This window comes from Chenopodium album, chromosome 4 (genome assembly GCF_948465745.1).
Source record: "Chenopodium album chromosome 4, dcCheAlbu1.1, whole genome shotgun sequence".
NCBI lineage: Eukaryota > Viridiplantae > Streptophyta > Magnoliopsida > Caryophyllales > Amaranthaceae > Chenopodium > Chenopodium album.
In genome coordinates this window covers 18,836,918-18,909,006 of record NC_137837.1, presented here as the reverse complement: position 1 = coordinate 18,909,006, position 72,089 = coordinate 18,836,918, and the positions used below count along the sequence as shown (strand labels likewise).

Sequence of the window (72,089 nt, the reverse complement as noted above, 5' to 3'; positions counted from 1 at the left end):
AGATTTCTTGAATGCTTTGATTCAAAAGAACTTCATATTGCCTCAAGTACTTGGGATAGCTGTTCCTGTTCAAAATGTCAGTTGATATAATATAAAACCAACAAGAACCAGCTAGACAGCTGTTTGTCATCACTCAAAACCTTAAGTGACTCAACAAATTCCCCCTTTTTGATGATGACAAACACTTTGAAGTTTCCTGCACCTGCACGTTAGTGAGAAACAGCAAAGTAAAGAAAGTTCTAATCTACACTTAAGAAGACAAGACTTTCTACTAGACTTTCTACACAGGGGATATCTTGTGTAAAAGACTTATGACACTGATGACTGACCAGGATAGCCATCTTCATTTAAAAGAAACAACTTGTTTTTGGATTTTTGGAAAAAGACACTGAAACAGTTAGTTAATCTAACTGTTCTCTCTATTTTAACTTGTTTTTGTGATTATCTGACTCAAGGAAATAAAAGACTCAATCTAATTGTCTAACAAGGCCTTTTCAGAAACTTCAACCTGCTTTTCCCCCTTTTGGCATCATTAAAAAGCATTCAAAAAATAGAATTGCACACCAAAATATCGCAAGTAAGCCAAAAATCAGTAGTTTCAACCACTGATCAATCTCAATGCTGCAGGTTAGCACAAACAGGTTATTCAATCACATGAAACAGAAAAAGCTTAAAACTATTCAGGATTACACACCAGAAGGTTAGAAACATAATAGAAACCACACTGCATGAAAAACAGTCTAGCAGTGTGGGGGAACAGCAAATATTATGGCAGTTAATGGAAGGGGAGGGGGAGACTGAAGTGATCATTCATCATTATCGTCATCCTCTTCTTCATCCTCTGGGTTGATCTCCTCCTCGAAGTCAGAACCTTCCTCAGCTGTCTTTTCTTCTTCCTTCTTCTCCTTTTCCTCTGTCTCTTCTTCTTCTTCCTCATCAGATTCATTTTCCTCTTCTTCAGAACCTTCTCCTTTTTCAGCATCAGGACCCTTCTCACTGGAGGATTCCTCATCATCCGTCTCAATGATCCTACAGTGTGTAGAGTCAAACTGCATCCCAGACTCTGGGGGCAACAGGTGATCAATCACCCTGCAAATAGTGAGGAATTTCCTGTTGTTCATAAGCTTATCAAGCTTCCTTTCTTCTTCAGCCTGCACTAGACTGGCAGCCAACTTTATGATCCTCTCATCCTGCCTTTCCAACTTGGCAAGAAGCATTGCCACATCCTCAGGAGTGATTTCCTCCTGGTTCCCTGCATCCCTTGGGCTACTTTCTTGACCTACAAAAGTCAGCCTATTTCCAGAGTAGTCAATCTTCTTCTGAGTGAGTATTTTCTTGGAGAACAACTGAAGACTCACCACCTCACCAGAAAAAGAAAACTTGGGATTCTGCTCCTTGATGATTTTGCAGATAAAAGAACCATAAGGCAGGGAGTTGTGGGATGAAGCATGGCAGTACAACATGTGCTCCATCATTAGAGCAGGCAGATTAACCTTAACCTTTTTCAGGATCAGATAGATCAGGACCATGTCCATGATCCTAACAGTACCTCTGCCTTGACCCTTGGGCAGAAAGACCTTCAAACACATGGAGTGCAGAACCAACATAATTGCCTCCCTAAAGTCACTAGGGGAACCAGCTTCTTCCTTCTTTCCAAACAAAAACTGAGTAACCTCCTCAGGTGTTACTCCTCCCATTAGGGGCCACCCATCACTGCTATATCTACCAAAACCATCTCTAGGTATACCCAGCAACTCAGATAAAACAGACTCAGAAACATGTACAATACTACCAGAAACAGTTGATGCCACAGACATATCAATGTTTTGCTTTAGATTAACAAAGAACTGACGAACAGGACCAACAAAAGCATCATTTAAATCATTAAACAGAGATATCCATCCTTGGAACTCAAGAAGTTCCTTAACTTGACTCAAAGCAGGAATATCAAAATATTCATTCTCAACACCACAACCAGATAACACAGTCCTAGAACTTAAAGAAGTTGCACCAGTACTGGGGTTAACAGGTTGTTTACCTTTAGCAGCCTTGGAGATACGGGAAACAGATGATGTTGCTTTCCTTTTCTCTCCTCTCTTAGGCTCAGATGGTGTAGTCTCCTTCTCTTCTGAGCCCTTAATGACCTTTGAAGCAGCCCTAGTCTGCCTTTTCCTTACAGAGCCAGTAGTGGTACCAGCAACCACCTTGGTCACCACTACATCTAGATCCTCCTCCATCTTCTTGTCCTCCTTCTCCTCATCCAATCCTTCATCAGCCACTTCCTCTAACTGTTTTTCAAGTTTCTTGGCTATCTTTTTAACAGGTTCCCCCTCAGAAGGTGATTTGGGGTTTGAAGAAACGGTTTCAGTTATTTGAGTGAGGGTTTCGATGGATTTCTCTTTTGGGGCCTTTTTGGATTTGGATTTTTGTGGAGAAGGGTTTAAAGTTTTAGTCTTTGATGGTGAAGCAGGTTTTTCCTTCAAGACATTCTCTTTTGAAGGAGTTTGTCTCAAGGGAACGGCCTTGATGGGTTCAGTTTCAGAGGGGTTGATTTCTGGTGTTGCTTGTGAAGGAGTCTGCTCAGAGACGTTCATAAGAACATCCTTGATTGTTTCTTGAGATTTTAACGAGGGGGAACTAGCCAAACTTGCTTTGGAACCTCCTTTCCTTCCTCCTTTCCTTCCAGTTCCAGCCTTTCTCACCATTGTTGCTTGTCTAAGCTTCGAAGAATTGATCTTGTGTAGAGAGAGAAGTTGAGAATTTTTGATGAATGATGAATAATCACGGAGCAAAGAAAGGGAAGCAAATATATAGCAAGAGGAATTATAGAGACAATCAGAAATAAAATCAGAGGATCAGAAAATATTTGGAAGTTATTTTAATTTGGAAATAACTTCCATAAATGAACAACTGCCCATAATTGCAACTGTCAGAACAAATTGCCGTTGGAGGAAAATAACTGCCATATTTTAAAGATTTTAAAATCAAATAAGAATATAAAAAATATTTTCTCACGGTTTAATTTGAAATTAATTTCAAAATTAATCCGTTTGTATTTGCTGCTGTTTCCTCTACTGGTAGGGTTACTGAAACAGTTGCTTATCTGTTCAATATGGCCTTCAATCCTGAAAGTGATTAGCTGCAATATTGCTCACATAGAGATAAGCAATTAACATTGAGATAATAGACAGATTGCAAAGGTATGATGCACGCACACATTTAAAGAATACTTAATTAGCCAATCATTGGGGAAAAACAGCTGAGAGAGGTCTCTTAGTTTGACCTAGTCAGACCTAACATGACTCTAAACTTGCAGAAAGACTCTTTACCCAATGGCTTAGTGAAGATATCTGCAATTTGTTCTTCACTGTTGCAAAAACTCAGCTCTACAAGACCTTTCTCAACATTATCTCTTAGGAAATGATGTCTTATCTCAATATGCTTTGTCCTGGAATGCTGCACAGGATTCTTAGAAATGTTAATAGCACTTGTATTATCACATAAAATAGGTACATTTTCATAGAAAATACCAAAATCTTTCAACTGGTTCCTTATCCACAACAGCTGGGAGCAGCAAGCTGCAGCAGCTATGTATTCAGATTCTGCTGTGGATAAAGCAACAGAATTTTGTTTCTTTGATCCCCATGAAATCAAGCAGGGACCTAAGAAATGTGCCATACCAGATGTGCTCTTTCTGTCTACTAGGAATCCAGCATAATCTGCATCTGTGTATCCTAATAGTTCAATTGAACCACCTTTGGGGTACCACAAGTACAGATCATCTGTTCCTACTAAGTATCTAAATATTCTCTTGACAGCCTTTAGGTGAGATTCTTTGGGATTGCTTTGAAAACGTGCACACAATCCCACAGAAAACACTATATCTGGCCTACTAGCTGTCAAGTAGAGAAGAGAACCAATCATACCTCTAAACAGTGTAGCTTCCACACTCTCTCCTTTATCATCACTGTCTAGCTTTGCATTTGTAGGTATTGGAGTTGCATATGATTTACTGTCTTGCAATCCATACTTCTTGATTAGTTCCTTTAGATACTTCTGTTGATGTATCATGATCCCATCAACTGTTTGCTTGATCTGCAATCCTAGGAAGAATCCTAGTTCTCCCATCATGCTCATCTCAAATTCACTTTGCATCAGATCTGCAAACTCACTACACAAAATTTGATTAGTAGCACCAAATATTATATCATCTACATATATCTGTACTACAATCAAATCAAAATTCCTGGTTTTGATAAAGAGGGTCTTATCAACCGTTCCGCTTCTATAGTCATGTTCCATCAGAAAGTTGGACAGCCTTTCATACCAAGCTCTAGGAGCTTGTTTAAGACCATAGAGCGCCTTGTCCAGCTTATATACATGATTTGGGAATTGACTATCAGCAAAGCCAGGGGGCTGCTCAACATATACTTCTTCTTTCAAATAACCATTAAGAAATGCTGTCTTAACATCCATTTGAAAGAGCTTAATGTTCTTATGAGCAGCAAAGGCAATCAAGATCCTTATTGCCTCAAGTCTAGCTACTGGGGCAAAGGTTTCATCATAATCAATGCCTTCTTGCTGATTATAACCTTGCACGACCAGTCTAGCTTTGTTTCTGACTATAGTACCCAGATCATCCAATTTGTTTCTGAAGACCCACCTGGTACCTATGACTGACCTGTTCTCAGGTCTTGGCTCAAGATGCCACACTTTATTTCTTTCAAATTGATTTAATTCATCTTGCATAGCCAAAACCCAATCAGGATCTTTTAAAGCCATCTTGTAGTCAGTTGGTTCTATATTAGATAAAAATGAGAAAAATGCACAAAAGTTTTCATAAACTGCTCTCCTAGTCTGAATGCCTTTACTGATATCACTCAGAATTTGTTCAGTAGGATGAGAAGATTTATATTTAAAAATGCTAGATCTAGGTGCATTCTCATTTAATCCATCAGAACCATCATGCATCCCTGGTTCATTTGTGCCATCGAATTGGTTTTGCACAGATGGACCAGTATGCTGAGATGTTCCCCCTACCTCCCTTACCTGGGTGGAAAACTTGTCCTGAAAGTTTTCTGTTCCCCCTGAGGTGTTGCTTTCTCCATTTACTTGGGGGCCTTCATCTCCATCCTCATGAGTATCCACTTGTTGAGGATCTCCTTCATTGTGACCAAGTCCTTCACCAGCAGCATCTGGTGAACCAGTATGTGAACCTGGTTTTTCTAAGGAAACATCAGTTGATTCTCCTGTAAAATACAAAAGTCCTATCTCATCTAAGTCATCAACCTGCACATTCTCACAACACATATTAAATTCATCAAAGACTACATGAACACTTTCTTCAACACACAAAGTTTTCTTATTGAATACTTTATATGCCTTACTGTGAGAAGAATAACCAAGGAAAACAGCTTCATCACTTCTTGGATCAAATTTATCCAAGCTGTTCTTACCATTATTATGCACATAACACTTACAACCAAAGGTTCTGAAGTATGCTATGTTTGGTTTCCTTCCTCTAAGAAGATCGTATGGAGTCTTCTTCATTTGAGGCCTTAACATCAACCTATTTAACATGTGACAAGCTGTATTTACAGCTTCTGCCCAAAAAGACTTGGGGAGACAACTCTCAATGAGCATTGTTCTTGCCATTTCTTCCAAAGTCCTGTTCTTCCTCTCAACTACTCCATTTTGTTGAGGAGTTCTTGGGGCAGAGAAATTGTGAGAAACTCCATGTTCCCTGCAGAACTCTATGAAGCTAGAGTTATCAAACTCTGATCCATGATCAGATCTTATGGCAGCCAGTTGATGATTGATCTTGTTCTGAACCTGCTTTACTAATACAATAAACTCATCAAAAGTTTCATCTTTAGAAGACAGAAATAGAGTCCATGTGTATCTGGAATAATCATCAACAATGACACACACATATCTAGAACCATTTCTACTTTGGACTCTCATGGGTCCACATAAATCAATATGAATAAGTTCTAGAGGTCTGCTGGTACTGATAGTTTTCTTTGGCTTAAAAAAGGATTTGACCTGTTTCCCTTTAGCACATTCTTCACAAACTCTATCTGCTTCAAACTTGATGTTAGGCAGGCCTATCACCAATTCTTGAGACCTGAGTTTGTTAAGAAGTCTAAAGCTGACATGTCCCATCCTTTTATGCCAAAGCCACTGGTCCCTATCAGAAACAGCACTCAAACAGATGGACTTGTTCTCAGGGATTTGGTTTAAATAAGTAATGTAAACGTTTTCATGTCTGAATCCCTGGCAGACAAGTTCATTTGTTTGCAAATTCACTATGTGACAAAGGTTGTCTTTGAACTCAACTTTATTACCTTTATCACATAATTGTGAAATACTCAAGAGATTATGTTGTAAACCATCAACATAATATACATCACTAATAGCATGGGAAAGTGACTTACCAACCTTACCAATTCCAAGAATGGTACCTTTGCTGTTATCACCAAAAGTCACCTTTCCCCCTTCATGAGCTGTAAGTGAGAGAAACTGTTTCCTATCCCCTGACATGTGTCTTGAGCAGCCACTGTCCAAATACCAGTAGGTATTGTCTCTCACTTCAGCCTGCACAGGAAAAATTTAAACATTAGCTTTAGGAACCCAAATCTTTTTGGGTCCCTTTCCAACAACAGATTCAAGCACGTCTTTTCTAACCCAAATCTGTTTAACATTTTTCTCATTTTTATCCAATCTACTTTTCATGTCTTTACACTCATATTTCTTATGGCCATTCTTGCCACAATGATAGCACACATGCATGTCTTTTGCTAAGACATACTTACCTTTCTTATACTCCTGTAACCATGTAGTATCTCTGGGAGACCAGTTCCTCCTGTTCCCCTTCCCAGTATAACCAAGTCCCCTTCTACCACTGTTTCCAGCAGTTAAGGTTAACTGGTTCAATGAGTTCTGGGATTGGAGGACTTTATCCATTCTCTTCTTAAATTCTATGAACTCTCTGTCCTTTAAATTCATTTTCTCATGCAGGGATAAATTCTGGTCAACAACTATCTCAAAGTCAAGCTTAGCTCTTTCAAGCTCAGCTTGCAATTTTGAAATACTTGAATCATGCAAAACTACAGGATCACATGAATTAGTCTTTCTAAGCTGGGCTAACTCAACCTGCAAACTACAAATTTTAGCTTCACATTCATCATGCATATTACTAGAAACAGTTTCAGAACCAGTACTTTTGCTGTCCTTAACTAGGACATATGCTTTATATAGTTTCTCTACATCATCAACTAACAAGTTGAATCCTTCTAACAGTTTAGACCTATTCAGAGCACTTGCCCTAGATTTTATACTATCAAAGTCGTACAAGTCATCATCACTATAATCAAGCACGTTAATGACACAACTTGTAAACTGTTTCTCACATTCATCATCACTGTCATCACATAAACCCATATCAGATTTTATTCTCTGAATTTCAAGTTTGCTTTGATCTAAAGCAATCTCTAGTTCAGCTACTTCCTGCTTCAAGTTAGCACAGACACTTTCCAACAAATCACAACTTGAATTAGCAATATCATATTCTTTAGACTTTTCTTTAAACTTTCTCTTAAAATCATGATAAGCAATTCCAAGTTCTAAACATTGATCTAAAGCACTACTAGCACATTCCATCAAGTTTTCTCTATCATAAAAGAGCATATCCTTTTTGATCTGATCAATGTTTACCTGATGTTGATCCAAGGGGTGCTTCTTTGCCATGAGGCAGTGGACATCTGAGCTGGTTCCTCTGCTGTACCTGATATCTTCTTCTAAACTTTGATTCAGTATTGCTGTCATACATACATCTGACTGACTTGAATCATCTCCCTCTTCATCACTGTCTGTATCTCCCCAGACAGCAGCAACCATGGCCTTTTTGTAGGCCATCTTGTCTGCTTCCTTGGACTGGTTGTCCTTCCATTGAGGACAATTCTTCACAAGGTGTCCCTTCTCACCACACTTAAAGCATCCTGTTGCAGAGAAATTGTTAGATTTCTTATTTGATGCATTATTAAACTTACCCTTGATGAATTTTCCCTTCTGGTTTCTGGAACTTCTTTCAAACCTTCTAGCCATCATTCCTATTTCATCATCCTCATCTTCGACTGTTCCCTTTAGTGCAATTCCTTTTGCTGGTACCTTCTCTGACTTAGATCCAACCAGCATTTCATGGGTCATGAGGGAACCTATCAGCTGTTCAACTGATAGAATTGAAAGATCCTTTGCCTCATAAATGGCTGTAACCTTGGGAGTCCATTCACCTGTCAAACTTCTCAAAATCTTTCTAACAAGATCTTCATCAGTAAAGCTTTTACCAAGAGATTTTAAATCATTTACAATAGTCATGAATCTACCAAAACAAGTATTAATATCTTCATCCTTAAACATATTAAAAGATTCATATTTTGACATAAGTAAATCAATTTTAGACCTTTTTACCTCACTGGTACCCTCAAAGGCAAGTTCAAGGGTATCCCAGATCTCCTTGGCAGTGGTGCATGCTGAGATCCTGTTTGTCTCATTCTCAGCAATGGCCTGTTGCAGTATTGACAAAGCCTTAGCATTTTTCTCCAGCTTTTTGTAATCAATGGAGATGTATTCATCTTCAGTCTTTGGGACTAGCTTCCCTTCTGGATCAGACTTCTCAATGGTCAAGGGACCATTCTTAACAACCAACCAGCATTCATAATCAATGCCAATGATGATATTCTTGATTCTGTTCTTCCACCATGCATAGTTCTTCCCATTGAACTTTGGTGTCTTGTTGTCATATCCCATAGCATTCATTTCCTGAGTACTCATGATCTACTTCTCTAGGTGTTACCCTTACAAGAAGCCGAGGCTCTGATACCAATTGAAAGTGCAGCTGGTACTCAAGAAGGGGGGGGGGGGTTGAATTGAGTACAGGGCAGTGTTAAGAATTATTGGATTTTCTTCTCTATTTATGTAGGGGGACCAGGTGATGAACTGGTCCTGCAGCGGAAACAGAAAATTCAATAAATAATCAACACAAAGATTTAACGAGGTTCAGCTCAACTCTGAGCCTACGTCCTCCACTACCCTAATTACTTTTATTAATCAACTCTGAAAAACAAAAGCAATTACAAATGATCACACTCGTGATCCCCACACCTAACTCTAGGTGTCACTTCGCACTTGAACTCACAAGCACTTGCACTCACACTCGTAAATGCTACCCCAATCACTAACCTCTTAGTGATTCAATACAAACCCTTTGTTTCCCTCTAAATGCTTCCTACTCAAAGCTTACAAGAGATAATTACAAAACAAACCTTACTGTGTGCATAAATAGTTTGTAAGAGATGAACTAACTATTTCCCTTAGAGTGTATTTCGAGCTTTCAAAGATAGAGAAGTTTTTCAGAAAAGCTAACTCGAAATTCTGATCGAGTTTATGCTTTTATAAGGTTGGGAGATGAATTCTTTCGTGATCTTTTCAGATCATAACTTAGGTAAATAGAATATCTTTTATTTTGTAAATAAGAGATATTCTAAGATATTATTCTACTTTCCATAAATGGGTAGAATAATATATTCTAAGTTATATGCGAAATAATTCATCTCCAACTCTGCATAAACTGAATCAATTAGTTTAGTAAATATTCTCTAAGGATAGGAAATATATATTCCAGAAAATATTTACTGAACTAATGTCCAGGTTCATGAAACAAGCTACGAAGCAGCTGTTTCCCAACCTGTTAGTGTCCTAGAGATCAGGTCAACTTTTCCTGATCTCTACAACACTAAATATTCTAAGTAAGGGATACAGATAGCTCACGTACAAACATCCATGCACACTTAACATTATAAAGACTACAAAGATCAACTATCCTAATCTGAGAGACTTCATAATCTTCAAGTCTTGACGGCCTTCCTTAATAGAACATTCTGATACAGATTTCTTGAATGCTTTGATTCAAAAGAACTTCATATTGCCTCAAGTACTTGGGATAGCTGTTCCTGTTCAAAATGTCAGTTGATATAATATAAAACCAACAAGAACCAGCTAGACAGCTGTTTGTCATCACTCAAAACCTTAAGTGACTCAACAGTAGAGACAAAGGAACATGTTGTAAGTTAGCGTAAATTTGGCACTTAGGGCACCTTTTTACATATTGATGACAATTCCTATTCATGGTAGTCCAATAATACCCTCCTCGCATTATCTTTTGGACTAGCATTTTGCCATTAACATGGTTCCACAAATGCCTTCGTGGACTATCCTCATAGCTCTTTGGGCTTCCTTTTTCCCTACACATAAGAGAGCTTGACCCTTAGGTACCCTTTTGTGTAACTCGTTATCTATGAGTACGTATTGGGAAGCCAAGAGTCTTAATGCTCGTTTTGCTCTTTTGTCAGCATGAGGAGGATATTCTCCTTTGGTGACATAATTGAATATATCAGTATACCATGGTTCTTCTTCTTATTCTTCTTCATCTTGGACCACTTCATCATCTTCTATAGCTTGAATGTAAGCCGGTTTATGCCTTTTGTAAGGAGGGTGTTCCCATCGTAAGGGGTACTCTCTTTAAATGCCCTTGGCCGCTTAAAAGCCTAGGACTTTACACTTGTTAAGGTGTAGTAGGATTTGAATTCTTGACTGTTTGGGGGACCTTGAATTAGAATTGATTCTATCATCACGCTTTTTTATAAGAAACAAGTAGGAGTCGCCAATGAATTTTAGGAAAAACTCATAAACCTCGTTCATGCCTTTCTTCCTTGTAGAGTTCATGGAATAATTAGCACAAATCATTAGTTTACCTATGCCCAAATTGGTCTATAAACCAGAAATGAGTTCGCGAGCGAGGGTACTAAGATAATGTTCCTTTTAGAGGGGAATCGTCATCCTAGCCGTAGTACGGCCTCTACTAGCTCTTCCTTTTTTACAATTTCATCACCAAACAATATATGCAATGCGATACCTAAAACTATGTTAGTTGATTTTATATACAAGCATTAATCACGTAGGAATTACATTGCAAAAGTCGTTATTCTTTGTTTAATCAATATTCGTGAAAAGAACGAAATAAACAATATTCGTCTCGTCTTAAGTGATAAAACAACAATTAATTATCAAATTCTATTCTTGATTAACAAAAGAATACTATGTGAATTAATTAATTAAAAGTTTGTTTAAGGTGATTAAACAACACTATTTATTCAATTAAAGTTATTTAAACAATAAAGGAAAAGTGATTTATCTAAGTGCTCAGGAAACTAACCGTTCTTCTTTTATGTTAATTCTTCGTTTTAATGTGTTTATGGAATTTCTTTCTTCTTCGTACCTCCAAGGACTTCAATGAATGGATTAGGGTTGAAGAGTAATTGGGAAGAAAGAGGGAAAAGTAGTATGATAGTAACACAAGTTGAGAGATTAGGGTTTTGAGAATACTAGGGTTTTAATTCTGATTTTTCCGGTCCCCGTAATGCTGAACGAAGACTCCTATTTAAAGCCGTAGGGATCTAGGTTTAGGGTTTTACAGCCGCGCCATCAGGTGGGGCGCGCAACTCTCAGAGTTGCGCTGGGGTTCCGCGCGCATCTCAATGAGTCGCTCGCACAAGTCGCGCGCAACTGATTGAGTTGCGCCGGTTTGCGGTTTGCCTTATACGAAAATGCGTTTTTAAAACTTCCATAACTTTTGATTGCAAAGTCGGATTTAGACGTGTGAGATATAATTGGAAAGATATGAATGTCTAATTTTCAATTCCGTTAGAATTAGGTTAAAATATGTTATGGATCAAAATTTATGGCCGTTGGAGTGAAAGAGTGTCGGTTTTAGGGCCCGGTTTAGTGTTTTGATCATAACTTCTTCGTTTTGGCTCGGAATTGGGCTTATAATATACCGTTGGAAATATCTTTGAAAGGGCTATCCATATGTATAGGAATTTCATGGGAATTTGATAGTTGTTTTATCTTTTTGGCTCAGTTGTTTCAACAATGTAGGTTCCATTGGATCTAATCATTGCATTTGACGCATTTAGGTCCATTATTAATCAAGTTTAAACATGTATGAACATGTTTTAGGCCTAATTAGTAATTGGACAAGGATCTAAGATAACTTGGTCTCAAATATGGGTATTAACTTACTTCATAATGCTTTTCATAGTCCATAAACATTTCAACTTTGATCTAACATGAAAAACAGATTTTTGTAACATCATCGCACTTCCTCTCGGGACAAGAGGCCAAAAGTAGGTGTCTACACCTTTCCTCTATGGTTAGAGGCATTTGCTCGATTTTCATAGGAATCCTAACCATTAAGGCTAGTCGTGCCAAGGCATCAGCAAATTGGTTTTCCTCTCTAGGTAGATAGGTGTATTCTACCTTTTCCAGCAGATTAGTGAGAGTTTCCAAATAGGTTTGGTAAGGGGCTAGACTTTCACTCCTTACTTTCCATCTTTTGTAAATTTGGTTGATGATTAAGGAAGAGTCTCCAAATATTCGTAACTTCTTTACTCCCAACGCCAAAGCTGTTTCGAGGCCTACCACGCATGCTTCGTATTCGGCAGCGTTGTTAGTAACGTCGAAATATAGCTTTATAGAGATTGGAACATGCTTTTCTTTAGGTGATACTAATAGTAACCCAACGCCACATCCCTTTTGGTTTGAGGCTCCATCAAAGTATAAAGTCCAAGTATCATCTTCTGTAATCATCAATTCTTAATAGGGAACTCGTTGTCATGTACTGGTGTCGAATCTTCTATTGGGAAATCCACTAGGAAATCCGAGACCATAGATCCTTTGATAGCTTTTTGAGGCATGAATCTTACATCGAATTGGGCTAAATTGAATATCCACCTTGATATGTGTCCATTGAGTGTAGACTTTTCGAATAGATACTTAAGTGGATCCATTCGAGAAACTACAAAGACTGTATGCACGAGCATGTAATGTCGTAGCTTGGTTGTGGCCCACACTAATGCGAGGCACAATTTCTCAAGCGGTGTGTAGCGTACTTCATACTCGAGCATTTTCTCGCTTAGGTAGTAGATTGCATTTTCTTTACCTTCTACTTCTTATGCAAGCATAGCCCCCCATTGTCTCCTTGGTGACTGTTTAGTACAACCTAAGAGGGATCCCTTAAAGCGCTGGTGCTAATACAGGAGGATTTGCGAGATAGGCTTTGATTTTTTCAAAGGCTTTTTGACACTCGTCGTCCCATATTACTGGGACATTCTTTTTGAGCTTCTTAAATATTGGTTCACATATCGTTGTTAGCTTTGATATGAACCTACTTATGTATTGCAACCGGCCAATAAATCCTTGAATTTAGTTCTCGATTTTGGACGGTGGCATTGACATGATCGCCTTGATCTTGGTTGGGTCTATCTCTATTCCTCTAGAGCTTATGACGTATTCTAAGAACTTGCCTGAGGTGACTCCAAAAGCACACTTGGATGGATTCAACCTCATGTTGTATTTTCTTAGCCTTTCGAAGAATTTTCTTAAAGCTACTTGATGTCCTGGGCGATCTTTTGACTTCAAAATCATATCGTCCACATATACCTCAACCTCTTTGTGCATCATATCATGGAGTAGGGCAGTTGCCACTCGTTGGTAAGTAGCACCCGCGTTTTTCAACCCGAATGGCATTACCGTGTAACAGTAAGTACCCCAAGGTGTTATGAACGTCGTTTTCTCCATGTATTGTTCAGCCATGAGAATCTGGTTATATCCCGCGTATCCATCCATAAATGAGAGAAGCGCATGATTTGCTGTATTATCTACTAAAATATCGATGTGTGGTAAAGGGAAGTCGTCCTTTGGACTTGCCTTATTTAAATCTTAATAGTCGACACACATTCTTACCCTTCCATCCTTCTTCGGAACTGGGACCACATTTGCTACCCATTCGGGGTATTTGGATACCCTAATAAAACCAGCTGTTATTTGCTTTTAAACTTCTTCTTTTATTTTAAGAGCTACATCGGGTTTCATTCGACGCATCTTTTGTTTTACAGGTTTCATTCCTTGAATTAGTGGTATAGTGTGTTGAGTTATTTCTCTATTAATGCCTTAAATATCTTCATATGACAAAGCAAATACATCGATAAATTCTTTGAGTAGATTAATTAAATTGGTTCTTTCTTCTTTATTTAGTGTTAATCCGATTTTAATTTCTCTTTTAATGGTTGAATCATTTGAGATATCAACCATTTAAGTATCCTCAATTACCGGTGTTTTCTTTTCAAGTGTTTCCATTGCTTTAATAATTTCTTTGTCATTTTCGTTGTTAGTTAAGCAATGCTCGTCATCTTGGGTTAATGAAAAACACGAGTAAGAGGAAGAAGACATATTATTAAATTCGGAAACCATTACATTGAAAAAAGAAATGTCCTCAGGGACTTGATTACTAACTATCCTAGGAGTAGATGCTAAAATAGAATAAGGAGAAGAAGAAAGAGGTGCTACAACTAAGGACTTAGAAGACTCTATAGGAAAAGACTCAAACTCTGACTCTGACTCTGACGACTCTTCAAACATTGGTCCTTGCCCTGTTGTTATTGAGATTTTTTTTCCACTCGGAGTAGTCACCTTGACCGTCTTGCGCCATCCTTGCACTAAACCTTCTGCTGGAGTGATGAGCTTCGAAGGGTCAAAGTTCTCGCTTTGTAGGACCGTTTAAATGAGCAAGGAATTATCCTCTATATATTTTGGCTCGTCCTTCTCGCGCCCAAAGAGTAGTCCCATGAGGTTAAATTCAAAGCATGGTGGTGCTTTTTCCTTATGAATAGGAGTTGGGATCTCATCTAGAAAGTAACAATCCGGAAAGATTTCAAACCCAGGTTGCCTTATTCCATTTACAACAAAAGGTTTAGGAAATTCATAGCATGGATAGTCCTCTCCTTCTCTTATGAATTGTCCATTGAGAGTAAGAGGATATTGGTCCATTGGGATTTCTTTCTTTTGGGTGCGAGCGTTCCTACGCACTTTAGACCTTTCCTAGGCTCGCTTAAGATCTTCCCAAGTTGGTTCAAAACCAAGTCCGAAAGTATCTAACTTAGGGAGGCCAAGTAATTCCATTAGTTTTGCTATCTCCTTTTTCTTTCCTAGAGTCATTCCGGGAAAGTGTCCCTGCTTTTTAAGAATAGCATTTACCATCATATTAGAGTGGGGGTCATGGAAAAGAGGGGTCCTTTCATCCTCTTCGATTAAGGAGACCTCTTCATTAAAGCCCCACAAATCTTCATCATTCTCTTCGTGCTCCATATTAATGATAGGATTTTCAATGGCTTTAATCCTCATAAGTTAAGCATCAATTGTAATAGGGATCCCTCCAACTATAGCCTTTACTTGTTGGTGAAGAGATGAAGGGACGTCTTGAGGTCATGAAGCCAAGGGCGTCCCAATAATAGGTAGAAGGAAGCCTTAATATCCACCACTTGGAAGGTAGTGGCATGTTCTATTGCTCCCGCCGTTACATTCATGGTGATTTTCCGAGAGCTTGGCGACGAGATTGTCGTAGGCTCTTATTCCTTGTGTTGACAGGGTTAAGTCTTCATCCCTTATGCCTAGCATTCTTGCAGTTCTGAGTGGACAGAGATTGATTGCTAATCCATTATCTACAAGAGTCATTGGGACCTTGATCCTCTGGCAGACTACTGTAAGATTTAAAGCCTTGTAATGCTTGTCACCTTCTAGAGGTAAATCTTTGTCAAAAAAAGGTGATCAAGTTGATAGGACTAGGGAGATCACTCGTAAGGAAGTTAGCCAACCCCTCAGGAGTGGTTTCGAACTCTATCCCTATCTTATCCAAGGCGTTCATTACCGCTAGCCTATGCTCTCGGGATGTAGCTAGAAGTTTCCATACGTTCTTTTTGACCTTAGTCTTCTTGAATTGTTTGACAACATCGTTGTCCTCTATGATTGGTATGAGAACTTGTTGCACGGTAGGAATAGGTTGTGTAGAGATGGGAGGTTGCATTCTCCCAGACCTTGTGAGGACGTCTATGGGTAAATCATCTTCATCCCAAAAATCACTTATCGAATATATGACTGAAAGTGGAGATTCTTCCATATCCTTAAGATAGACGTCTTCATCATCGCTGTCTCAAACCCCATTGATGTTAATATCTTATTCTTGTGGGATTTGAACTAGCTTCTTGTTATCAATCATCTTTTGAATTAAATCTTTGAATTTAAAACAGTTCGCAATAGTATGTCCCCCTGATTAATGGTATGGACAGTAGAACCTATCTGTCCTCTTTAGTGACTCAAATGGTCTCGGTTCGAGAGGCCTGACTTTACCACTCTCGGAGAGCATTTTGAACATTTTAGCGTAGGAGGTCCCAATTGAAGTGTAGGGCTTGCTATTCTTCTTGGGTGTGTCAATTACTTGGAGAGAAAATGGCTTCTTCTCCATAGGTGGAACTTTAACATGTTTGCTTTGAACCACCTTTTCTTGTTTCTTTGCTGATTCAATAGCTTTATGTAACAAGTCTATTTTCTCCCACATTGATTGTATAAGAATTCATACTTCTTCCTTAGTTACAGGTTCTTGTTCAGAAGGAAAATCATCCGTGGCATCGAAAAAGGTTTCCTCCTCTTCTTCGATAGCATGAATTTCTTCAACATATTTCATGAGGGATGATGGATCAACATGGTTTTCCTCATCAGAGATAGCAAAAGAGTCAGAGAGAGGTGCGTTGTTAATACTTGGCTTCTTGCTTACAGGAGGCAATGGAAGCTTATTGTTGTCAATCAAGTCTTGGATAGCTTCTTTAAGCTTCCAACAGTTCTCAGTGAGATGGCCCCTACCTTGGTGATACTTGTAATGTGCGTTGGGGTTCCAGTTAGCTGTCTTCTTTTCAACAGGTGGATCTCTAAATGGTCCAATAGGAGTTATAAGACCTTTTGCATTCAGTCAATCGAATGCGGTGTCATAACTCATACTAATAGGAGTAAAGTTCCTCTTAAATGGTTTCTTTTGTCCTTGGTTGTTCATAGCAAGGACTTCACTCAAATTAAAGGTGCTAACATTATTTGAGTGGGTGGTTTTAGAAGAAGAAGGATTTTCGTTCTTCTTGCCTTTCCAACCACTGTTGGAGTTATTATTAGCAGTTTTTTGTTTAGCAAGATCATCTTCGATGTTAATCCCAATATCATAGACGGCCTTGAAAGTATGAAGATTATTTTGGTATTTTAGATGTTTGGAGTACTTTTCTTGAAGGTTCTTAATGAACATCCTCACAGATTCTTTTTCACTCGGTACTTCAATCATCCTAGCAGAGGTTTCTCTCTATTTATTGAAGAAAGAAGTGAAACCTTCATTCTCTTTTTGTTTAAGTATTTCAAGTTCCCTATGATCATTTTCAACTTGAATATTGCATTTATATCTATCGATGAAAGCGTTTAAAATTGATTCCCAAGTAGAGGTTTTCTCTTTGTCAAGGGAAAAGAACCATTATTGGCAAACAGTTTCAAGAGATAGAGAGAATAAAGAATGAAATACTTTTCTATCAATCCCCTTAATATTCATTATAGTTTCGAAGGCTCTTAAATGAAATAAGGTTATCAGTTGCCTTGAACTTTGGGATGTTGTTGGCATTGAACTTCTGCGGAAGAAGCTCCTTGTTCACCGAGACCCCTTGTGAGCTAATGCCCTGAAACCTGTAATCATTAGATATCATGCTCAAGCTCTCTTGCATGAGCTCCATTTGTTGTTGCTTCACAGGGTCATTGATTTGGAGGGTTAAGGTCTTTAGCAACTCAGTAACACTAGCCATTTGCTTCTTGAGCTCATTGACTTCTTCTTGACTTGCCATTATCTTCTTAGCTTTTCTTTTCCGACCGATTAGTTTGTCAAAAAGTTGTACTTGAACGAAAAGGTTGTCTCTAATCAAACGCCCTTCCTTTCTTGACCACACGCTGTAAATTAAACCATTTTATTTTTTAATGACTTGACTCAAATTGACTTTGACTTTACGGGTTTATAAAGAAAAAGAAAAAAGCAAAAATAGGGTGTATATTTTTGGGAATCAAGTATATGGGTTCAAACAAGTGGTTTAATTGGAGGGTTAATATCCGACTTACCCCCCTAAAAAAATGACGGAAAACATGCGCATACAAGACTCTCTAGACATGGTCAAAGTGTACATACACTAGAGTGTGCTTTATTTGTGAGTGTAAGTGACATGCTTTGACTCTTGTGTAAAACCATGGGACTAAGTGCTTAGACTCAATTAAGGACTAAATAAGGTTACTGTCATTAACAAAATAACCAAACTAATTAATAAACTGTTTAATTAGACTCGTCGTGATGACTCGAGCAAAATTCTGAACTGTCGCCAAAGCAACAGGACTGTCGCCGCACACTGCAGTGCAGCGCCAGACTACAGAGTTGTCGCTCGGCGTTGCACAGCAGCGTTTGATGCTGCAGCCCAAATTTTACGCCATTGCTTGAGCATTAATCTGGGACTGCTTTCAGTATTTTTACTCTACGGGGCAGGTCTAAAGTCGTACTAAGTCAGTTCTGATTAATTTATTAAACTTTAATTGCTTAAATTAATTAATTAGACAAAGTCCTTTTAGTCATTAATTAGTTTATTTAAGCTTAAACACAAGAAAAACAAACGGTTAGGAAAAACACATAGAGTATGTACAACAAATAATGCACAAATAGTCAAGTAAGCACAATATGATGCAATGAGTTTGCAACCTAACCATGGCTCTAGTTCTCTAAAGTTCGGGATATGGGTTAGTCAAAGAGGGTCCATAGTTATGTTCCGGATGCACCACGCGTAGCCTTACCTTTGGAAGGGTTGGAGCGAGTGGATGGGACCCCGCGAGTTAAACTCGCTTCCATGGTTTGGTGAATTCAACATTCTCGGATGTACCCTTTGTTGCTCAGAGCGTTCAATCAGGTAGATAGAGCATGAATTCCCATAGGGTTATGTCCATATAAAGAACATATATAGGTTTCAGAAAAAAAAAAAAAAAAAAAAAAAAAAAAAAAAAAAACTCAATCAGGAAGTAGAATCGAGCCAACAGTGCTAGAAATAGTCGAAAAAAAAGAACTCATATTTCTGGGTCGGTATAGGAAGGATGCAGCGCCAGCTAAAAGGGACTGTCGTCGCAATAAGAGCCCTGTCGCCTGGCGACAGAGCCTTATCTTCGGCGACATGCTCTATTTTCTAGACGCCAGTTCCTACATGTATTCTTAAATTTTCTAGTTTTTCGCAGCATTATTTCGATTCTAGTTGTGAAAGATATTCCTCAAATTTCCTACGTGTAAAAATCTTATGTTTTTACTCATTACAGATGGTCTTTCCAATGAGAACCTTTTTTTATGCACATGACAATAATGTTAATCAAAATTATGCACATGAAATACTTAGAACTTTTCGAGTCTCATCCACTCATTCTAAATCATCGCCGAAATCAATTTCAGGAATTAAAATAGAAATCCTCCCCAGTGGAGTCGCCAAAAACTGTAGGGAATATTTCAAGCATTACCCAAAACTTGAACCGCGCTGTGATCATACACTTAAGCAGGGTGGCGTCCAAAGGGAAGGAAGCTAGAGCAAAAGAGTCGCCAACAAGTTTTAGGAACTTGTAAGCCCTTCACAGGGTGAAGGTTACACCCCTTAACGATCCAGGAGATCATTAACTCCAATAGGTTTGGAACCAAGACTGGAAGTTAGGGGATGAAGGTACAAATCCAATCTAAAAGTGACTGAACTTGCCCTAATAATAGGCCTCTACTTTATTCTTCTCGTATTCATGTGCGCTTTCTGACTAACATGCAATCAATAGATTAACCCTAAACTTGTTTATCTATGTTGGTTGAATATTAATGCACAAACAAAAATATTATTGGCGATCACTTGAATTATAATCAAATTAACCCTAAACAAGATTATTAATTATCTTATTAAGCGTGATTACAAGTACAAATTCCCTTTAAATATGCATAAGAGGCATGATCAAGTAATAAAAATAATATATCAAGCAACATAATCATAATAATAATGATGATAATTAAAATAATCATGTTCATGTTGAAAATAAAGCATAATAATAACAAGATCCTAGGCATGATACTAACAAAATTAATAACAAATCCTAGCATGTTACTAAACAATAAAAGACCAAAGCTTTAATCCTGACATGATACTAACATGATATTAGGAAAGACAATAGGAAGCATCATAGAAATCGTAATTGATATAAGGAACTTATTGTTGTCACCCTAAACATCATACTAAGAAAAGTATCCTAGCATGATACTAGGAATCAAAATAACAACCTAAACATGATTTCTATATCATAATATCAATAGATCAATTAAAGCACTTACTTGGATGCATCGTACCTCTTTCTAATAACAGAATACACACGTTAGTAACTTCAAGGAAAATAAAAAATCAAAACAATTAAATTAAATAATTGAAAGAGAGATTTGGGACCAAACCCTCATAATAACCAAACCTTTCACGTCTAGGGCGAGGCAACTTCAAATTGAGCTTGGTGTGTCTAGATCTTGTGAATGTAAAATTCTGTTTGTGAAAAGTTGGTTTAGAAAAAGAGAGAAAGAGAATCAAGATTTCTTTATGAGAGTTGGTAATTAAAAACGGAGATTTAAGGACACTATTTATAATGAAAAATAGTCCGGAATATCATAAAAAAGAATTGGGGTTTCAAGATGAATAAAACATGACGCTAGCGTCGCAATAGCCTCTGTTTCCACGCGACAAGCTTGTCGCGCAGGCGATAGCCTGGTGTATGGCGTTGTAGACACCTAAAAATGTCTCCCCAAAACCAAACCCGATGATGAACAACCTTTCACCGCCACTATTGGTCGGGTTTAGTATTTAATCCCGAGAGTGCTTAAAAAATCGTATTTTATTAAATTCATATTTTTGAACAGTCCATGGATTAGTCTTGATGTTTGGTAAAAGCATAGTTTTAATTTCAGCCCAAACTTATTAATTAATTTTAAGCCCAAACCTTTTTTATTTTATTATTTTATTATTTATTTTTGGCCCAAACCCTTTATTTATTTTTATTTAATTATTTTCTTATTTTAGCCTGAATAATAAAAAGTCCGAAAAGGCCCGAAATTATCAGTCGGCACTTAAAATGCTGAAGGAAATTAGGGTTAAAAATGTATTTCGACGGAAAAACGGGCTGGAATTTCCCGCGCCACGGCAGGTACCTACCATGTCACGGGAATCCTTCCCGTCTGACGGTGGGATTTCCCGTGACACGGGAAGTCTGCCATGACACGGGACATTCCGTGTCTTTTCCGCGTAAACCCTTGACGCGTTTTCTATCCCGTTTTCTGAAAATTTCCCGCGTCACGCCAAAAGTGTACCGTGTCACAGGAAAGTGTACCGTCTGACGGTGGAGCTTCCCGTGTCACGGTACAGTTTGACCGTGTCACGGGATACTTTCTTAGGGTTTTTATCATTTTAGGGTTCCGTGTGCTCCCTCAGCACATTTTCTCTATAAATAGCCCCCTCATTTTTTATGAACGAGACACCGAGTAATTCTCTGATTTAATTTTCTCTCTTCTATGCTTTAGCCTAAACACTAGCCTACCCCTTTTCTACTTCAAAATTCCTTCTTCAGGTACTCAAAGGAGTCCATACTTTACTCGTTGTTCTATCCTTAAGCCAAGGCGTGAAAGGTAGAACTGTTTGAGGGTTTGGCCCCAAATCTACCTTACTTTATTTAATTTAATTTAATTATTGCTTTATTATTTTCTTGAAGTTACTAACTCGTTTATTATTTTGTAGTTGCAAACAAACAGAATCAAAGTAAGAGTCATGCTCCTTTTATTTTTATTATTTTTCTAACGATTTTATGTTGTTGGAATTGTGATTAAATTGGTTTTAATACTAATGTTGTTTTATTATATTTATGATCACCATATTGCATGTTTAAAGGGAATATGTAATTGAAAATCACGCCTAATAAGATAATTTGGACAACCGGTTTAGGATCCTTTTTAATCTTATTATTAATTGAAGTGATCACCAATATTTTAGAATTATGTGTGCATTAATATTAAACCAATTTAGTTAAATAATAGTTTGGAGCGAATTGAATTATTGTTTGTATGCCTTTGAGATCACAGGAATGCTTTTCAATATAAGAATCGAGTAGAGGCTAATACGGGCGAATGTGACTCCATGACTCACTTCGTACCATCATCCCCGATCCTCCTTTCGTGGTTCCGAACCATATGGAGTTAGTAATCTCATGGATTATGAATGGGGTGTAACCTTCACGGGTCAATCGTTGTTGCATTCGTTGTCCCTTTATCGTGGTTGCCTTTTATGATCCGTGAACGGTTTACAAGTTTCTTAAAAACTTGTTGGCGGCTCCCTACTTTCCTTGTCCCTAATCGTGTCCCTTACCGTATATGTCAATTCCCACTTCCTATGAGTGTCAAGCATATTCACCACATGCTTTTAACGTAGGCGCACTTCGAGCGACGCCTACAATTTGGCGACTCCACTGGGAAGGATTCTTGATTATTTATCGATTTGAGTGATCGATATTTAATTAAGATGAGTGGATGAGACTTGAAAGATTCTTGAAAAAATATTCCTGTGATTAATTTGGCATTTTTGCATCTGCATAGACGTTTTAACGTCGCATTCAGGTCTGTCCCGTAGGAAAAATTGGATAACTTGGTTGCGCACGAAGGAAAACAGGGCACCAGTCAGATCTTCTGACTGCCGTGCCACGACAAAATCTGCCGTGTCACGGTACAGTGCACCGTCTGACGGTGCACAGTACCGTGGCACGGGAATTTTTGCCGTGTCACGGCAGTCCTAAAATCAGTCCGGTGGCTTATTTTCTCTTCTCACAGTCGACTTCCTTCAATTTTTCTGAAAAAATGTATGTGTTCTACATGTGTCTTAGCCCCGGGGAATTTAAGCTCTATCAACCCAAAAACGCTCATGGCAATAAGGGTTCATCCGAGTTATTAAATCCACCCAAACCATGGAGTCGAGTTCGATTTCATCACGAACTCGCGGAGCCGCCCGTTGGCATACACCCTTAAGGGAGGCTGCCTTGCTAACGCGTCCAAACTCTTAACCATGGTACCCTATTGACACCAAATAAACTTGACCATAGTCGAACATAGAACTTGACCTTAGGTTGCGAACTATTCTTTGCATCATTGTGTCTACATGTTTTATGTTTGGTCGTTTTGATCCTAACCTTAACGATCTTTCTTTGTCTACGGTGGATTATTTTATGACTAACGATTGCCAATGGACCGTACTCACTTAGTAATTAGCAAAAAAAAAAAAAAAAAAAAAATGTCGTGTCACGGTACAGTGCACCGTCTGACGGTGTGCCTTACCGTGGCACGGGAAAGTTCACCGTGTCACGGCAATTTCCACCGTGACACGGTGGATTTTCCAAAAAAAAAAAATTGTCGTGTCACGGTACAGTGCACCGTCTGACGGTGTGCCGTACCGTGGCATGGGAATGTTTACCGTGGCACGAAAAAGTTCACCTTGTCACGGCAGCACCGTGACACGGTGGATTTTCCCAAAAAAAAAAAATTGTCGTGTCACGGTACAGTGCACCGTCTGACGGTGTGTCGTACCGTGGCACGGGAATGTTTACCGTGGCACGGGAAAGTTCACCATGTCACGGCAATTTCCACCGTGACACGGTGGATTTTCCAAATAAAAAAAAATAATAATAATAAAAAAAAATTGTCGTGTCACGGTACAGTGCACCGTCTGACGGTGTGCCGTACCGTGGCACGGGAATGTTTACCGTGGCACGGGAAAGTTCACCGTGTCACGGTGGAAATTGCCGTGACACGGTGGATTTTCCAAAAAAAAAAAGTTTGCCGCGCCACAGGAAACTCCACCGTGCCACGGCAATTTCCACCGTGACACGGTGGATTTTCCAAATCAAAAAAAAAAAAACGTCAATCAAGTCTTCCGTGTTAATTTGGTCCTCGCGTCAGTCATTTTGGTGATTGTTCACATGTCTAGCCATACGATCATACCACGAGTCTTATAACATCACTTAGTCACTCACGAGTCAAGTATAGTCCACACATTTTCTTTATGTTCCGACTCGAGTCGTGCACCAGGTTGTTTATGATCGTATATTAGGTTCATGCACCTTTTTTTCGTCATAATAAAAAAATGAGTGGAGTTTTCTCACCTATTTTCAAAGGTCTATTTTTTCCTCCCTTTCCTATCTTGAGCAATGAGTCAAACAATTAAGTGAATTATTTTATTTCACAGTACTTGGTCAAGGAACAGGGATAGATTAATACGGTTCGAGTCATTACCGCAACAATCTCTCAGATCTAATAGGCGTTCAAAGAGAACTTTGCCATCTCCATTACTCATCACCTTTCAATGGTCACTAAAGAAGATATTGGAAATCAACAAATCCATCGAGGCACTATCTTCCATGATGCAAACCCTCACCACTAGGGTCACTACCATGGAACAAAACAAGGTCACTGTTTGCACCCTTGACAAACTGAAGGAACAAATGAGTAAGATTTCTGAGGATTTCACTTATGTGGAACGACCTCCCACTCCTTTGGATGTGAAGGACAGACTCCCTGAAAAGTTCTCCACTGCTGATATTCCAAAGTTCAAGCCTACTGACAATCCAATATTCCATTTGAAGGCGTTCTCTGCAACCATGGCTCTTAAGGGATTGGACGTAACATTCTTCCCTACGGTGTTCCCTCTCTCCTTAGAACATGCTTGCCAACAATGGTTTTATTCCTTAGATGCCAAGCATACTGCGACTTGGCAAGATGTCACCGACAGTTTCATGAATCGTTACAAGTGTAACATTCAAACCAAAACTTCTGAACGTGAACTCTCCATTCTCAAACAGAAAGAGAATGAAGGCTTCACCGCTTACCTGAACAGGTGGAGGGAAACAGCTTCACTCTTGGTAGATCCTCCCAAAGAAAGAGAGATGGTTCGCCTCTTTATTCAAAATCTGACTCATAAATATAGGGAACATCTCAAATTTCTTCCACTTAACACTTTCGAAGCTGTATACGACATCGGCATCAATATCGAGGATGAGCTAATAAAGACTGCTGGTAGTAACAATAATAACACTTGGAAAAACAAGAAGAACGACCATCCTTCTTCTTCGTCTTCTAAGCACGAAAATACTACCAACAATATAAGCCAAGTTGATCTCAATGAAGTGTTAGCTCTTGATACTCCATTGCCCAAGAAGAAAAGAACTTACACTCCTTTAGGAATGACTTATGATGCGGCCTTTGATTGCCTTTATAGTCAAGGCTTGATCACACCTATTGGGCCATTTCCAGAGCCAAAACCTGAAGAAAGGAGCGCCAAATGGAATCCCAATGCCTATTGCAAGTACCATCAAGGAAGGGGCCACACTACGGAGCAATGTTGGAATTTGAAGGACGTCATTCAAGACTTGATGGATGCAAACAAACTTCTTGTCCCTCCAGGCGGCAAGAAGTAATGAATACAAGGCACACAGATCCTTCGTGCAAGATTTCATGATTTCTTTCTTTATCATTCTTCTCCATTCCCCCATTCATGTCTAGCATAGGTTTTCCACTTTGAATTTTTTTATATGTTTCATGTGTTTCGTTCACCTTTTCCATTAATAAAATGAGCAATTTTCCTTTACATCTCGATCATAGAATTTTTCATATAAAAAAAAAATATAAATAAAAAATAAAAAAAAAATCAATTACCGAACTAAACCCAAGGTACACCAATGACTTGAGGCACCTTTGCAACCATGTCATTCCCTGTTAACCGTTCAATCATATTCCATTTCTTCATCAACCATTTTGAGCCTCGTCTAACGTTTGGCCTTCATTTCTTCAACCCACATTCACTTAACCCCGGATTGGAAGATGTGTAATTGTATAACATTCAAAAAGCAAGTAAAAAAAAAAAAAGCAGCAAAGCAACAATAAAACAATGTCTAAAGGCAAGTGTTCCAATGTCTTTGATATGAACATGTCTCAAATTGCGTCTCTCATCGAGTGCTTGGTACCGTGCCTGAGAAACATGAATGCTAAGTGAGTGATGGACCGTATGATCTGAGATTGTCTACATTGATTCAAAAGAATAATAAAAAAAAAAGAGAAAAAAAGAGATTCCAAAAAAAAAAAAAAAAAAGGTTGAAAATAAACTTGCAAAATTCAAAATTTTCAAATTCAAAATTACACATCTTGGGGATTCTCTCGGGTATTGAGCCTTTTACCCCTTTCTTCCTTAAACCATCAACTTAACAACATTACAACCCTTGAAAGACCTCTTTGAGGTGTACATACACTTGTGCAAAGTTCGGTTAGAGCTACGTTCGGCCTGATTCCTAACGGATACGTAGGCAACTTCACATCGAGGTGCGGCCACATTCAATATTCATATTCATGCATGATCGAGTCAAAGAATATCCAACACTTACCCCTACCCATTTAGAGCTAGACTTGGGGGCTTGAACCCAAATCACATTAGCTTACCCAGCCTGAAGAGTCATCATCTTTAACTCTTCTCACATCTCTTTCCATCACTATAACCCTTGCAGCCAGCCTTAGTATCACATTCACACACTTCACTCACACATCCATATCCATATCAATCATCCTTCCCTTTAAGAGCCCTTTATCATGAAATCTTGTTTCAACACTGTGCATGTTTCATCATATTTAAAGACAACATTCAGTAGAAGAAACATTGTATACTTGCTTAGCTTCCTGACCTAAGCAATGTTCATTGTTTCGCATAATGTGCTAAGAAACATTTATATATAAATTATTTTTAATCATACAAAGCATATCGTGCTTAGCTCTTTGACCTAAGCAACGTTCATTATGCAATAATCACTATACGTGCTTAGCTTCCAGACCTAAGTGACGTTCAAAATCGCTTCTTTACACCATATATGATGCTTAGCTCCATGACTTAAGTTCATTCATCTATTGTGTCACATGATGTAATTGTCCTTAGCCTCCTGGCCTAAGAACATGCATCATGCATACATTATTTTCAGGACAAGCAATTCAATCCATACGATTCATTTCGTCTTGCTCAAGGAGGAAGTTCAAAACTTCTTTCCTTTTTCATTATTTTATTTTGGGGAAGTTCAAAAGCTTTTTCCAAGCTTTCATCGAAGGAAGTTTGAAAATAAAAGTTCAGTTTTCACATCTTTCTTTTTCGGGAGAAAGTCGGTACCCTCCACTCATGACAAAAATTGACGAAAAATTTTTGCTTTTGCATCTTCATTTGCTTGTGTCTGCACACACACACACACACTCACAAGTCATACCCATGTCATGTCACATCAAGTCAAACTTGGTCAAGTTAGTGGTGAAGTCAATTACAGTACATACGAGTCTATTGGCAAATTTATTTTTGCAGGTCTTATCTACAGCCCACGTCCGGGGACAAAAAGACCATCTACAGCCCACGTCCGAGGACAAGCGGACCACCATCATTTCACGGCGCAAGGTTCTCGATACACAGAGACTTGCAATCTCATCATCTTTCGACTTTCCTCAAGCATGGAAAGTATTATCCGGTGGATTTTTCTTCAAGTATAGAAAACCGCCAAATCGGCTTTCCTCAAGCATGGAAAGTATTATCCGGTGGATTTTTCTTCAAGTATAGAAAACCGCCAAATCGGTTTTCCTCAAGCATGGAAGGCACTATCGGTGGAATTCTTCAAGCATAGAATGACACCATATTCATCAGTCGGCTTTCCTCAGGCTTGGAAAGCGTTTTCGGTGGATTTTTCTTCAAGTATAGAAAACCGCCAAGTCAGCTTTCCTCAAGCTTGGAAAGCGTTATCGGTGGATTTTTCTTCAAGTATAGAAAACCGCCAAGTCGGCTTTCCTCAAGCATGGAAAGCATCATCGGTGGATTTCTTCAAGCATAGAATGACACCAAATTCATACGTCGACATTCCTCAAGCATGGAAAGTATTATCCGGTAGGTTTCTTCAGGCTTAGAAAACTACCAAACTCCTCAGTCGGCTTTCCTCAGGCATGGAAAGCGTTTCAACAGACGTCATCCGGTGGATTCCTTCAAGCATAGGAAGCTACCAAGCTCATTTGCCACCAATACACTGGTGTTAGATAAGCATTCTATCCCTTTACTCTTTTATCTGTAGAACTAACATTATTCTGCAGGTATCGGCGTATACAGAATGATTTAGGATCGCAGAATGTCTTAAATCATTCTCCGTCCCTATCGGCTACTTTGACTATCGTTTTCGAAACTGACGTTTCTACAAACTCAGTCAAAGTGGGGGCTTCTGTAGACACCTAAAAATGTCTCCCCAAAACCAAACCCGATGATGAACAACCTTTCACCGCCACTATTGGTCGGGTTTAGTATTTAATCCCGAGAGTGCTTAAAAAATCGTATTTTATTAAATTTATATTTTTGAACAGTCCATGGATTAGTCTTGATGTTTGGTAAAAGCATAGTTTTAATTTCAACCCAAACTTATTAATTAATTTTAAGCCCAAACCTTTTTTATTTTATTGTTTTATTATTTATTTTTGGCCCAAACCCTTTATTTACTTTTATTTAATTATTTTCTTATTTTAGCTTGAATAATAAAAAGTCCGAAAAGGCCCGAAATTATCAGTCGGCACTTAAAATGCCGAAGAAAATTAGGGTTAAAAATGTATTTCGACGGAAAAACGGGCTGGAATTTCCCGCGCCACGGCAGGTACCTACCGTGTCACGGGAATCCTTCCCGTCTGACGGTGGGATTTCCCGTGACACGGGAAGTCTGCCGTGACACGAGACATTCCGTGTCTTTTCCGCGTAAACCCTTGACGCGTTTTCTATCCCGTTTTTTGAAAATTTCCCGCGTCACGCCAAAAGTGTACCGTGTCACAGGAAAGTGTACCGTCTGACGGTGGATCTTCCCGTGTCACGGTACAGTTTGACCGTGTCACGGGATACTTTTTTAGGGTTTTTATCATTTTAGGGTTCCGTGTGCTCCCTCAGCACATTTTCCCTATAAATACTCCCCTCATTTTTTATGAACGGGGCACCGAGTAATTCTCTGATTTAATTTTCTCTCTTCTATGCTTTAGCCTAAACACTAGCCTACCCCTTTTCTACTTCAAAATTCCTTCTTCAAGTACTCAAAGGAGTCCATACTTTACTCGTTGTTCTATCCTTAAGCCAAGGCGTGAAAGGTAGAACTGTTTGAGGGTTTGGCCCCAAATCTACCTTACTTTATTTAATTTAATTTAATTATTGCTTTATTATTTTCTTGAAGTTACTAACTCGTTTATTATTTTGTAGTTGCAAACAAACAGAATCAAAGTAAGAGTCATGCTCCTTTTATTTTTATTATTTTTCTAACGATTTTATGTTGTTGGAATTGTGATTAAATTGGTTTTAATATTAATGATGGTTTATTATATTTATGATCACCATATTGCATGTTTAAAGGGAATATGTAATTGAAAATCACGCCTAATAAGATAATTTGGACAACCGGTTTAGGATCCTTTTTAATCTTATTATTAGTTGAAGTGATCACCAATATTTTAGAATTATGTGTGCATTAATATTAAACCAATTTAGTTAAATAATAGTTTGGAGCGAATTGAATTATTGTGTGTATGCCTTTGAGATCACAGGAATGCTTTTCAATATAAGAATCGAGTAGAGGCTAATACGGGCGAATGTGACTCCATGACTCACTTCGTACCATCATCCCCGATCCTCCTTTCGTGGTTCCGAACCATATGGAGTTAGTAATCTCATGGATTATGAATGGGGTGTAACCTTCACGGGTCAATCGTTGTTGCATTCGTTGTCCCTTTATCGTGGTTGCCTTTTATGATCCGTGAACGGTTTACAAGTTTCTTAAAAACTTGTTGGCGGCTCCCTACTTTCCTTGTCCCTAATCGTGTCCCTTACCGTATATGTCAATTCCCACTTCCTATGAGTGCCAAGCATATTCACCACATGCTTTTAACGTAAGCGCACTTCGAGCGACCCAATTGGGTGTCTACCAGTCGGCTATTAATTAAATTGGTAATCTCGTAAAGTGAAACATCAATGAGCAATAAAACTCTAGAAAGCGTGCACTTCTAGAGTATTGACAATTATGGGTTGGGGTACACGGTGGTAGCTCGTTGCTTTCCGAGGCCTAATTGATCAAAATGTCCTCTTTTCTTTTTGTATTTACAATTTATTTTATAATGAAAGTTAGATGGGATCCTAGATGAACTTTGTGAGAATGGAGTCACGCCTATTCTTACATCGCGCTAAAATTTTATTTTAAATGGTTATTTAGGACCAAAATGATTTAGTGGATTGGACAACCTCGTCTATTGCTTACTCCAAATTAATTAATTAAATTAAATATAAAGAGTCAAGTGTTTGGAATTGGTTAGTGAGTAGTATGCTGAGTCAATTGAATTGTTTAAGTGTGGAGTCTTGATTAATGAATTCGTATTATATGTTTATTTTAATTAATTGAGCATGCTAGGTTTGGTACGTTATAGCTTGTATGTACTCAGCTTTGCTAATTACGTGCTTTTGTGTTGTTTTCTTTTGGTCATGGCATTTGCCTTTCAATGACCCTGTGATGATCCAATTATTACACTTGTATTATTGGGGAGCAGTATTGCCCAAGTTAGCTTGATGATGTGAAGTTCGAGAATTTGACATACGCATTGTCAAGGGATTGATGTGATTGAGATTATTCGTTCTTTGTGCTGAATTTAATTATGTTTTACTATTTTATTTATGTTTTGGGATTTTAAATATTGGTTTGGTTTTAAAATAAGGGCCTTTATGGTTCCAGTTTGTTTTCTAAATTATATTATTTTAAAATTTAAGTTAGTTTTTCGCAGCGATACTTTGATAAAGCCTTAACGTTTTAACATGTGGCGGTAACATGCCAATGGTTCTCCTCTATTGTATTTAAATTAAGTGGTTTGGGAAAAGGGAGAATTATTGGAGTGTTACAAATTTCACCAATTCTACTAATTCTATGAGCGATTATACAGCATAACGATTCTACCGACGATTTACATCGTTTAGGTTAATTGGGATCGTAGAATCATACAATTCTACAATCCGAATCACGATCTTAATAACATTGCCTCCTACAATTGACTGCAAGGTTAGGTGCCAAATGTAGTCTTTACAACCTATTCATATTCCTCATACTCAACCTCAGCACCATCACAGTCATTCATTGCAAAATCATAATCACTTTTAGAGCTATAACCCTCATTTTCAGTGTCATACAAATCCTCTACATGTATGTACTCACATGACTGACCAACAGCTCTCAAATCATCTAAATTCTCTCCAACTCCTAATAAATCATCCTTATCCTCTCCATCATCTCCCAACTCATCTGCATTTTGTCTAACTTCTCCAAAATCAAGAACATTGTCGCCAACATCATTAGGTGTACTTAAATATTCAAGTCTAGATCTAATTTTGTCAAGCCTTTTATGTACACGTTACTTAATTTGGTGTTTAATTTTGTTTTCTTACTCCTAGATGGTGGGTTAGCATACTGTGAGAAAGGTTTGGGGAGATATGGTTTTGTTGGTGAAGGTTTTTTCCTAGATGATGGGTTAGCAGACTATGAGGAATGGTTGGGGACTATTGAATTTTTAGTTTTCTAGCTAGGGCTTGATATGTCTATTTTATATAGTGTTTTACCCCCGTCCCTTGGTCATATTTAGTAGTGTTTTTGGCTCTTTAGAGCCACTTTTATTACTAATTGGTGTTTTCTAGTGTTTTCGTAGTTTTGGTTGAGTTTTGTAGGAAATTGCATCTTTGGAGCTTTTTCCCGGGATTAGTGTGGAACGACTACGAGCATTGGAAGGCACGACCGCTTGCATTGGACATCGAGTATTCAAGACCCGAAGTGGAGATTCAAATTGGGCCAAGATTGACTCCCAATCCAAGTCCATCTTATAGTCGGGCCTGATCGGGCAATTATTAGCTCGATCGGGCGGCTTCCCAGAACAAGGGGGCGAAGAAAAAGGCGGGCCCGATCGGGCGCGAGTTGCTGAGGAGAGTTTCTCAGCGATTTGCTTAGTTTTAATTAGGAGTAATTACAATTTTTGTATAAATACGATTTAATGCTTTATGTTTAGGACCTCTTCTCTTAGACTTTCTCTCTCTACGTAGTTTTATTTTCTCTCTCTACAACTCCATACTTTGTTCTTGATTCAACTCCTTGTTTACAATAACTTCGGTAACAATTTCTTCTTTATTAATTTCAGTAATTTTATTTCTTTAATTCATCATGTTTCCTTTAATTGCTTTGATTAGTTTAGATTTAATTATGTGTGAGTAGTTCTCTTTCTAGGGTTTGTGGGGATCCGTAAATAATATGAAGAGGTAATTTGTTATGGTTGATTGTCAATGCTTGATTAATTTCCTATTGATTGATTTAATTATGCTATGCAATTAGATTAGGCCTGGTTTAATTGTATGCGTTTAGCAATATTGATTCGAGATGAGAGTTGATGTTTAGGCTTAGTTTCAATAGGCGGATTAATTTATAAATGGTTAAGTCGAGATTCGAGATATGAGATCTAATGCCGGTAAATTAACTATGTCATTGTAATATGTAGCAAAAGCCCTTTATGATCTGATTAATTGATGCATTGATGATAGATTGTTATGTTTTACCCTGGAATATTGTTTATTGGTGAACCTATGTCCTAGCCTTTTATTTCATTGATTTTCCTCCTACTTTTATTCCTTTCCACTTTTACTCTTAGTAGTTTAGTTCCCTTTTATAATAACAATTTGGTTACTTGATAATTTAGATTATATTGATTAATTAGGAATAAATTGACTTGTTTCCCTGTGGTTTGACCCTTCTTCCCTATCTGCATAGCTAGTGGATTTAGGTAATACTTTTGATTAGGTGATTACGACTTTAGCCTGTCAGGGCTAGTCCTAAATGGTTTTCTTGGTGAAAGTTTCTTCCTTTCAGTGGCTTTTGGGGTAGGCATTTGTGTATATGCTTGACTGCTTGGCACGTACAATTGGCACATTTGGTTGTACTTGACTAGGATCTTCGACAAAGGTGACTACTTCTGGTTCATCCACCTCATGAATCACAAACAATTCAACCATCCCATTCTCAAGACCCTCTTTAACAAAATCTAACACTTTATTATCCTTCCACACTCTAACCAAACCTTTTTCCAAATCCAAACTAGGCAAACAATAATACACATAACATGTATTAGTGTACTATACCCCCTCCTCCTTCAACATGGCTAAAAAGTCAAAGTAACTCACATAATCAGGGTCAACATTATCCCAATCATATATACTTCTTCCCCACTGTACTGCCAAAAAGGAGTTAATATCCCTGCGTGGTTAAGTTTAATTGTAAACTTATCACTATCCATCACCTAATTCAATTTAGCAAAAACGCATGGAATTACAACCAAATCAACAAAATGTATTCTATAATCAATACACATAACAGTAAAATTACACAAAATATCAACCATAACACATCAACTACATAAATCAAGCACAACCCAAAAAAATTCATTTTTCCACTTATTTCAGCAAATTCGACAAAAAATTGTTCTAAAAATTCAATCTCACAACCACAATGCAATGTAAAAATAATAAAATTTGTTAGTTAGGGTAACTCACAGTTGTTGACAAAATCAAAATGCTCTCGCCGTTGTTGACGGCTTTCGATTTTGGTGCTGTGAAAAAATGGAGGTTTTCAATTTGGATTGGTGGGAAATTAATGTCAGATAGAAAAGAAAATAAAGAGAAGAAGAAACGAAGAAAAGGTGAGGAGGGTCACGTGAGGTTCATTTTTAGGATTAAAGAGAAAAAAATTAATAGGGCCCAAATAATAAATAAAAATAAAATATTCCGTTCTCCAGCAACTTTTTTTGTCGGAAAATTAAATTAAAGGCACGCACTGCACATGCAACCGTACTTTGTGGTGTTTTAGCTACTTCATAAAGTTGAGGGTATTAAGTGCACCTTCGCTATACTTCAGAGTGTTGAGGCTAAATTTGCCAAAAAATTATACAATTATACAAATATTAAATTCCATAGTACATTCATTAATGAACTAGACGCTGCAAATAAAGAGTAATATTCGTTTAGATATGAAAATTATTAAGTTTAATTTAATAAAATAATATAATGATTCAATTCCAAAAAAGTAGTTGGAATATATATACTCCGTATATATATTATATTTATCATTTTAAATAGATTAAAATAATGACCATAAGGTAAATAACATATGGACTAGTGTAGACACCCAATGTGACTCCCCAAAACCAAATCCAGTGATGAATACCTTTCATGTCGTTTGATTATCGAATGAAGTGAAAGTGTGAAAAGTCTAGTGTTGCGGTTGTTTTTATTAAAAAATCTCTCTTTCTGTTTTCAAAAACCTACTCTATTTTATAAGAATGGTCATTCCAATTTAGTTTGATCTATTATAAGGGTCCAATAATAGTGTATTTGGATGGGGCTCGAAAAGAGTTTTCTAACGATATATTATAAGCCCAATTCCGACGAATAATGAGGAAGTTATGGCCAAAATACTAAATTGGGCCCGATTCTGTTCTTACATGCGGCCTAATGATATAGATGAGGGCCTATTATTAATTATTTTTCTTAAAGCTAGTAGGATGGATTATAGTCTTTTAGAATTATCTCGAAGGTTCTCTTTTATCCTTGTAGGATTAGGATTGATAATTATTATTTTAAAGAGTTTTATTTGGAATAAAATAAGTGTTTTATGATAAAAACGGATTTTAAAACGGATAAACACGGATTCTAATTACTTAATTATATTAGGAAAAGGATTCCGTACAAACGCGTTTTTATCTTTTAAACAGCGACAACTTTGCGACAGAACCAATTTTATTCTAATTTAAACTCAAACTCTTTTCAATCGATTTCTGGACTTTTTTCATATAACTAGGGTCATTGGACCTCTGTTTTCAATCAACCAATTATGATTAAGAATTCTCTAATTCTCTCTCTTCTCTCTTGAGCAATATAGCTTTCTCTTCTCTCTCTTTCTACACCAACCCTTTTACAAACACAATTCCGCATTTACAAGTTCTAGACACACCTAGCCCAGTTGGCCTATTGACCAGATTGGTAAATAAAAGACCCTTAGCGACAATTTGGTAAAAAAAATAATTCTAACGACAATTTGGTAAAAAAAATAACCCTGAGCGACAATTTGGTAAAGGATTTTTTGTAAAAAACTACCTTTTATAATCCATTTTTTGCGAGAAACTACCACGACAACGAAATGTTGTAATTAACTACCTTTTAAAACACAAAATGTTGTAATTTACTACCATCCATCGGAAAGTCATTTTGACTTTAATTTTCCGGCGTTGACCTAGGCACGTGACCTTTAATGAAAAAAATTCCCCCTTTTTCCCATTTTCTCCCTCCCTTTCCCCAATTAACCTCATTTCATCCCCAAATCCCTAATTTCAATTCGAAAAAAGGGGGAATTTTTTTTCATTAAAGGTCACGTGAGGGTCACGTGCCTAGGTCAACGCCGGAAAATTAAAGTCAAACTTGACTTTCCGATGGATGGTGGTAAATTACAACATTTCGTTTTCGTGGTAGTTTCTCGCAAAAAATGAATTATAAAAGGTAGTTTTTTACAAAAAAATCTTTGTTAAATAAAATAATCTCAAGCGACAATTAACCCAAAAAATACAAAAATTTCCGACAAAGTGCTCACGGATGCTTAATTTAGTTCGTTTTTCATGTTTTTTATCAACCCTTTTAATGGAAATAACAATTTCAAGAAAAAAAAATGTTAAAGTATCAATTTCACTTAAGTTTCATACCCCTTATTAACAAAATTCTTTTAAAAAGGGGTTAAAAAAAAATTGGTATTGGGATTTAACAAAATAAAAAGGGGATGGCATAGTAATTCAAAATCTTAAATGGGAAAAATAAATTTAAAAACACAAAACACAAATTAAATTAAGATTTTTAAAGAGTTTGTCGACAAAAATAAGATTTTTTGGGCTAAATGTTGCCGGAGTATATTTTTTTTACCAAATTGTCGCATATAGTTAGCTTTTTTTACCAAACTGTCGCCGGAGTAAGTTTTTTTACCAATTTGTCACTAAGGGTCTTTTTTATTTACCAATCTTGTCAATTGGCCTAGCCCAGTTCAAAGTTGTCTTCGCCCTAGATGTGAAAGGTTTAATATTTCTAGGGGTTTGGTCCCAAATCCCTATTTCAATTGTTTGTTTAACATTTTATTGAAATTCACTAACGCGTGTATTTTGTTATTAGAAAAAGGTACGAGACATTAAAAGTAAGAAATTTAATTACTTATCTATTATTTCGATGTAGAAAGCATGTTTAGATTGTTTTATTAATTTCTAGTATCATTTTAGGATGTTATAATTGCTTTCTAGTATCATGTGAAAGGAATGGTGTCCTTCGAACAAGTGTATTATTCTGATAGCGGGTTCAGAATTATTAGAAAGCTAATATATTCAGTAAGGTCAAGTGATAGGAATGCCTGGGTGGAGGCCGCTTCCGATCAGTAATATTAATATTACAGCTTAATCTTGACTGAACCCTTCAGGTCACACCCAAGCAAAATATACGAACCGACTCGACGAATTAATTCGAAAGAAATTAATTCGTCGCCCGAGTGTTAAATATTTGGACGTCGGAAATTCAAGCTTAGAGCGTCAAAACTGAGCGTCAGAAGTCGAGTCAAAAATAATAAAAAGACGAGGCGGCAAATTAGTAATAAATCAACAATGACCAAAATACCCCTAGCATCGGAATCCCGAGTGCTAGGGGGTTAGCCGAGCTAGCAGCCCGCACCATGTGCGAGACATGCTAGCAAGGCGTGGCTAGCAGCCCGCACCATGTGCGAGGCATGCTAGCACAGCACGACCAGCAGCCCGCAAGCAGTGCGTGGCGTGCTGGCGTGCGCTGCTGCTAGCAGCCCGCACATGTGCGTGGCTAGCTAGCAGCACCCTCGGCATCAGCAACCCGCATTGATGTGCGTGGGCGTGCAGGGCCGAGCTGGCAGCAGCTAGCAGCCCACACGGTGCGAGACTAGCTGGGTCGTGGGCCTAGGTCGGGTAGAAAGGGGAAGCTAGTAAAGTAGTAAGTATGCTTGCTTTTTGGTGTGGACAAGTGTCACAAGGAGAGGAAGGAGTGGGGAGCAAGTATGGTCCCCTCCTCTCCAAGTGGTCCATACTCCTCTTTACATATGACTAGGACACTTGTTGATTTATTACTTGCTTATATATTTAATTTAATTTAGCTTTAAATTAATTTGTGGAATTTCATGAATCCCACATTGATGGGATAGAAATTCCCACTCATACTTTCCTCTATAAATACCAACCTTGGGATTTGGAGTAAAGTGCTTGAGTGAGAGTTAGAAAGAGCATTCCATATTTTGGAAAAAATCTTAAACTCCATTAACACTTGGGTTTTGGTCGGACCTTGCTAACTCCAAGGTAACGGACCTAAAAAGTCGTGTTCGTCCTTTGTGGGTGGATACCGTTGGAGGCACGGCATTTGCGGTGCTCATGGCTTTCAAGTAAGAGCCCGTTTGTGAGGGCGAAGCTCGCTTCAAGGGTATGATTCGTTCTTCCTTTTCTCGTGTTTATTTATGCTTTATGGTTTTATTAATTACGAGTGGTTCCTTAGATCGGGGTCGTTTCCGCGGTAAGTCGGACTCACCAAACCCCAACATCATGTTTAGTATGTCTTTTATGCTTTCTAATATTATGTTAGTGTCATGTTAAATCTTTAATCTTTATTATTTAGTGACATGCTAGGATTTGTTATTAATCATGTTAGTATCATGCCTAGATCTTGCTATTAATATTATGCTCTATTGAAATCATGATTATGATGATGATGATGATTGTTGTGTCGAATTATATGTTTAACGTAATTTGTTAATTTACGAATTATTTCATGTTAAATAATTTACATATATATATTATTTATGGCATGTAAATATTCTAAGCATATTACTTTTATTCTAACATAGAGTACAATGATCAAAACTATACCAGAACAACAATATTGAATTGATGAATAATAATCCACCATATTAAATTGGGCAAGATCAAAGCTAATAAACTTCGAATCACTTATTAGTTAGTGGTAAAATGCATGATCAAAGTCTTGTGGCATGAACAAAAAAAAAATAGAATCTACAAGTATTTTTGTATTGCTTTTTATTACGATTTCAATAATTTGTTAATTATATTTTGTATGATTTACAAATACAAATTTATTAAATATTATGTTGTAGGTATGAATGTTGTTGTTGAATTGCAACAACAAAATGAAAATGAAAATGAAAATTTGGAAGCAAGAGAAAGTAAAAATGATCATGAGTACATTTACAATATATCTTTCATCGATTATTATAACGGTGAACATCTTTACACTACATATATGACTTATAATGAAAATTTGTTGAATAATGTGTTGTGTGCATTAATAACTAAGCTTGATGAAAGGACCCTAATGGGTGAACCTCTGATTTTGGGTTTGGACATCATGATAAATCAGGAAAACAACTCTATATCATTGGCATTATATGTTGGAATAATACTTTAATTTACAATTTGGAAATGAGTATCTCTCATCCTCATTATCTGAGAATGTTGTTGCAAAATTATTATATAGTTATGTCTGAGAACATGTTGGATAAAGTACAAATGCTTGGGCAAATACATACTAAACAAAAGGCATGCATATTAAGCAAACCTCCTACCATAATTGATACTTTCATTCACAAATGTTTGTGGTTTTTCAGTTCCTAATTGAGCCTATATGTATCTATGTTGGATATTACCTCCGCGTGATCTAATTGGAGGGCGTGGAGAAGATTACGCCAGGCGAATGTAATATATGCTACATTAGTTGTTGTTTATTTGGAGAGACTTTAGTTATACTTAATTCACTCTCAATCTTAATTATACGGGAATATCTAGATTGTTCTTCTTAAGCTTACTTAGATATTGTTTACATGTTTTACCCGTTTGAAAGAGATTTTCATGATTTAAGCTAACTTTAGGAGTGTGTTAATTTTAAGTTAAACTTGAATTGACACTCAACTTATGTATGTATACTTATTATTTTATTTTTGTGTGCTTTTTGTTCTTTGTATGTTAGTAGTGATTTAGTATGGTTTTAATGTTATTGCATTTAAATTTAATACTAGTTGTTGATTCGAGCAATGCCCTAATTAATAAGATTGAAATTATTAGGGATTGAACTTCTTAAAAAAAAGGATGACCTATTTTTCTTTACATTTACAACCATCTTAAAATTAAATTTTAATCATCATCAAATCATTGATCTCCAACTCATAATTGGAGTAGTAAATTAGAGCCTTATTAATATTCTGCCGGATTTATATTCCGTCGGAAATTCGAAACATATTTTTTAAAAAAATTAAAATGTTTTTAAAAATTAAAACCCTAAAGCACATCAAACCCCCCTTTTCTTTTCCGCCCCCTATCTTTCTTTTTCCCCTTTCTCCTTCTGTCTTTCCCCTTCTACCTTATCCTCTCGTTCTCCTTCTCTGTCCTCTTCTTCTCTTTCTCGCCTCCTTCTTCTCTCTTCTCCCTTCCTCTCTTTCTTACTACCACCATCCATATCTCCCACCACCACCGCCGCAACAACATCACCAACACCGACATCAATGGTAACAGCGCAAAACAAAGGTCTTTTTTCTCCTTTCTCTTTCTTCTCATGCTGAAAATGAAGATTTTCAAGTCCAATTCGACCATGAAAACTCTAGATCTAGAGTTTTCATGATCGAATTATAAACCCAATTTTGAGGTTTTATATGCTCGATTGAAGGTATGTATCTCTTTTTAACAAAAAAAAAAAGTTTTAATTTGTTTGTGTTTTTTTTTTTTTGGAAATTTATGCGGTGGTGGGAGCTTGGGTGGTGGCTATTGGTGTTGGATATTGGGGGTTGTGTTGATCTGGGTTATGGTGTTTGGTTTTTTTTTTTTAAGTTTTAGTTTTTTTTTATTGTGGTGGTAGAAAACCGGTTGTGTCGTGGGTGAGGTTAAGAATTGTTAGGGTTTGGGGTGGGTAGGTGGTGGTTTTGGATCTGTGGGGTTTAAATCGGGGATGAAGTTGGGTTAGTTAGTTGGGGTTTAAATCAAGATTGGGGGTGGATATAGTGGTTTGGCGGTGGGGGATTGGTTGTGGTTTGGAGGTGGTGCGGGGCGTTTTTTTCAGCATTTTTCGACGGATTTCCCGTCGGAAATTTTCGACATAATACTTTCAATCGGAATGACTTTTCGAGCCAGAGAATTTCTTCCAACGCCCAAAATTTCGTATGAAAACTGTTTTCAACAAAAAAAAAAATCCTACAAAAGGGTTTCCGGTGACCACTACTGAGGGAAATTTCATCAGAAATGGGAATTCCGGCGGAATAAGGGGTGTTTTCGACGAAATTTTTCCGTCTAAAGTGGCATGTTTTCTAGTAGTGGTAAGACCCTAGGCATTATACTAAATAGATTAGTAACAATCCTAGCATTTAACTAATAATAAAATTAACACGTTATCCAAACACTACTACAAAACCCGCATATTTTAGACGCTTTTGCTTCGACGCTTTGGATGCGAGTCAGCGTACAATTTTTAGTTCCGCTTTTTCTCGACGCTTTTACGTGTCGAAGGTTTTTTGCGACACAGAAAAGCGTCGAGAAAATCACGAGTCTTACACGTGACTTTCTCACACCCTAGCTACTGCCCGCAATTTTAAAATTTAGTGAAAAAAATAGCGGGCTTAAAGAATCACCCCCAATTATTTACTCAAAAAAAAAAAAAAAAAAAGAAAGAAATACTCTCAAACCCAATTAAACCACCCACTAAATACGACTGATAAAATTTTTTCGCCAAAAAAAAATACTGAGCAAACTTTGCTCTCTACTACTGTCTCTGCTCATAATCAAAGCTACAAAATTCATCATTTTTTTTGTGTTAAATTCTGGGTTTTCTTGCTAATCTTCAACGAATTTAGGAGATTTTGCTTTTCACTTTCAGAAAATTCAGGTAATTGATTCACAATTTGCTTCACAATTTTTGGTACCCTAATTGTTCATAATTCGGTAAATTTTGTTTATTTGGGAATTATTCTTTGAATGTGTTCGATTTACAATTAGAGTAGAACAAGAATCGATCTCTTATTGCAAGGTAATTTTTTGCCCTTAATTAGATAATTTAAATTCTTTTTTTGTTTTTTTTTTCGTGAATTTTGTTTTCAAATTTCAGATTTCCTTGTTCTTGTTGTCGTATTTTTTTTTAAAAAGTTTTTTTTATGCGTTTTCTAGGGTTTTAGTTTGGGATTTTTCGACTATGTTTTGATATCACTTTCTTGTTTTGAAGAATGAGTTGAATTGTTTGGAAAAGTTGAAAGTGTGCTGGCTTGAAGAGGGTTCGTATGGGGGTGGTTTTTTGTAATTTCTCTTTGAATTCTGTATAAGTTGAAGGTGTCACTGATCTACAATTCTATATGAAGACCTTTATGAACATATTCTTGATTTTCCCTATATATATATATAATAAATAAATAAATAAATAAACATAAACAATGCGAGTCTATAGTGATAGGTAAAGGAACTAGTAGTGAGGTAATTATATTTTGCTGTCACGGAATGCCAATCCACACACTTCTTCCTTTGTCTATTACTTATATTGTGGAACTTGGTGTTGCTTCATGTGGTCAAGTTGCTCGTATTATTTTATTTGTACTTTAGCTTTTCTTATCAGAAGGTTTAGTTTTATTCTAGAGGATATTTTGTTACTCAGGCTGTGAGTTGATTAGCTCTGTGGATTTTGTCTTTTGTTGGCTAGGATGGAAACATGTATGCACTTGAATTATTTTAACCAAATTAGATACCGTGAGTGGATAATATATATGTATAGTAAACAAATGTACATGAATTTGCATTAGAGTGGTCTTTCCTATTTTTTCTATTAATGCTCACCTGGCTCAAGCTTTAAAAAAGTTGATTTTAGCTTAAGAGATTCTACTGATTGCATAAGTACTGAATATTAGATATGTGAGTTTGGATGCTTTTTTAGTCAATTTATAGAGGCCTATTGCATCAGGATCTTACTCAATTGTTTAATTTCAACTGCATTGTTTCTGTTTTTCGAATATAAGGTCTGGTTAACAATTTATTTGTGACTTGTTTCCTTTATAATTGGTTTTTACATTTCGTTTTATTAGTTGCTAAATTAATGTCTTTGATATTGTCTGGGTTCTACTGTATTGTATGTTATTATACACAGCCAATCTCAAATCAAGGCCCTTTTGTTTTTCATATCTATGTTGTTTCGTTGTTGTTATGCATCTTATAATTGTTTCCTTGTATTGCGCAGTATGGCTTTATTGTTTCTTCTACTATTAATAACCATTGTGCATTTGTTATTGAACATACTCTGGGGCTTTTTGGTGGTGTGCACTGGCTGTATAACTGTTCACTTCAGAGCGATTGTTGCATCCTGCAGACTAAATTGCTTCTCATAGGTAATCTTGTTATGCTTCTTTTGTATTTCCTTAAATACTTTTTCTAAAGGATGAATGTTATTCGATGTATCTGTATAATCTGTTAGAGGGGGATGATTTAAGTGCTTCTTTGGACTATAATGCATTTACACTTGCTTCTTTGCATCCTTCAAAATGTTAAAGCTTACCAACACTACCTTTTCTTTTTTTTTTCCAGCCTTGTTCAACATTTGGATTCGCACGCTCTTATTGTACTTTTGTGGCAAGAGAAGGTACACTCTACCTTAGACATTAGCTCAAAGTAGAATACATTTTTAAAGATGTTGGCTTGATTAGTGTATGTCATATACTTATTTCAATTGTGTAGGCTTGATTAGATTTCCCTAATTGGATGTTTCATGTACACTATCTTCTAATTGCTTGAAAAACTTGTATAACTTTTTTTTTTTTTTTTTGTTGCATGTTTCTTTCTAATTTTCTTCTTTCACCCCTCAACAAGTTTGTAGGCTTGAATTACTTACATTATTTATTAGTGGATAAACTTGTTGATATTATAAGTTTTGATGGATGTCTATTTACTCGGTGAAAGTGATGTCCTTATTATATATTGGTTTTAGGATCCTTTTATTTTTGTATTGTTTTCAATTAGCAATTAATTATATACTTCTTTGTAGACATGGATACTAGTTGGATTGATTTACCAAGAGGTGATCCTGGTTATTTTAAAGGTTGCATGAACTTCTTGAAACTTGCTAAAGAGACTCTTTTACCAAATACATGGGAAACTAAATGCCCATGTAATAAGTGCAAGTTAAATAAAACGAATTCTGTAGAAGAAGTTGGAGGCCATATTTTATTTTATGGTTTTTATAAAAACTATAGAAATTGGATATTTCATTGTAAAGATGAAGGGAGTAAGACCTATGATCTACGTGATGATCAAGTAAATGCAGTAGGTCGAGATGATATGGACGGGTTACTAAGAGCAGCTTTTAGAGTTAATACACGACAAACCGACAAAACTCAAGATCTATCATTTAGTGAACAAAGTATTGAAGATGACAATTCATATGACATGGATGAGGGCTTTACCATTTATCGCGAGGTAGATGATGAGTATCAATCAACTTTCTTAAATGAAGAACAGGCAAAGTATAAAAATCTCATGGAAGCTTCCGAAAAAGGCCTGTACGAGGGGTGTACTAATTTTTCAAAACTTTCAATTCTATTGCATTTGTTTCACCTAAAGTGTATGTTCCATTGGTCTGCAGAGTCATTTAACAAATTACTTGAACTTCTAATTGACGCATTTCCCATTATTAAGGAGTTTCCATCGTCCTATTATGAAGGCATAAAGATAATAAATGATTTAGGGTTAGGATATGAGAAAATCCATGCATGTCCAAATGATTGCATGTTATATTGGGGCGAATTCGCAAATAAAAGTGAGTGTCATATATGCAAGACATCAAGGTGGAAAAATGTGAAAGGAAAGGAGGGTGATGTAAATGAAAAAGGAAAAGAAGCATGTAAGAAAGGCGAAGCAGCTAAAGTAATGCGGTACTTTCCCCTTATCCCTAGATTAAAGAGGCTTTACATGTCATCTAAAACTGCAGAGGACATGAGATGGCTCTTTAATCGTAAGGATGATAACATTCTACGACACCCTGCTGATGGCGAGGCCTGGAAAAAATTTGATGAAAAATATACAGAGTTTGCCGCTGATCCTCGCAGTGTTAGATTAGGCCTAGCGAGTGATGGTTTTAATCCATATCGTCTTATGAACACAAATTATAGTACATGGCCGGTGGTCCTCATTCCTTATAATTTACCACCATGGCTTTGTATGAAACCATCATCCTTTATTCTTTCTATAATTATTCCTGGTAAATTTGGTCCCGGTATAGATATTGATGTGTACTTGCAACCACTAATCCATGAATTGAAATTATTGTGGGAAGGTGTTGATGCTTTTGATTCTTATAGTGGAAGCAACTTCAAACTGCGAGCAGCCCTACACTCTACTATTAATGACTTTCCGGCTTATGTTATGCTGTCAGGTTGGAGTACGAAAGGCTACAAAGGTTGTCCTTCTTGCACTCATTCTACTTATTCAGATAGATTTGGTGGCAAAATTATCTACACTGGGTATCGAAAATGGTTGCCTATTGATCACCCATATCGTTCACAAGCTAATTTGTTTGATGGGAAAGAAGAATATGGTATTGCTCCGATTCGTACTAGCGGGACCGAAGTTTTGAAGCAACAAGAAGGGGTAAAGTATGTATATGGGAAGACAAAAAAAGTTCCTAAAAAAAGAGGGAAAAAAGCTGCCAAAGAACTTGATGATGATTGCGATCCCGATGGTGATCATATTCTTTGGAAAAAGAAAAGTACATTTTTTGAATTAGAGTATTGGGAGCATAATTCTCTTAGACATAATTTAGATGTTATGCACATTGAAAAGAATATGTCCGATATTTTATTAGGAACTCTTTTAGATATGGATAATAGTAGGGATGATGAGAGTGGAAGAGAAGCCCTAAAGAATTTGAATATAAAACCTCATCTATGGATCGACCCTCAAGGTTACATCCCGCCGGCTGCATACACCATGTCTAACGAGGAGAAAGAACGATTTTTGAAAGTCTTGAAAAAGATGAAAGTTCCTGATGGATATGGATCTAATTTGCAAAGATGTGTGAATCTAAAGCAACGGAAACTTATTAATATGAAAAGTCACGACCATCATATTCTCATGCAAGATATCCTCCCGGTTGCTTTAAGGGCGTCGAATGCCACAAGAGTTATTGACTTGCTTGAAGAGTTGTCTGACTTTTTTAAAAAGATATGTTCAACTGCTATAGATACAAGATAATTAGATACCATTCAATCAAAGCTCGTGTTGACTCTTTGCAAGTTTGAAAAAGAATTTTTACCTACTTTTTTTACAATCATGGTTCATCTTCTAATTCATTTAGTAGAAGAGGTCAGACTAGGCGGACCGGTTCATTATAGATGGATGTATCCTGTTGAAAGGTACTTATTATTATTATTACTATTTTTACTATTATTATTATTATTTTTTTTTTTTTTTTTTTTTTTTATTTGTATTATTTATTTTTATATAATAATTTTTCCTATTCTTTCACATTCACATACAAAATCGTTACTATAATTCAAGGTACTTGGCCTTTTTGAAATCTCATGTAAGCAATAAAGCGCAACCGGAAGGATCTATAGCGGAAGGTTACCTTTTGTGGGAGACAATTGCATTTTGTTCGAGATATTTAGAAAGTGTTGAGACTATGTTCAATAGACCTAGAAGGAATGAGTATGGTGTATCAAATATTGACAACTATTTGTATAACTCTGGTGGTCGTGTTGTTGGAAAAAAAGAAAATGTCCGTTTGGATGATAGAAGTTTAAAGCAAGCTCATCGCTATGTTTTACTTCAATCTGATGAACTAACCTCGGTGCTCAAGTAAGTAGCATTATGTGTTTAGTTAAAGCGTCCAATATATACTTGTTACTAACATAAAATTTATATTACAATCTCGATAGTGAGTTCCTAAAACTAAAGAGGCAAGAGAATGACGTTGGAGGAAGTCAAGCTGATGAATCTATTGAAAATCAGTGGATAATTGATGAATTTGCAGATTGGTTGCAAAGCCAGGTCATATGCTTTTACATTTAGGGTCTTTTTATTTTCATATTATACAACTCTCTAATTCTAACTTTATTATTCTCGAATTATAGGTCCATAATTTAGATGATAGCACAGTAGATGGAAAGTTAAGAAAAGCCTTAGCCGGTGGCTTGAGTAACCGCGGGAAAAGGATGAAAAGTGTTATTATCAATGGTTACAAATTTGATATTGTGGATCGTGAGCGATTTTGAGTAACTCAGAATTCAGGAATCATGGTGGAAGCAGAGGGTCACGAATATTATGGAAAACTCAAAGAAATTTTAGAATTAGATTATTATGGTTCATATAAGGTTGTATTGTTTCGTTGTGATTGGGTCGATATCCGTAGGGGTATCAAAACAAATCCGAATGGAAGTGTTCGTATCAATTTCTCAAAGTTGATGCACACTGGTCGATTTTTGCGTGATGATCCATTTGTTTTCTCATCTCAAGCAAAACAAGTTTTTTATATTGAGGATGAGATACAAAAAGGGTGGTGTCATGTTGTGAAAACTAAGCCTAGGGACTTGTTTGATATTCCTGAATAATTTGTATACAACTTTTATTATAATTTATTATAGATTTGAGTTCATAAATTTGGATGGGTGTGTATTAATTTTTATATTTCATTTAGTTATTCTAATTCATCAAAGTTTGTATTTTGTCAACTTAATTTCTGTTTCTGTTAACTAAATTCTATAACTGAAATCAGAACTGAAATTCAAATCTGAATTCAGTTATGGATTTCAGCTCTGAACATCAGAAATGAATTCTAGAACTGAAATCAGAACTGAAATCCAAATCTGAATTCAACTCTGAACATCAGAACTAAATTGCAGCTTGTGTGTGTGTATTTGCAAAATTCATTGGCTAATGTGTGGGCAAACTTTGTTAATCTTTCTTGGTGTGTTCTAGAAGCCTAGAAGTGCTAGAAAACTTGATTGCAGTGACTACTTGGAACCTTTGGCTGAAGATGATTGCTTCTTTTGTGCTTTATGGATTCCTAAGATTAAGTGTTGTTATTGTTTCTTAATTAAAGAGGCTTTTATGCATTTAACTCACTGTTGGGCTTCTTAACTGTGCTTACTATATTCAATACTTGTTTCTTATTTCAGCTGTACTATGTTGCTCATTTATTTTTCTTATTTCATGGTTTCTTAATTTGGTTTTGAATCTTCTGATGACTAATCTTATTGTCACGCTTATGACAATTTTTTATTTATGTTCTTTTTAATAACTTATTTTGCGAATATATCAGGTAAAGTATGATGTACCGAAGCAAGAGAGCAAGGGACATACTTGCTGCCACAGCCAAGTCACATGATCAAGTATCATCACAGTCACCAATTATCTCTAATGCACATACTTCTTCTGCTGCTGAAGCTTCACAACCCACCAAAAACAAGCTAGAAAGTCACCACAAACTGAGGTTCTTAGGGATGACAAATGGGGACCTTTTTCTCCACCCATTTCCACTACAAAATGTGACCACCCACCACCTAATAATTTAGGATCCATTTGGAAAAACCCTCCTGGTTCAACGTTAAATTCAGTTAAGGAAGCAGTTACGCAAGGTCAGCAAAAAAAATACCCACCAGAAGTTTCATCTTTAGTCCCACCTAATATCCTACCTAATGTTCCACATTCAATTGCACCAGACTCATTGAACTCCCCTTCTACTTCTCACAAACCTCCTGAGCGCCCAAAACCTGCTACACGAGGAATCTGGAACCGTGAAAGAGGTGCTGTGAAAACTTCAGCTACAGCTCCACAGGATAATCATGAAAGACAAAAAAGTGGAAACGAGTCAGAAGAGATCCCGAAACAATGTAAGTCCTTACAACCAAAAGCACTTCCGGATTGGCGAGATGACATTGATTTTGACGACAAGGAGGAGGTTCTAACCATAGGTAAAGGTTTTCTATTCAAAGTTGTTTGTTGATGCTTGTTGTTGTTGTGGTGTGATCCTGACCAAAAATGGAGGGGAAAGGGAGGGGAAGGATAGAGGAGAGAATATAGAGAAGTGAGGAGTAAAGAGAAACATGCGGCATACATTATATTAATTCTTTCAATTTCCTTCTGTTCTTTAATCTATAAATTTCCTCGCTTTAAACCTGCATTTCTGTTACTTGTGCATTGAGTTATATGACTAGTATTTCAACTACCCAAAAGATAACAGAGAAATAAAATACAGCTTTGTTGGTGACTTGGTGGTGAATAGGCAAGAGTGTAGTTTTCATTTGTGGTATGTACAAATAAATTATAGGCTTAAATTCCCTATTTAGGGATCTGAAAATTATTTATTCCTAATTCAATGTGTTTTTGGATGGTCATTTCAACTCCATTTCTTTAAATTTTGAAAGACTTAAAGTACTTTGTCCAACTGCAATATATGTAGGAGAAACCCCCTGTTCAAATCCCTCTGATTTCAGCTCTGATTTCAGCTTTTTACTTAAAGTACTTTTTACTTCATTCTGATTTCAGCTCTGATCATCATAAATGAATTCCAAAACTGAAATCGGAACTGAAATTCAAATCTGAATTCAGTTCTGGATTTCAGTTTTGATTTCAACTCTGAACATCAGAAATGAATTCTAGAACTGAAATCAAAATTGAAATTCAAATCTAAATTCAGTTCTGGAATTCAGTTTTGATTTCAGCTCTGAACATCAGAAATGAATTCTAGAACTGAAATCAGAAATGAAATTCAAATCTGAATTCAGTTCTGGATTTCAGTTTTGATTTCAGCTCTGAACATCAGAGCTGAATTGCAGCTTGTGTGTGTGTATTTGCGAAATTCAATGGCTACAGTGTTGGGTTATTTTGTAGATTTTTTCTAAAAAAAATTTTTATCTGCTTCTCTGTTAGAACATATTATCCACTTAACTGATTATTTCTTTTAACTTAATCTTGATATTTTATTTAGATGCCAAGGGTAATACTACATTAGTAAGTGGTATTATTCTGCCAATTGACGTATGGAGTAATAACGGCGTCCAATACTATGTCGAATTCAATGATTTATGCCAGCCAATTAGGAAGGGTGCACATATTTTGGTTAAATTCATTAGTATGATTGCGAAGATGGAGTCACATTGTCCAGTTGGGGAAAAAGATTGGAAAGCAATCGACAAGCATTTTAAAGGGAAAATAATTAAAGACATAAGAGTAAGTATATATATTCATCCCTAAGACATCCCTTGTCATTGCCTAAACACACATACTTAGACGGTCTCTTACTTCTAATAGATTACTTACTGATTTATATTTTTAACTAATAATTTTTACTGAAGGACCGTTTTGTGATTCCTCCTGGTGTGGAATATGACAACCAAGCTCTCAAGCGTGCCAATAAATGTTGGAGGCAATTCAAATATTCTCTGAAACTGATTCATTACAAGCCACTAGAGAAGAAATTGGATGATATTTGTAATAATGTGCCACATGGAATTACCAGTAGTAACTGGGTTAAGTTGGTAAAATATTGGGATTCGGATTACGGGAAAGTAAGGACAATATTTACCTTATTGTTTACTCTATTAAACGTTATTTAATCTCTAACTAAAAAATCTGAAAATGTGATTGCAGACTATGTCAGCATGCGGTAAAAAGGCACGAGCTTGTCAAAATCAGATTCATACATCTGGCTCTAAAAGTTTTGCAAACCAACAAGCTGATTATGTATGGAATATATATGTCATTTTATATTTACTTAGGATATTAGTAAGAGCAAATCCAAGTTATATGCGTTATATACTATTGTACACATATTTAATGCTTGTTTTGCCTTATTATTTATAGGAAGATGAACATGGACAAAAAATGAGCTTGTTAGCGCTGTGGATTAAAACCCATGCGGGTAAAGACGGAAAATTTCTTCCTTACACATTCACTTAAGATTTTGTGGTATGGTTTTGTGACAGATTTCTGGAATCATTTTGTGTAGATTTTGTGGTGTGATTTTGTGTTATTTGTGGTCTTACATTACTCCTAAATGTTGGTATAGGATGATGTTAAAGCTAAGGTTGAAGAGTTGAGGATTGTTCACCCTAAGATGTCTGAACAAGAGCTCGAAGATGAAGCATTTCAGCAAACTATGTATGGCAATGAGATTCCCGATCGTCCGGTGGGTTACGGACTAGGGGTTAAAAAGGGGGACATTTACGGAGTACGTGGTGTGTTAAGGAAGGAAGGCTATGGAAAAGTTCAAAAGAGGACTATTGTGATGGATAGTGTTAAAGAAGAAGTAAATGCGTTGCACAAAAAAAATGATACACTATCTCAAGAAAATGAAAAGCTAGAAGACGAGGTCGGACACAACAATCTTCTTCTTAAAGCGCTTGTTGGACAATTTTCTCAGATTGTAGGTGCAGTTCGTCAAGGGAATGCATCTCCGGGTCTTCTAAACAAAGCATCAGAAATCTTAGGAAAGGCAAAACATCAGGTAACAAAGTCACATTTCTCTTTATGTGTGTGAAAGTAAGAGCTTGTGTGAATGCTTGCTTGTGATGTGTGTGTGTGTGTGTGTGTGTGTGTGTGTGTGTGTGTGTGTGTGTGTGTGTGCCCTGCTCCCCTGCTACTGCTTGTCCTGCTCCCCTGCTGCTTTTATACTGCATGTCTAAATAAAGTAACATTTAGAGCCACTTTAAGTGTTAGTCTGATTAGTCTGACAGGCACATGGCTCTAATTAGTCTGACAGGCACGGCCCTGTAATTATTTAGCAAGAATTCTTGTCAATTTAGCAACTTCGAAACAGAGATAATATTTGTAAATTCATTAGTTCAGTCCTCCCTCCTCACCTTAATACCCAACATTATCAACCTTATTTAGCAAGCTTTACAAACAGAGATAATATTTGTAAATCTCAGACCTTATACGGCAAAATAGATAAATGAGTAAAATTCTGAAGATTGAATCCAGCATAGACTTTTAACTGCACAACAGGTAGTAAAAATAAGTAAGAGATTGAATGCAGAGATGATCTTCAGAATTCAATTCTGAATTCAAGAACTGAACTCAGAACTGAATGCAGAGCTGATCTTCAGAATTCAGTTCTGAATTGCAGCTCTTCAGAATCCAGTTCTGGAATTCAGTTCTGAACATCAGAATTCAGAGATGATCTTCAGAATTCAGAGCTGAACTGAATGCAGAGCTGATCTTCAGAATTCAGTTCTGGAATTCATCAGTTCTGAATTGCAGCTCTGACCATTAGAACTTGTGTGTGTGTGATTATATTTCAGAGCTTGTGTGTGTGTGTGTCATCAGATTTTGTATTTTTGATCAAATTTATTTCTTGTTATTTCAACTATGATGCATTGATGTTTGTTGTTCTTAAGTGTTGTTGTTGTTTGTTGTTCTTAAGTGTTGTTGTTGTTTGCTTTTTTGTCTTTTTGATCATTTGTCTTCTTAAGTGTTGTTGCTGTTCTATAGTGCTCTTGTGTAACATACCAGTCTGTTTCTCCGTAGACCACACTAAGTAAGTAAATAATTGACATAATGCCTTTGAAAATGAGGGCTTATGTGGAAAGGATCCCTCTATCCCTTTCATCTTATGTCTTACCAATCAAGAATTGATTTTTAGTTGGTGACATACCAAAATTAGTACGAGTTAGGATACAAGATTGAACCTGAAATGCACTTATGAATATATGATCCCATCATTCCATCTCGTCCATATGGGATACCTACTTTTAAAAGAAACATACCTTGTAAATAAAATTAGGAGTTGTTATATAACATTTTTGTTGGGTTTTCATTTTTTTTTTCCCATTCAGTATGACTGTGTAGTTGTTTAGATAAGTAAAAGTTATTGCCACTTCAACTTAGTTAAAATTTTACTTGGAAAAAAATGTTGGTGTAGCAAGAAGTTAGTATGGAGGACTGGAGGAGATTCTTGAATGGACCCAATGATCTATTTTTGGTTACTTGGCTTTTGATTCGTGAATTCAAGTAGAAGAGGATTTATACTTGGCAGGGTTGCCAGAAGTCTAGAACTATTATCAACTATTGAAACTAGTATGTTCTGGTTGTTGATTTTTATTTAACCACCCAAATTGATTTTCTTGAATTTTGTCACTGAAACAAACATTTGGATTGTAACATCTCCAAATTCTTCTAAAATTTTTACTGAAGTTATTCTTATAGAAAGTATGAGAACCCACTTAAGGCTTTAAGTTGTGGATCATCCAACACATCATGAATTGAAATTTTCTGAGTCAATTGAATTCTAACAAGTCATTTTTTTTCTGTAACTTGGCTCTTGTGTAATCTAGATTTGTATATAGTAGCTCTATTTTATTTACGTATTTGTGCATAAGAATGGATCATGTTGCGTAGGGGGCTGTTACTAAGTGCTTTTGGTTACTTAATAACCCTTTTAAAATAATAGTTTCCCCAAATTACCAAGCTTAGAGTGTAATGTACTATATTGTGTAATGTACTAATTTATAATTTGTATTTTTTTTTTTTTTGAAGATTGGAACAGGCAATGTAGGTGCAACAAGAGAATAGGCTAGGACACTTGAGCATCAACAAGCGACTATATCGTCTATAAGGCCATCGTCTATCTATTTTGGTTTTTAGTCTTATATTAGTGATGTAATTATTTAGGGACAAGCTACTATAATATGCTACTTTTTTTAAAAAAAAAAAAATTGTGTTGATGTTTTCTTTTATAAATTTGGTAATTAAGTACTACGTACTCTTATTATTGTTAATTAATTATTTTCTTTTAATCTAGTTATATAGAATATTTGTTTATTATTATTTTTATGTTATTAATTAATTTAATTTATGATAAATTTAAATAACTATAATGTATATATATATGTATGATGATAATAATTTAATAAAAGAAAAAAAAAACTTTAAAAAAATTTCTAGACGCTTTTTAATGTCTACATATTTGCTCATTTTCAAATTTCAAAGAGTTTCCCGCCATACCATAAGCTGACACAAATAAACGTAAGACAACAAAAAGCGTCTCTAAATTTGATTATGTGGACATGAAAAAGCGTCGCTAAAAAAACTACACATTTGGGATATTGCGCGAAATACGTAATTTTCGACGCTTCGTATATTAGTTTGGACACTAAAAGGCGTCGAGAATCTCGACGCTTTTTAGTGTCCTTGAACAATTTTCGACTCAAGGATTTTCGACGCTTTTTTGCAGCGTCGAGAAATAATTTTTCGACGCTTTTTAGCGTCGAAAAAGGGCCTAAAAAGCGTCCAGAAAACGCGCTTTTTGTAGTAGTGAAAACATGATACTAGTAATCAAAAATCAACATATGCACGATTTCTTTTCAAAATAAAAAGAGTAATTAAATAATTAAATTACTTACTTTGATGCCTCGACCTTTTTGCTATTAAAATCAATACACATGTTAGTAAAATTCAAGAAAGTAAAATCAATAAACTAAATACTAAACTAAATTAATTAAGGATAGTAATATATATTTGGAACCAAATTCTCAAAAATATCAACTTTCCATCACGTCGAGGTCGAAGACAACGTCGAGTGGGTTTGGAGTATTCGAATCACGCAAAGGAAGTATTGTGGATGATTTGGATGAATCGAGGATATGTTTAGGCTAAAGCTAAGAACATAGGTGCTTAATAATTTGAGAGTATATGATGAATATTGATGATTGTTGATAATAATTGTGACTGATTTAAGATGATCTAAAATGGGGAGAACAACATCTATTTATAAGGAAAAAGAGAGTCGAAACGATAAAAAAAATAAGAAGTCCGAATGCAATAGATTTTCTTTGATGCGGCGCGACATGTTTGTCACGGCGCGTTAGACCCTGTCACAGCGTGACATGTCTCACGTGGCACGATGGTCCTGTCATTACGCAGTGGTTCTTGAAGATGGATTAGTCGTAAGGAATTTGATTTCTAATGGAATTATGTTTGCAACAGATATCTGAACGTCTTTGAATTCAAATAGGATTATAATTATCATATGAGAAGTTTTATTAAGTCCCAAACTCTTTGATCTCTATCTTTTCGAAAAGGATAAATTAGAACCTTATGAAGGATTCTAGAATATCCTAAATGATTTAAGATTAAATCCCTACAATATATATACCCCATTGTCTGATGAATGTGGTTTTCTCCGTGTCTTCCTCAACCATCAGTACTTGATTATATTCAACATGCACATCCATTTAGAAGAGGAGTGCATGGTTTGTTGTGTTGTCAACCAGAATGTCTATGTCAGGTAGAGGGAACCCATCTTTCGGGCTTGCTTTGTTGAGATCCCTATAATGGCTTGCTTTGTTGAGATCCCTATAATCAACACACATTCTAAATCTTCCATCTTTCTTGGGAACTAGAACCGCATTGGAAATCCATTTGAGATATTTGAACACTGTGATGAATCCTGCAACTAGTTTTTTCCTAATCCCCTCTGCGATTTTGAGAGCCAAACCAGGTTTAGGGCAACGTGGCTTTGGTTTGACGGGATACGTAGCTTTTGTTTGACGGGCTTCATACTTGGAATGAGTGGTATTGTATGCTGAGCTATGTCCCTATCAATACCTTGCATATCTCAATTTAACCAATCAAATACATCAACAAATTCACTGCGCAAGTTAACAAGTTCCTTACGTTCGTCAAGACTTAATGTAAATCCAATTTTAACCTCTTTGAGAGTAGTGTCATCGGAAATATGAATTATTTATGTATCTTCAATTATTGCAATTTTATTATCGTCTTCTTCCATTGCTTTTATTATCTCTTTGTCATTTTCATCATCAGCAAAGCAATATTGGTCATGGTTAGGGGAATGGCACGCATCGTAAGCAAAGTTACTTATTTCATTGAATTCAATAACCATTACATCAAACAGGGCAAGGTCAACTGCGACCTAACTAGAATTATTGGGAATAGATGGAGGATACTCGACAAGAGACTCGATACTAGGAGGAACTATAGAAAAAGACTCAATAGCGTATATGGGTTCATCCTTAGATCCTATGGGCTCACAAACAGTCTCGGACTCAGATAATTCAGATTCATCGAACATGGGTCCTTTGCTAGTGGTGACTTCCAACTTCTGTCCGCTTAGAGTAGTGACTTTCACAGTTTGCTCCAACCCTTCCAAACATAATACCCTAAACGAGCGCATATTTATCATTGTTCGTTCTTCTCAAGCCCAAAGAGAACATAATTAAATAGCCATATCATCAGAACCCGAACTAATTGCTTCCTTGACTGTTGGAAAAAAAATTACTTTCATCGATGAAGTCACAATCCATGAAGACCTCAAATCCTGGCTCATGACTCCCATTGTAAACGAAAGGTTCTAGAAATTGGTAGAATGGAAGGGCCTCCCCTTCCTTGATGTATTGGCCATTGAGAGTGAGAGATAGGGATTTTTGTATTCATTGTATGAGTTGTTTTATGAGCAACAATCTTGAGCACAGCTTGCTTCAAATCTTCTTTGTTGTCTTGAATCCCAAGCCAAAGGTGTCCTTCTTCGGTTCATTAGGATAGCCCCAAAGTTCAGCCATTTTCTTCTTATTTTAATCAATTCTGAAACTATTTTTTTCTGATCCGATTAGAAATAAATTACTCCCTCCGTTTTTTTTATTATTATTTGCATCACTTTCTTTTTGGAGTTTTTTTTTAAATGCATCACTTTTATATTTGGTAACTTTTTACTCTCTCTGTGTTTTACTCCCTCCGTCCCCTTTTGATAGTCCCTTATGGGCATTTTTCACAGAAATTAATAAACACAAATAAGAATAGTTAAAGTACATTGAAAAAGTAAATTGACATTGGGTATGCAAAAAATTAGAGAGAGAAAGTAATAAAAGAACATGGGAAAACAAAGTTTACATGGAAAAGTTAAATTTGCACAAATATTGTTCCACATTGGAGGGAATTTTGGTAAAAAAAATTAATATTAATGGTTGTTGGAAAAAATAAATGGGGTGAACATTTTGGGACTAATATATGTCCGTTAGGGACTATCAAAAGGGGACGGATGGAGTAATAAGTATTACAATTTGACTGGCACATAGTTTTATTAATTGACTTAAATAAAATGAGAGATAAGTGGGGTATTTGGAGTATTAAAAGTTGTAAAAGATATATAGTGGAGTTAATAGTATATTGAAAAGTAATAAATGTAAGAGGAAGTATCCCGTCTCCAAATGATAGTCCCTTATATATGGATAAATTTTAGTCCCAAAATGTTCACCCCATTTGCTTTTTCCAACAATCATTAATATTAATTTTTTACTAAAATTCCCACCAATTTGCAACAATATTTGTGCAAATTTAAATTTTCCATGTAAATTTTGTTTTATCATGTACTTTTATTACTTTCTCTCTCTACTTTTTTGCATACTCAACCAAAACCCAAATACTTGCCTCATATTCACTCCCACCCAAATTCACTAATCCCTCCAAAATTACTTCTACTTTCTAATTTAAAATTTACTAAAACAATTACACTTAAGAAAAAATATATATAATAAAAAAAAAAAGGATAATAACTACCCACTAAAATCTGAAAGAACAAACTACCCACTAAAATCTAAAACTCCAACTTATCAACACTATACTTTAATTAAACTCCAACTTATTAACACTACACTTTAATTTTAGTAATAGTGTTGACATAAAAAACCAAAAAAAAAAAAAAAAAAAAAAAAAAAAAAAAAAACCTACCCACTAAACACATTCTTCTCCATTTCATAATCTCAAATTCTCAATGCAATACTCCCAAATTAATATAGTTTGAAGGAAAAAAAAAATAAACATCTGTCACCGTCTAGACACCTGGACGTTAGCGTACTAGCCTGGTGACTTTTTGCGGTAATATATACACCTCCTGCAACCTTACTGCTGCTGCCAATTACAGTTAAAGGTATGTTTATATCCATAATTTAACAAATGATGATTATTATTTTAGTTTTTATCAACCTTCAACCATAAAGAACTATTTCGTCTGTAACTATTAATAGTAGTTTATTGGCATTTTGATTTTTGTTTGTTTTATTTGGAACTTTCATTATTCAATTTTAAGTTGCAAAGTATTTGTTGGGATTTGAATTATTGATTCATTGAATTGGTAATTTGCAGGATTTTAAGGTACCTCATTCGCCAAACAGCTTAAGAGAAAGAAGAAAAGGAAGACAAGGTATACATAGGTATTGGATTAATTGCTCAAGTTTAATATGACTCAAGTGTATTAAAATTAGATAGAGCAAAGAGGGTTATTGTACATGTAATATATGGTAGTTCAGAACTTAATATGAAGTATATATTATGAAGAACGATCATTATAGTTTTATCTTCATACACTCGATTGGTTGCACGAAATTAATGGGTATGATGTTGTTGAGTTTAGATACATAAAATTTTAGCGTATGTCGCTGAATGTTCCCCTCCTTTGCGTGTAAATTACCAAATTAAAGTGAGTTTGAGTGGCACTTTCCCAATGTTATACGAGTAGGAGTTACCCATCATTCTTACTCAATAGTTAGTACTACTATTTTCATCATTTTCAAAGGCCATAATCAATTCAACAAAATACAATCCTATGTTTACCTAACTAACTAAATATATTAAATAAATTAAATAAAAAACGTTCCCCATTTATAATGGCATCCATGATAAAAATTAATTAAAAAAAAATATAAGAGTAAGTTATTATATTAAAATAACTTCCCGCATTTAAAATATATTTTTCTTATAATATATTTTTAATACCTTATAATATATATACCGTGCATTTTGCAATGGTTATTATATTAACACTGCAAAAAAAAAAATCACTTATAGAAGCAAGAACAAAATGCCTCAAATGATAGTAATGTAGCCTCTAATTGCTTTTAGAGACAACAAATTAAGTGCCTCTAATAAGTCTGTCGCTAATTGATGGCATGCCCCTAAAGCCTCTTTTAGAGGCAATACAATGTATTGCTTTCAAAAACCCATATATTTAGAGGCAACCATATAATCTTGCATCTAAATATAATTAGAGGCATTATAAAAGTTTGTTTCAAAATACCATATATTATCAGGGGCAACCATATAATTTTGCATTAAAATATAATTTGGAGCATTATACAAATTTGCTTCTAAATACTATATTCATTTTGGGGCAATCATACTGTTTTGTCTCAAAATATAATTAGATGCATGTCGTATATAAATGCTATAATGATATTTAGATGCAACTAAAAAGTTTGACGTGAGTGATTTTTGGAGGCATAATACATAATATGTGTCTCTAAATTATTTGTTCTAGATATATAGAAATTTATTCATACAATATCCAATTTTGTAACATAATTTTCGTACAAATCATTTATAATATCAATATAACAGAAGTAAAGCAAAAAAAACATGACTGACAATGCTGATTTTATTAAATCACACTAAATGATTTTATTTATAAGGAAATTTTGTGAAAAACTACCTATTATAGTCCAAAATTTGCGAGAAACTACCTATTAAAAAAATGTTGTAATTGACTACCTAATTTTCGAAAAATGTTGTAATTTACTACCTTACGTCGGATTATGAAGGAGTTTGACCAAAGTTCTCCGGTGTTGACTTGGTCACGTGACACTTAATGACCCTTTTTTTTCACCAAGTGTCACGTGACCAAGTCAACGCCGGAAAATTTTGGTCAAACTCCTTCATAATCCGGCGTAAAGGTAGTAAATTACAACATTTTTAAAAAATTGGGTAGTCAATTACAACATTTTTTTTAATAGGTAGTTTCTCACAAATTCTGGATTATAATAGGTAGTTTTTCACAAAATTTCCAATATACCAAAACTAATCTAAATACTGCAATTAAGTTATTATTAAACAACTTAGCTACAAAATAATTACATGACTAGTTATTAAAATTTTATAATGTGAAATAATAAAGAGTTTTCATTTCAAACTATAAGCTTGAAAAAAAGACATCATTTTCTTCAATTGCTTCTAATTCGATCTCTATCCATCTTCATTGTATAAACTCCTGCCATTGTAAAAATATGGAATTATGTATTTGTCTGCAATAATAAAAATTAAATAAAAGTAGGTATTAATCATTAATTCATAAGTAAATTAAAATGTTAAATGATCATAAATAAATATTACCCAATAAAAAGAAAGATTAGATAATTAATTTCACTAAAACTTACAATTATTTAAAAAAAAGTAGTACGTACTACTCCTCTTCATCTGCTTCCATTTCATCATCCTTATTCTCATCAATAAATTCATCTTCATCCTCATCTTCGTAAGTATTTTTTTGTTAATGAAAATGAAGTTACTGTAATCTAACTACAAATAGCATATGTTGAAGCTTTGACCATTTTGTTTTTTCTATTTGCATATACATAAAGCCTAAATAACAAATGCAATATGGCAGTTCCAACACAATATATTATAAACTCAACAAATATAGAATTTGACCACTAACAATATACTATGAAATTTATATACCTTTCAATGGGGTACATCAAACGATAATGAACTGGCCTACAATCAGAGCTTCACTTGCAAAGTGTATGGGTAAGTGTACCATGATCACAAAAAAAGGAGGAAAATTCTTTCAAGTTCACAAAGGGTAACACCAATTTGCCTTTCCAACTTCTCTAACTCATCAATCTTACAGCACATATATGGCAATTACATAATCAATACTATACCACAATATAACAATGAAACGAAGTCCATAACTACAATTAATAAACCAAACAATCAAGACTTTATAATATAGATAATTTATAAGTTATAAGAAAAATTAGATAATATATAAGTGATAAAAAAAAATGCTTGATTGATTAGTTAATGATTTAAGAATACATTGGCTATATGGTATTTTTCTTTTACTGAAGGCACTTTAAATAGATTAATGATGATTAGAGTACAAACAACGAACCAAGTTTTGTGAGCAACCAAAGCCATTATCCTTGAACAATATAATAACAACTCATATCATGTATTCTTCTGACCTTGCTAAATCATCATTTGCCTCACAAATTGGTAAATCGTTATATATATATATTGGGGCTGGGAGTATTTACTTGGTGCGGATGATCATTTTCTTAATCAAACATAATTCCTTTGAATACATGTCCTCCTATGTGTACTACTACTAAGCTCTTTGATATGCATACTCATCCGTTTCACTTTTTTTCAACACAAAACATTGTTGTATGTTGTACATTCTTCTATATCTCTTCTTTTTCTAACACAAATCATTAATATACACATATTTAATTTCACCAAATTCAACCACTATTATACATATTTAATTTCACCAAATTCAACATTGTTAAGTTTTAAATTTAAATCATTATTCAAAATTCCCCTTAAGTATAATAGTAGATAATAAGCATTGCATCAAAGTTGATACATTTCGTAGCATTCGATTTCAATTCGACAATTAAAGTAGTCCATTCTTAAAAAAAAAAATAATAATAACCCTAAATTCTCAATTCAATTAAAAATATTAAGAATACCCTTAAATTCAAAATAACAAAAAAATACACAAAAAATTTTACTTCTATTGATAATTAAACAATTAAATTACCTTGGAGAGTGATGTGTACTCTGACAAATCAAGTTCGGCTGCTAATTCCAATAGCTAATTATCTTCGTCTTACTTTGCCAATCTGTATGATTATTTTTTGAAATTGTTTAGGGTAAAATTACGGGAGGAAAATTTGGTAAAGAAGATAGTCAAGGGATAATTTACCACATATTTCACAAATTAGGGAAATTTTAGGAGCGAATAACTGATGAAAACAAAAAAAAAAAATCCCTCTCAAAATTTGGGGCTGGTTTAGTTTCGAAAATTCCCTTATTTTGGAACAAATTCCGCCAAAATTATCATGAAGATAATTATGAAAAGTATTTTTTTCATTTTTTTAATTGTTGAGATTGAAGATAACTTTGGAAGATTTGGTGGGTTTTTACTAAGTATTTCTTTTTGGGGAAATAATGGCGGAGGATACGAAGATCCTTTGCATTGTTGGGATATGTAAGGCTTGTAATAACAAAACTATAAGATAATTACCTAAGTACTCTTTATGTTTTTTTTTTTAAAAAAAAAGTACTCTAAGTGGCTGTTCTAATTTAGGGTCTGTTCACATTTACTGAACTGAGCTGAAATGAAATGAACTGATTGGAGCTGAATTGAACTGAATTGAAAGGAGCTGAACTGAAATGAACTGAGCTGAAATTCATTATTGGTGGCTAATTAAGACGCTAATATCACTTTTAATTGCCGCCAAAACACTAAAATTATTTAGGATTATTCTCTCAACTTTCCAACCTAAACCTTTTTGCTTTTGTAATTAACAATTTCACAATCTCGTGAATCACAATTGTCATTGCTCAACCCAATTTGCAAATTCCTTTAATACACCTAGAATTATTGGTAAAGGCTACACATACAATTGTTGTATGTGGTCCCTACATACAACCTTAATTTGTCATGTTTTTATTGGCTAAAATTATGGGTCCAAGTTCTATTTGAATTCAATTTATATTTAACTCCTAGTTTTCTCCCCTTTTGATGATGTGTCAAAATTCTAATGGTATTGTATGTAGGGACTATATACAATAGTTGTATGTGTATCAGCTCTCAGAATTATTCTCATTGTTTTTGTTTTTTAATTTGATGATATTGGAAAAACTTTGGTTGTCATTAGTTCTATTATCACAAATCAAGAAAAAGAATTGCAATCTGAAACACATGCACAGGTAATATGATTTACTCATATTGTACTCCGCATTTTTTTTTTCTTTGCTTGATAAATTAATTCTAGATAACCATGTTGAACAAAATTAATTTTGTAGTTATTTTATACAATTTGTTTCGATTATTCTCTTTTTCTTAGTTTAATTTTTTCCAAATGAATCTCAATCAAATTCTAAGGTTAATTTGATGAATACAATTGTGCTATTTATATATAACTTATTTTAAAATTGAGTATTCATCCTCAATGTTAGATCTGTATGTGTGACATTTTTTTAAGGTTATTTTTTTTTTTTTTAATGTTGATCTTAGTGTTGTTTGTGGTCTTGAATTTGCACTAATAAATTTTGTAGATAATTTGAGGGTTTTATTTTTATTATTTTTTTTTTGTGCTATTTATCTCATTTTTCGTAAGAACCAACTCGCCAGGTTATTTTTTCTGTTGTGGTGATTCCTAGTTCAAGTAAGCTGAATTGATAAAGCTAGTCGGTATTAGAATTTTATTGTGCCTAAATTGATGAATATATGCGTGCGTTATCAATCACCCTGGTTTTTCAATGGTATAAAATTATACGAGTAACATAATTTTTGCTTCTTTATAAGTTAATTAAATTTCTTTTATTTGAAAGTATTTGGGTTGTGATTGTGAAATTGTTGCTGTAATTAATAAATAGGTTTCTTTTGGTTGTATATTAGTATCATTAAAGAAGGTTGTATTGGTTTTGCCAAGACTTTGATTTTTTTATTTCAATTTAGTCCGAGAGACATTGTAATCAAATGGGGACTTTTTGATTTTAGAGGTTAGGAAAATTGGAGGACAGAGAATGTGTTTGAGGGACATATTGTACATCAAATGTAATGTTTCCAAGGAATAATTAACTATCAATAGCACCATAATATTTAATGTTAAATAGAAACTTTTAGGGGCAACGATATTTTTTGTAAAGGCAACCATAATTTAAATTATATTACAAATAACTTTTAAAAGCAACATAATATTTATTATAACTAAAAATAACTTTTAGAAGCAACATAATATTTATTATTACTAAAAATAACTTTTAGAGGCAATTACATTTTCATTAATGCAAAAAATGAACTTTTAAAGGCAAGTTTGAATTCACTAATGTTAAAAGTAACTTTTAGAGGCAAAAATAATGTCATTGACACAAAAAAGTACATTTAGGGGCATCTTATAAACCACTAATGCAAAAAATGACATTTAGGGACAATCATAGTTTTATTGATGCTAAATATATCTTTTAGAGGCTAGGAAAAATTATTTGCCTCAATGTGTTGCCTCTATAAATAAATTTTCTTGTAGTGTCTGTGCCCCCCATGTAATGTAGCCGATTGGATGTTTTGTTATCAGTGTCATAAATGTACAACTGTGCAAACTTTGGTCCAGTTCCAGGCTCAGGGAGTAAAGTTCCAATTCTATGGTAATTACTACCACTTATATGATAGACATAGGGGCCTCTACCATCATTAACTATGTTATCAATTTGATCGCCCATAGAGGTGAAAGCTAACATAGAATTGAAATCTCTAATATTGTTTTGAAATTGTTCATATGGCAAAATTGACATCAAATATGGCGGTGTCAAAGGTAAAAGAGCCAATTTAACTTGCCCACTTTGACAACAATGTTAGAACCTTGGGCGTGTTTTACTGCTACCCTTTACCCTTTCTTCTATCCACATATACGGGCCTTGCAATTAGGACAAACAACTGTTCAAGGTCCAAACTCCCAATGTCTATCAAAATCATCTCTACGATATTGATGAGTCAATTCTGCATGCAAATGATTTATTTAAGTGAATATCAAATTAACAATGATATATCAATAATGTGTGTGGTTAAGTAGCTTGGCAAGGTGATTACCTCTCGCTGCGACAATTTGCTCATCATGTCTAGCATTATATTCTATCCCATTATCAAGAGAGCTTTCTGGAATTAAAGTTTATAAAATTTTAATATAATCTTTAGTCAAGGTATTATTATTCTAAAGTAAATAGTAATGGTTTCTATAAGTACCATTCATATTGATCTCATTGGCTAATTGTTCCACTTGACGTATAACATCTTGACATTGATGTTTAGATCAACGTAATTGCATCATCAGTAATTGCAATGATCGTGCTTCTTTCTCCAATAAGTAACAACGTCGTTTGAAAATAGGATCTTCATGTTTTGTAGTGCGTTTGAATAGTAACATTCGTCTAACGGGTAATCTAGCTTGTTTATGTTGCAAAATCTCTCTAAATCGATAATTACTTGTACTTGTGTCCATCCTTATCTATTAATTATACGATAACCAAGAAGGAAATATATTAGAAACGATATTATAGTTTGCACAAACATTAATAAATAAATTAAGTTGTAACAATTGATTTTTTTTTTCGTGTTAGTATTTTTAATTGACATGTTTTATTTTATCCAAGTTGTTGGCTTATATTTATTGTTAGTGGACCAACTCAATCAAAATCTTATGCTGATGTTTGAAACTCATGAATATTTTTTATACACTATCATTTATATTTATTTACATTTTCAAATTCACCCATTTAATCTTGTATGTCTATAGACTTATATTTATACTTTGTTTTCATAATTAAGTAATTAAAAAATATTTTAAAACAAACATTATTCAAAATTATTAATAATTATACGTGTTACGTAGTATAATTTTATATGTATACAATGTAAAGTGACAAATTGTATATCTTGCCCAATACAACAGATAAAAAAAGTCCCAATTCACCTAAATATCCATGGTCATTCACATTACTAAAATTAAAGCATCAAAATTAAAGCAAAAATTACTGTATACATACCTGTAGGGTCTAATAAGATAAAGGCAAAAGTAGTCAATTGATATGTATACCGTAAAAAAGACCATAAATAAAAAAAGATTAATAGATCATTTCAATAACTATAAATAAATAATACATGGAACAGATAAAAATTTGTGTTGATAAAAAATAAAATGTCAAAGTGAAGTTACAATTTAAAATTGATTAGACGAAGCTAGATTACCATACATAAGTGAACTTATCTATCAATGTGGCACGGTTCATAGGTGAGTAAGTGTTGTTAGTAAATAGTTTATTTTTTAAATATATATTTATATTTTTTAAATGAAAATCAGGCGATTTTTTCTCTATAGGTTATTTTAAGTTACATATATAAATTGAGTAGATACTATTTTTTTATTGTTCTATTTTATTTTCATATTTTAAGTTACATGTGCATTATAACGGCAATTCCAATATGAAATCATCATTGATAAATTATAATTCATATAGCACAATGAAAATCTTAGTATTCCACCAACTTGCAAAATACTTGTACAACAAAAGCATATATAATTACATAGATATACATCTTCATTAGAATTTACAGATTAAAAATATTACTTTTTTTTTTGTCAAGAGTATAAAAAGTATAGTCAATGTATGCTGTAACCAATTGTAAATAATAAATAACAATTACTCTCTATTACAAAATGCACGGGATATTTATTATAGAGTCTAGAGGCTTCTTCCTTAGATCCAAGAATTTTACAAGGACTACAAACGATGCTTGATGATATAAATCCTTATGTTGCAGTCTTCAGAAATGCTGGCAGTATGTTGCGCGATCAAGGTGAGCATCAAGATTTGAGAATAAAGCTAATTTGCGCAAGAGAAGGCAGACAATACATCCAACCAACCGCAAGTGAAGTGGCTGAATTAATGGTAGGTGATGGGGCTGAAGACATAGGTAATCGAGATATCATATTGCAAAAAAAAGATGGTGGGTTACAAAGGATTGATGAAAATCATCCAAGTTATATGCCTTTATAATACACACTACTGTTTCCATATGGTACCGTTGGATGGAGAGTTAGGAAACCTAAGGCGTCAAGTACAAGTACCAGTCAAAGTACTATGACAATGCAACAATTCTATGCATTTAGGATGCATGATAGGGAAGAGGAGGGTGACACCTTGATAGTTTCCGGCCGCTTATTGCAACAATTTGATGTTGATGCATACACTGCAATGGAACAATATCGATTATCATGGATAAGGAGAAATCAAGGCAGGCTTCGCTCTGATTTATACAGTGGACTCCAAGATGCAATCAGGGCTAGAGATGTCCATGTTACTGATGTAGGTCTATCATTCATATTACCATCATCCTTCACACGAAGCCCCCGTAATATGGCCCATCATTATCAAGATGCTACGGCAATTATTCGTGTTTTGGGTCCGCCTGATTTACTAATAACTTTCACTTGCAATCCAAACTGGTATGAGATTGTAAATGAGATATCTACACGTGAAAGTCGTCGCACTGAAGATAGACCAGACATTGTAGCACGTATTTTCAAGATCAAATTGAAACAAATGCTTCGCGATTTGAAGGATAACAAGAAGTTTGGAAAAGTCATTGCTGGTGAGTTGTGTTGATTAATTATATAATCGTACTATATTTTTTTCATATATAATTAATTAACATGGGACATATTTCATGCTAAAGATTTTTATGTCATTGAATTTCAAAAGCGCGGACTTGCACATGTGCATATTCTCATAACATTGGCTTCAAAAGCTAAGCATAAGTGTCCAGAGGATATCGATGTAATTATCTCAGGGGAAATCCCTGACAAGGATATAGATCCTTTGGCATTTGAAACAATTACCAAGAACATGCTCCATGGACCATGTGGGCCATGTTTAATCGATGGAAAGTGTTCAAAGCATTTTCTGAAGAAATTTTGTACTGATACCACCTTTGATGATTATGGCTTTGTGCAGTATAGACACAGACAACATAGAGAGCCCATCATTGTTAATGGAAGGGAGGTAGATAATCGTTGGGTGGTACCATATAACAGAGATTTATGTGTTAAGTACAATGTACACATAAATGTTTAGCGTGTTGCTGCGAGAAGTGTGGTAAAGTATCTATGCAAGTATGTTACTAAAGGTCAAGATCTAGCAACATTTGTCATTGAAAACAATTCAACCACACGATGTGGTCAAGAGGTACGACAAGGAAATAGAGTGGATGGGATAAAACAATACTTAGATTGTCGATATGTATCGGCCATTGATGCATGCTGAAGAATATTTTAGTTTGATTTGCAACATCAATATCCTTCATCGGAACTACTTCAGTTTCATCTACCTGGTGAACAATTTGTAGTTTTCAATGATAATGATGAGCACATAGCCCTTGAACGACCGAGATGCAACAAACCATGTTAACTATGTGGTTTCAAGCTAACCAGGATTTTCGAGAAGCAAATCAATACACTTACCAAAATTTTCCAATGGGATTCAAATGGGGTCGTTCTAAAAAAAGGTGGGCACAACGGCAAGAAAGACCTTGCATTGGTAGATTGCCTTTTGTTCATCCAAATTCTGGGGAACGATATTACTTACGGATGCTTTTAACTAAGGTTTATGGAGCGGAATATTTTGAAGACATACGAATTCTTGATGGTGTCATCCATCCTACCTTTAGATCTGCATGTCATGCCTTAGGGTTGCTTGACGACGATAATGAGTGGCATGAAACTCTGTTAGAAGCCTCTAATTGGGCATCGGTTTCACAGTTGAGAAACATGTTTTGCTCCATATTAATGTTTTCAGAAGTAAGTGATCCGAAACAGTTGTGGGAACAACATTGGGGTGAACTTACCGATTACCTTGAGAGAATGATGCAACGTCAAACTAGAAACCCTAAGTTACGATTAACTCCCGAGGAGATGTAGATTCAAGGATTACAAGAGATTGAACATATATTGAATAAACTTGGAAGGTCATTGACAAATTTCCCTGACATACCACAACCTTCTTCAGATTTAGCACGTAATGCCTTAAATCGGTTGATAAGAGATGAACTTGAATATGACACACATGATGAAGCCAACAAATTTGACACCTCATCTAGAGGGTTAAACACGGATCAATATAGAGTATATGCTGTAATACTCGATGCTCATTCTCGAGATGTAGGTGGCCTATTTTTTATCTATGGTAGTGGTGGGACAGGAAAGACATACCTATGGAACACTCTGATTGCGGAATTCAGATCTAAAAGAAAGATCGTGCTCTATGTGGCTTCATCGAGAATTGCTGCTTTATTATTGCCTGGGGGTAAAACCGCACATTCAACTTTCAAGATTCCTTTTGATCCTGATCAACATTCCGTTTGTAACTTCAAAAAAGACTCAACTCGTACTGATTTGATCCGTGAAGCATCATTAATTATATGGGATGAGTCTCCTATGACCCATTGATTAGCATTTGAGGCGGAGATTGACATTTCAAGGATATTTGTAATGACAATAGAGTTTTGGGAGGTAAATTGGTTGTTCTTGGTGGATACTTTAGACAGATACTTCCTGTGGTGCCAAATGAAGGGCGAGAATTTATTGTTGCAGCTACCTTGCATCAAGCGTCCTTTTCGAGAGACTGCCAAGTTATGTGCCTAAGGATAAACATGCGTTTATGTCGAAGTGATGTTCCCTCCAAAACCCTTGAACAAATTCTAGAATTTGCTGATTGGATAATAAAAGTTGGAGAAGGAGATATAACAAGAGTGCCCATTACAGAGGAAGATGAACCAAATTAGATTGAAATACGACGTGATTTTTTGATAACCAATGATGAACATGGTTTCCAAAATCTTATTAAATTTTTCTACCCCAACTTGCCCTCAAATTACACAGATTAGGAGTACCTCAAGGATCACGGAACGCTAGCACCAACAAACAATGATGTAGATGAGCTAAATTCAAAAATTTTATCAATGCTAACAGGAAACGTGCAAAGATACTATAGTTCGGATACTTTGGGTCATACATGAGATGGTGGGATCCTTGATAACATGGAGCCTATGGAATTATTACACTCATTAGATTTGTCAGGTCATCCTAATCATTGCTTAGAGTTGAAAGTTGGTGCCCCGGTAATATTGATGCGAAATATGAACCAATCCATAGGGTTGTGCAATGGAACACGCCTTATAATCAAGAAATTGGGTTATATAGTGATTGAGGTACAAGTGATCACAGGTCCAAGAGCTACAGAATCAGTTCTAATTCCGTGAAATGATTTAACACCTTCCAACAAGAAGATAGATCTCCCTCTTAAAAGAAGGAAATTTCCATTAATTTTATCCTTTGCCATGACAATAAATAAAAGCTAAGGACAAACGATGAGCAAAGTTGGCATTTTTCTCCCTAAGCCGTGTTTAGTCATGGCCAATTATATGTTGCAATATCACGAGTTACATCCTCCTTTGGGCTAAAAATCTTAGTACAAAATAAGAAGGATGTTTCTCACAGTTTGACTAAAAATATTGTGTATAAGGAAGTATTAACTAGTTTAAATTAGCTATGTATGTAGTTTTGCTATAACATTTATTTAGAAACTCTTAGCAATGTTTGTTTTAGTGTAATTTCAAAGCGATACTTTTATATATATGTATTAGATTTTCTTTGTCATGTTAATGCTTCCATTTTACTTTATTAAATATTTATTTCATTTTCTATACTATTTATAAAACCTTTATACATGTGCGGGGTTGGATCAATGATGATATATTATGTAAATTATTTTGTATGCCCACTTTAATGATAATAAAATGCAGGAAATGAACACAAGATACACACCATGTCGTTTAATAAAATGCAGGAAATGAACACAAGATACACACCATGTCATTGTATTACCCTTACGACATTGAATGTGAACATGAGAGTGCGTTTATTATGGATGGTCAATGAACAAAATAGAGCTAGAGGTACAAATTACGTCCATCGTTCATGGAGTATGGTATTAATTGACTCAGAGGTTTGAACTATATTTTTACTTAGTGCTTACTTTTTTTTTCGATTTATTCATTTATTTCACACTCATGTAAGAAATTTTCAATTTCTAGGGGGACGAAGTTCAAATTACATTATTTAATGCTGACATTGATAAATATAAAGAGATCTTGAAACAAGGAAAGGTTTATTCAATTGCTCAGCTAGAGCTTATGCCTCTAGATACATCTTACAAATATGCCAATAACCAAATGAGGTTGAAATTTGGCAACAAGACCATGATAAAAGAAGTTCTTGATGATTGTGATGATATCCCAATGTACAATTTCAGGTTTATTGAATTTTGCCACATTCCACAGTACCTTCACATGCGCAATTCTTCTCTCATCGGTATGTGTCTTTTAGTATTTAAAATAAATAGTATGAATATTTATTGCATTTTTTAACATTAATTATTGAGTTTTAATGGTCATGTCCGATTTTTTTTTTCTTGATGATGAATGTACACAGATGTTATTGGATTGGTTATATATGTGTCTGAATCAAATAGAGTCTCGGGTGAGAGACAACAATTTAAAAGAGATGTGTTACTTTGCAACACAAAGTAAGAGCATATTACACAAGTTACAATATATTTATGTAATTATAACAACTTATGCAATGTGAAGGTTTTTTTTTTTTTTAATCAAATGACATATTTTGATTTATAGCATGGAAACAATTAGGCTAACTTTATGGGAAGGGTTTGCTCATGATCAAGGTCGTTTCTTATTCTATGAGCTTAATCAGGATCATGTGTTGGGTGCATCCATGGTATCACTTGGATCTTATTATGGTAAAATAAGTTTTTTAAATTAGATAACCATATAAAGACTATGGTGTCATTTTTATTATTATCATTGCTTTGAATACTTTTACTAACATTCCAATTGGTGCATGTCTTTTCACTGTTGGACGTACTAGACTTTTTATTAATCCTGATATTGATGAAACTGATGATCTACATGGCTGGTAAGCCTTAAAAACGTTATAATCAACAATGTAAGTTTATGTTGTATACTTATGTACTTATATAACTCATATAGGTATGCGGATGATGGATATGTCCAAAAACATATCAGGAGTCAGATATTAGCCAATAGTATATCTGAAATGGAAATGGTGTTTAATGCTAAAAGGATCAAGTTAAATCAGTTTTCAGCTGCTCATAATGTATGTATATCAACAATTATTTATTTAATTTTCTTATACATGAGATATTTAATATATGATGTGTGTTTTCAGGTAAAATATTTTCGAGTACTAGCAAAAGTGTTATCCATTGATTCTTGCATGCCTATTTGGTATGAATCATGTGCTCGGCACTTAAGGAGAGTTGATATGTGTGTGGAGTGTGACCCCTCCTTCAGTAGGGCAAGGTATTTTCACTTTTTTATTTTATTTAAAAAATATAATTATAACGTGCTTTACATATCACTATACCTAATTATATCATATCAATAATAACAGAAATAGAATCAATGTAAAAAATTGCTACAAATACATTGTCTATTACACTCTTTGGCCAATATGTTGAGATGATTATCGGTTGTCCAATATCAAGTATTCAAGCAATGAAAAATAATGTAAGTATATCCTTTAATCATACTTCCTCTATTTTTTATTACATGACCTATTGCAAATAGGCACAAGTTTTAAGGCAAAGTAGGAAAAAACATGAAAGACCAAATTACCCCTCCACTCCTACCCTTCCCTTCCACACACACATACAGTAGTACAGTACTACATCAATCTCACCACCACAGTCGGCTACGCTGCACCTCAGCCATCACTTCACCCAAATGTTCCCCTTCACCACCACAACTGCCTACGCCGCATCACAAACACCACTTCACCACAATCACTCCCCTTCATTGCCCCTGTTCAAGCCACCACCATATAAGGATGGCCACGGATTTGGACCCGATCCGGATCCATGGATCCATATCCGTTTTTTGCAGATATGGATCTTCAAAATCTGGACACGTCGGATCCGGATCATGTGCTTAAAAACGGAACTGGGCACGGGTCCAAATAAGATACCCGTATCCAGATCCGTTTACCCATTTTTTTAAATATATATATATATATATATGTATAACATACTAACATGTAAGCAAGCCCAAGCCCACTACCTCTAAGCTCAAACCTCACCCTCATAATCCCATGGCTCCCCAACCCCTAATTTATCTCTCTCTTCTGCCCCCTAAACCCCAAAGGCACTCTTTCTC

At 35.4% G+C, this 72,089-nt stretch overlaps 2 protein-coding genes across 2 annotated transcripts; both read left to right on the top strand.

Annotated features, from left to right (window-relative positions):
- The first annotated feature begins 43,252 nt into the window (after positions 1-43,252).
- LOC145627751 (uncharacterized) lies at positions 43,253-45,454 on the top strand. Its single transcript, XM_081680100.1, has one exon. The coding sequence runs from the start codon at positions 43,253-43,255 to the stop codon at positions 45,452-45,454; it is 2,202 nt and encodes a 733-aa protein (XP_081536226.1).
- A 21,797-nt stretch (positions 45,455-67,251) lies between these two features.
- Positions 67,252-68,621, top strand: LOC145627750 (uncharacterized). Its single transcript, XM_081680099.1, has 3 exons — positions 67,252-67,754; positions 67,806-68,196; positions 68,319-68,621. The coding sequence occupies exons 1-3, from the start codon at positions 67,252-67,254 to the stop codon at positions 68,619-68,621; spliced, it is 1,197 nt and encodes a 398-aa protein (XP_081536225.1).
- The last annotated feature ends 3,468 nt before the right edge of the window (positions 68,622-72,089 follow it).

Excerpts from the sequence above, each read along its gene's own strand:
- LOC145627751 (XM_081680100.1), top strand. The coding sequence starts at position 43,253 with ATGGATACTAGTTGGATTGATTTACCAAGAGGTGATCCTGGTTATTTT.
- LOC145627750 (XM_081680099.1), top strand. The coding sequence starts at position 67,252 with ATGTGGTTTCAAGCTAACCAGGATTTTCGAGAAGCAAATCAATACACT. Across the intron at positions 67,755-67,805 it reads CGATTAACTCCCGAGGAGAT|GTCATTGACAAATTTCCCTG; the intron begins GTAGATTCAAGG and ends TAAACTTGGAAG. Across the intron at positions 68,197-68,318 it reads TTGATCCTGATCAACATTCC|GATATTTGTAATGACAATAG; the intron begins GTTTGTAACTTC and ends TGACATTTCAAG.